This window comes from Bufo bufo, chromosome 8 (genome assembly GCF_905171765.1).
Source record: "Bufo bufo chromosome 8, aBufBuf1.1, whole genome shotgun sequence".
Classification (NCBI taxonomy): Eukaryota; Metazoa; Chordata; class Amphibia; order Anura; family Bufonidae; genus Bufo; species Bufo bufo.
In genome coordinates, this window is record NC_053396.1 from 194,572,630 (window position 1) to 194,644,517 (window position 71,888).

Genomic DNA, 71,888 nt, shown 5'->3' on the forward strand with positions numbered 1-71,888 from the left:
TTGATCGCTTGCTATTACACTTTTTGTGATGTAAGGTGACAAAAAATGGTTTATTTAGCACAGTTTTTATTTTTTATTTTTTACGGTGTTCACTTGAGGGGTTAGCTCATGTGATATTTTTATAGAGCCAGTCGATACGGACGCGTCGATACCTAATATGTATACATTTTTTTTATTTATGTAAGTTTTACACAATAATATCATTTTTGAAACAAAAAAAAACATGTTTTAGTGTCTCCATATTCAGAGAGCCATAGTTTTTTCAGTTTTTGGGCGATTATCTTAGGTAGGGTCTCATTTTTTGCAGGATGAGATGATGGTTTGATTGGTACTATTTTTGTGAGAATATGACTTTTTATCGCTTGCTGTTGTACTTTTAGTGATGTAAGGTGACAAAAAATTGTTTTTTTTTAGTTTTTTACGGTGTTCATCTGAGGGGTTAGGTCATTTGATATGTTTATAGAGCCGGTCGATACGGACACGGCGATACCTAACATGTCTACTTTTTTTTTCCCCTATTTTGTAACAATTTTTTTTTTACTTTATTTGGGGGAAATGACGTGTTTTTTTTTACTTAAAACTTTTAATTTTTTAAGGGGAAAACTTTATTTTTTCAACTTTTTTTTCACTTTATTTTTTGTCCCACTTTGGGACTTCAACTTTTGGGGGTCTGATTGAAGTAAGAGAGCCCCTTTAATCTTCCTGCTCCATAGGGGGAGTAGGACAAAAAATATCATCTACTGTACTGATGGCCATCACGGAGGGACATCTTTTGGGGCAATATATTGTGCTGTTCTGTGCTATATGGTTCTGATGCTATGGGATTTTTCACTATGGTATTGCTGAAAAAGCTTATTTGTGCAGCTTCATCTTCTGTCAATTTGGACCCCCCTACAAGATGGGGCCACTTTTAAGATTTTTTTCCAGGGTGACTTTTAGTTCCCAGTCCACACCAGGAAGGGTCTGTGGGTGTATTATTCAGAGGGAGACCCCAGAAACAGCAGAAAAGATAACTGGTTTGAGGCACTCCAAAGGAGCTAAAAGAGGAGGTGATATACACTCACCTAAAGAATTATTAGGAACACCATACTAATACGGTGTTGGACCCCCTTTTGCCTTCAGAACTGCCTTTATTCTACGTGGCATTGATTCCACAAGGTGCTGATAGCATTCTTTAGAAATGTTGGCCCATATTGATAGGATAGCATCTTGCAGTTGATGGAGATTTGAGGGATGCACATCCAGGGCACGAAGCTCCCGTTCCACCACATCCCAAAGATGCTCTATTGGGTTGAGATCTGGTGACTGTGGGGGCCATTTTAGTACAGTGAACTCATTGCCATGTTCAAGAAACCGTATTGATATGTAGAGAAAATCTAAATCGCACATCCTCATTCCTATACTTCTGATATGACAACTGTTTACAATTTTCAGCATTTCTTTTGATAAAACATGGCTATACAGCACTGTTATCAATCATTTGCTGTGCACTATAAGGAGGCATTAGTATACAGTTTGATCAAAGAGCATAGGCCCACTTACCGCGACAAGGTTGCCTCTTTTAAGTGGGGACCTACTCTAACTATGGCGCGGCGCCGTGCGACGACCACCGCGCCTCCACACCGCTCCAGCAGGCAATGGGATCCAATTGTAAACAGTTGTCATATCAGAAGTATAGGATCGAGGATGTGCGATTTAGATTTTTTCTACATATCAATACAATTTATATGCTTTACCCTCTTTTCTCCCCCCTCTGAATCAGCACTCCTCCCCATTTGGCTCAGGTGCTTTTAATTAGCAGAAGTCTGCAAAGGGTCTATAAATTCCTACCACATCTCAGTTGGAGTTCCTGAGAGGCTGTGAACAGATGAGCTCTTTGCACAAGTTCACATGCGGCGCTGGACGGCGGCCGTCGCTGCTTCTGTGCTGTGCTGGTGGAGTGATGGGACCCGGGGCCTAGGTGACTTTGCCGCACAGTGGGACCGATGTGTGGCTGCTGGATCCCATTGCCTGCTGGAGCGGTGTGGAGGCGCGGTGGTCGCCGCACGGCGCAGCGCCATAGTTTGAGTAGGTCCCCACTTAAAAGAGGCAACCTTGTCGCGGTAAGTGGGCCTATGCTCTTTGATCAAACTGTATACTAATGCCTTCCAATAGTGCACAGCAAATGATTGATAATAGTGCTGTATAGCCATGTTTTATCAAAAGAAATGCTGAAAATTGTAAACAGTTGTCATATCAGAAGTATAGGAATGAGGATGTGCGATTTAGATTTTCTCTACATATCAATATGTTCAAGAAACCAATTTGAAATGATTCGAGCTTTGTGACATGGTGCATTATCCTGCTGGAAGTAGCCATCAGAGGATGGATACATGTTCTCATTCTGTTTACGCCAAATTCGGACTCTACCATTTGAATGTCTCAACAGAAATCGAGACTCATCAGACCAGGCAACATTTTTCCAGTCTTCAACAGTCCAATTTTGGTGAGCTCGTGCAAATTGTAGCCTCTTTTTCCTATTTGTAGTGGAGATGAGTGGTACCCGGTGGGGTCTTCTGCTGTTGTAGCCCATCCGCCTCAAGGTTGTGCGTGTTGTGGCTTCACAAATGCTTTGCTGCATACCTCGGTTGTAACGAGTGGTTATTTCAGTCAACGTTGCTCTTCTATCAGCTTGAATCAGTCGGCCCATTCTCCTCTGACCTCTAGCATCCACAAGGCATTTTTGCCCACAGGACTGCCGCATACTGGATGTTTTTCCCTTTTCACACCATTCTTTGTAAACCCTAGAAATGGTTGTGCGTGAAAATCCCAGTAACTGAGCAGATTGTGAAATACTCAGACCGGCCCGTCTGGCACCAACAACCATGCCACGCTCAAAATTGCTTAAATCACCTTTCTTTCCCATTCTGACATTCAGTTTGGAGTTCAGGAGATTGTCTTGACCAGGACCACACCCCTAAATGCATTGAAGCAACTGCCATGTGATTGGTTGACTAGATAATTGCATTAATGAGAAATAGAACAGGTGTTCCTAATAATTCTTTAGGTGAGTGTATAGTCAACAGGTGAAAACAAATGATGAGGAAGATTGGATGGGAAAATGTGAACGTGTGAGTAGATCCCCTGGTGGTCTCATGCTCTGACACAATAATGGCCACAAAAACCTAATAAAAGGCAACCCCACTTGTAGGTGACTTTGTAGTCATTCTCTTCATCACCAGGGTCTATAAACTTTACCTATGATATGTCCTGCTTGTAGAATGACACTGTCTGGGTTCCATATGTTTAAGATCCAGGGGTTAAAAAAGGATGATGCCTAGAAGAAAGAACTCACTTCAAAAAACCATGGAGACTTCAAGCTTCATGGCATAAATAATAATCATCAGATTAATATGAACGTTGGACAATTTTTTATTTTTTTTTATTTAAAATTTATATAAATAATCTATAAGAAATCCAATAAATAAAATGCAATAATATGATAATTTAAATGAATTAGCAAATATATAATAAAATAAATAAATTAATTATAGATATAAATATATTCAAATAAATTATATAAATACATAAAATATAAATTAATCTTCTTTAAAACATCAAAGAATATTCATCTTTTTTTAGGGATATTCGACAAAAGAAACATATTTTCTTAGAAGGCCCAGAAAACATTGATGAGGAGAATGAAGTTCCAGAAGAGTTTCTTCTTCTGTGGCGGCTGGAGATTACAATCTGTGGACAGTGATTTTCTTCTTTCTCTTTCTAATATTTCATAGTCACCATTAGTCATAGGATGAAGAAGATTGACTTCATGGGAGATGCGACACAATTAAAGCTTGGAAATTGAATCCTCTAGACTTGTGGATCTTCTTTAAAACTTCTTTGTAGTTATTTTACATGAGCCCAACACCCAACATCTTCCACCATTAGTGAGATGAGGCTGAGTAACACGGCGTCCTGGAGACATTGTGGAGATGCCTACAATAAAATAAGTCAAGGGTTTATTAGGCACGTTGTGGATGCACCATTCTCTATAAATTCCTACATGTCATCTCCTCTATCTGCCATCTATGCTCTTTCTTCCTTCTTTCTTTTTAATGAAATTAGATTGTATAATATAAAACCCTTTAGTCATCAGAAGAACCTCATCTACTCTAAATGTCTAGGCTCATTTCTCTGCCCCATCATGGAGGGCAGAGTGATATGGTGCATGTTACATCTGTTGGCCAGTGTCAAACTCTTACCTCTTCCAAAAATTGCTGGAGATGGTGAAGCCATGGCATCAGCTCCTCAGAAGGTGTGCTACTGTATTCTGATGACTCCCTCTGACCAAAAGAAACACAAAATGATAAGTTATGGGTCAATATGTCCAGAACCAAAAACAATACATCAAATCATGAACCAAGCAAAGAGTGACAATGAAAACCATATGAACTTACACAGATCAGAAGATCATCCCTGATCTTGAGGAACATCATGAGTGACTGTGATACAGGGTCAAGCACATCAGATGTGGCCAGATTTGCCAGAATCTCTGCTGTTATTGTAACTCGCTTCAAAGTCAGAATCAGACGGTCACTGGGCTGTATAAGAGAAGATGTTTAAAAGTTTATAGGTTTATAAAAGTGTTTCCTTGTGTATATTTGTAGGTAAAGTTTTATTTTAGAAGATTATTGTGCAAGAAGGTGATGAGCAAGTAAAGAGACAGCCTGCTTACATTTAGGTCACATACAGACGGCTTGTGTCTCATCATTCTTCTGTAGCATTTCATTGCACTGGTGGAAATGTCCTTCTCCTGCGGAGGGTCAGAACAGGATTTGTTGGAGCTTTATATCAATTGTGGTACATATTATACACAATAAATATTGTAATGACTTAATTAAGAAAATGTTCTAATAGAGTGTGACTGCTGATGTCTAATAGAGGGTCAAGAGTCAAAAGCCAGGAACCGATGGTAGATGGGAGCATCTATGAAGTTGGTTACTCTACAATTCTATCAACATATAATATAGGATCAATTTTCTTGAAGATTTACCGGTAGTTTCCTTCCTGACTTTTGACTCAACCTCCATATCCACGGATCAGACTCCTCTCAGTAGAAGACAATCTTCCCCCTTACATGTTCATTCTGCAGTCCTTTGATCATCTTGATGTCAGTGGAAGATACTGATTTATATCTGGACATTGAACAGCGTCTCTTGTGTGGATGTCCGGTCACGGCAACAAATAGAATACAGAAGACCACCAGTCTGACGTCCATGGCTGGAGTATTGGTGTCGATCTGGAGACTTTCTTCTCCTCCTTTGAAACTGTGTATAAGATATTAATACATATGATTATTGTACATAAACTCATCATGTAAATGTCCACAGATCTGATGTTCTGTATATACACCCAGGAGAAGACACTCACCTGCCCGGTTGTCTTGTGTCTCTCTGCTGCTGATCTCAACTGTGGCTCAAGTCTTCCCATCTTTCTCCTTTTATATTTCAGTCTCATGGAAAGAAATTCCTTCATTTTCAGAATGTGGAGGAATCTTCTCTCTAACGTTCAGGATTCAAGAGACAGGAGACAAAGCAGCCGTGGGAACTCTTTACAACTTTCAGTTTCCTTACTATACAGGTGAGAAGGAGACGTCAGGTAACTGGGAGAAGATTCTTAAGACAAACTCCTTCCCCTAATACAGGAGGAGCTATAAACATAATGAGGATCCTCCCGTCACTCAGTAACTACCTCCATATCTGTATATCACAAGGTTTTCTCCTGTCATATGTAGTAATGGAGCAATCTCCTATTAAGCATTTAAATGTGGCTCTGGACTTTTGATTTACCCTCTATATTAGACCTCAGCAGTCACACTATACTAGAACATATTCTCAGTGGAGTCATTACAATATATCATATGTTTAATACACATTAAATGATGTAAAGCTCCAAGAAATCCTGCTCTAACCCTTCACAGGAGACCATGTACACCATGAATGGCGACACACAAGCCATTCTTGTATAATAGTTCTCGAAAATCAATACATCTAGTGAAAGATCTTCAATCATCATGGCTTCTGAAGCAAAGCCTGTAACAGGAAACTTCAGCTACAAAATTTCAGCCAGGTCAACCTAAGAAAATTTTTGGAGTAGGGAATGACAGTGGCAATGGTTTAGGTTTGAGGAAGATCCAGCTGTAGTGTCTGCTATTACTCAGAGGAAGAAACTACAAAAAATTTGAAAAGATCATCGGTTTGAGTCCCATGAAGGGACAGACAAGAGGAGGTGATACTGTGGTCAACAGCTGAAGACAACTGACGACTGGACACAGAGGAGATGAAAGTGGATGTCCTGAATCATTCCTTTAAAGGGGTTGTCCAGTTTTAGGAAGAAACTGGACAAAACAGAGAATCTGCCAGCGAAAACTAAGTGATCTTTACCTGCCGCTACTCCGGTCATGATATCTTTACACAACTGCATGTCATGTTAACAACACATGGCGACTGCAGCCAATCACTTGCCTCAGCAAGGCACCAAAGAGACCAGTGATTGGATACAGCCTTCAGGTGTGATTGATGCAACCGGGTAAACAGATCTCGGAGAACTGATGTAGAAGCGAGGGGATCTGTCAAGTAAGCAAGGATCATTTCTTTATTGCAGGTGGATCCACTTACACCTCCTAAGCTGCATGGTAAGAGCAAGAAGAGGTTAAATAGAGCAACAGGAAACACTTTCTTTTATTGCTCCATCTATCGGTCCACAGAAAACGTGGAAAGCGGTTACCTTCCACGTTCGTTCCATTTTTTTTTCTCACTTGCATCAATGAAAAGGGCTATTCTCATGTGCAAACATGGACAGACATAGCCTTAAAACTATGGGAGTCTAAAAATATATCAAGAAAGATTTAAAGCAGTTGTCTCATCAGTTTAGGCTCCTCTAACCTCCAGCTATCAGCTGAGGGAAGTTACATCTGGCCAGACATTTCTCCAGCAGCGGACGCTGTACCAAAGCTGTAGCAGGAGACCCCCTCTATGATGCCCATACGACTCTGATAAGACTTAACAGAAAAAAAGATGAGCATTTTCTACAAGGCACTGAAGAAAATGGAAATGAAACGGTTTGGTATAACTGAACATTGTGTTAGTGAATGCTTTTTAGATTTTTGTAGACAGCAAGAGGAATGCAAGTACTACTGACAAATTAAAAACCTTCTGTAAAGAAAGAGAGGTTTAGGAAGAGTACATGGTCATCATTCAGGACCACCGCCAGCAAACCGGTAATCTGCAACCTGTCTTCCTTCACCACTCCGAGTAGTAGATCTATGGCTACCCCTAGTTGTTCACCAGAGCCTGCCACTGGCTGGTTGGACTTGGCTTCCAGGGACCCATCTGAAGAGTAATGCAGCAGAAAACAGGCGCAAGCTCACAGGTAGTAGACCCATCAGATGCCAAGGAGTAGCAGGTCAGGCAAAGACAAATAGCAATACTCGACTTAACCTCCCCTACCTAGCAAAACTTGTAAAACCGCCATGTACTGAATCATGGCTAAATAATTTCCTGATACCTTGACAGGACAAAAGAAATGGAAACAAGTTTCATTGTGTAACCTACAGATGAATTTTTATTTTTTATTTTTTTCAAAAAAGAGTTAAAGAGGTTGTCTCATCTCACCGTTACTAAGTAGTTAGTAATGGCAAGATGAGACAACCCCTTTAGCTGGGCAGCACAGAGGCTCAGTGGTTAGCACTGGTGCCTTGCAGGGGTCCTAGGTTTGAAGCCGACCATGGAAAACATCTGCATGGAGTTTGTATGTTCTCCCTGTGTTTGCGTGGGTTTCACCCGGGTGCTTCGGCTTCCTCCCACACTCCAAAGACATTCTGATAGGGACTGATAGTTGTGAGCTCCATTGGGGACAGTGTGATGCTAATGTCTGTAAAGCGCTGCAGAATACGTCAGCGCTATATAAGTGTTTAAAATAAATAAAAAAAACTGCAAGTATTATCTAAACCAGTTTGTCACCCATCTATCTGCACCGAACGATGGTAGCGATATTCATCATCCTCAGGTCAAAATTAATGTTAACAATTTTAATTTACCATTTCTTTGAAATTCTTATAAAAAAAAAACAAGAAATCAAACATAACACTAGGAATTAATTTGCAAATATATTTAAAAGAATAAATACAATATATAGATACATGAAATAAATATAAATCTGAAAATATAAAGAAAAAAAAAATCCTTTACGGAAAAGACACTGGAAAAAAATTATATATATATATATATATATATATATATATACACTCACCTAAAGAATTATCAGGAACACCTGTTCTATTTCTCATTAATGCAATTATCTAGTCAACCAATCACATGGCAGTTGCTTCAATGCATTTAGGGGTGTGGTCCTGGTCAAGACAATCTCCTGAACTCCAAACTGAATGTCAGAATGGGAAAGAAAGGTGATTTAAGCAATTTTGAGCGTGGCATGGTTGTTGGTGCCAGACGGGCCGGTCGGTGTATTTCATAATCTGCTCAGTTACTGGGATTTTCACGCACAACCATTTCTAGGGTTTACAAAGAATGGTGTGAAAAGGGAAAAACATCCAGTATGCGGCAGTCCTGTGGGCAAAAAAAATTTCGGGATGAGATAACGGTTTGATTGGCACTATTTTAGGGTGCGTTTGATTGTTTAAACGCTTGCTATTACACTTTTTGTGATGTAAGGTGACAAAAAATGGCTTTTTTTACACGTTTTTTTTTTTTACGGTATTCATCTGAGGGGTTAAGTCATGCAATATTTTTATCAAGCAGGTTATTACAGACGCGGCAATACCTAATATGTATACTTTTTTATTTATGTAGTTTTACACAATGATTTCATTTTTGAAACAAAAAAAATCATGTTTTAGTGTCTCCATAGTCTGAGAGCCATAGTTTTTTCAGTTTTTGGGAGATTATCTTAGGTAGGGTCTAATTTTTTGCGGGATGAGATGACGGTTTGATTGGCACTATTTTGGGGTGCATATGACTTTTTGATCGCTTGCTATTACACTTTTTGTGATGTAAGGTGACAAAAAATGGTTTATTTAGCACAGTTTTTATTTTTTACGGTGTTCACTTGAGGGGTTAGCTCATGTGATATTTTTATAGAGCCAGTCGATACGGACGCGTCGATACCTAATATGTATACATTTTTTTTATTTATGTAAGTTTTACACAATAATATCATTTTTGAAACAAAAAAAAAACATGTTTTAGTGTCTCCATATTCAGAGAGCCATAGTTTTTTCAGTTTTTGGGCGATTATCTTAGGTAGGGTCTCATTTTTTGCAGGATGAGATGATGGTTTGATTGGTACTATTTTGGTGAGAATAGGACTTTTTTTCGCTTGCTGTTGTACTTTTAATGATGTAAGGTGACAAAAAATAGTTTTTTTTCAGCACAGCTTTTATTTTCAATTTTTTACGGTGTTCATCTGAGGGGTTAGGTCATGTGATATGTTTATAGAGCCGGTCGATACGGACACGGCGATACCTAACATGTCTACTTTTTTTCCCCCCTATTTTGTAACAATTTTTTTTTTTACTTTATTTGGGGGAAATGACTTTTTTTTTTTTTTACTTGAAACTTATAATTTTTTAAGGGGAAAACTTTATTTTTTCAACTTTTTTTTCACTTTATTTTTTGTCCCACTTTGGGACTTCAACTTTTGGGGGTCTGATTGAAGTAAGAGAGCCCCTTTAATCTTCCTGCTCCATAGGGGGAGTAGGACAAAAAATATCATCTACTGTACTGATGGCCATCACGGAGGGACATCTTTTGGGGCAATATATTGTGCTGTTTTGTGCTATATGTTTGTGATGCTATGGGATTTTTCACTATGGTATTGCTGAAAAAGCTTATTTGTGCAGCTTCATCTTCTGTCAATTTGGACCCCCCTACAAGATGGGGCCACTTTTAAGATTTTTTTCCAGGGTGACTTTTAGTTCCCAGTCCACACCAGGAAGTGTCTGTGGGTGTATTACTCAGAGGGAGACCCCAGAAACAGCGGAAAAGATAACTGGTTTGAGGCACTCCAAAGGAGGTAAAAGAGGAGGTGATATACACTCACCTAAATAATTATTAGGAACACCATACTATTACGGTGTTGGACCCCCATTTGCCTTCAGAACTGCCTTAATTCTACGTGGCATTGATTCAACAAGGTGCTGATAGCATTCTTTAGAAATGTTGGCCCATATTGATAGGATAGCATCTTGCAGTTGATGGAGATTTGAGGGATGCACATCCAGGGCACGAAGCTCCCCATTTGGCTCAGGTGCTTTTAATTTGCAGAAGTCTGCAAAGGGTCTATAAATTACTACCACATCTCAGTTGGAGTTCCTGAGAGGCTGTGAACAGGTGAGCTCTTTGCACAAGTTCACATGCGGCGCTGGACGGCGGCCGTCGCTGCTTCTGTGCTGTGCTGGTGGAGTGATGGGACCCGGGGCCTAGGTGGCATTGCCGCACAGTGGGACCGCTGTGTGGCTGCTGGATCCCATTGCCTGCTAGAGCGGTGTGGAGACGCAGTGGTCGCCGCACGGCGCAGCACCATAGTTAGAGTAGGTCCCCACTTAAAAGAGGCAACCTTGTCGCGGTAAGTGGGCCTATGCTCTTTGATCAAACTGTATACTAATGCCTCCCAATAGTGCACAGCAAATGATTGATAATAGTGCTGTATAGCCATGTTTTATCAAAAGAAATGCTGAAAATTGTAAACAGTTGTCATACAGTCCTGATCAAAAGTTTAAGACCACTTGAAAAATGGCAAAAAATCATATTTTACATTGTTGGATCTTAACAAAGTTCCAAGTAGAGCTTCAACATGCAACAAGAAGAAATGAGAGTGAGACAAAACATTTTTTGAGCATTCAATGTATTGAAAATAACGATTAAACTGAAACAGGCTGTTTTTCAGCTGATCCAAATTTTAGGACCACATGCCTTTAAAAGGCCAAATCTGTGCAAAGATGTGGATTCATTGTCATTTTCTGTCAGGTAGTCACACGTTGTGATGGCAAAGGCAAAAAAATCTCCCTTTTTAAACATGCTTGGGTTTTTGAACTGCATAAGCAGGGTCTCTCACAGCACGCCATCGCTGCTGAGGTGGGACGCAGTAAGACAGTCATTTGGAATTTCTTAAATGATCCTGAGGGTTATGGAACAAAAAAGTCAAGTGAAAGACCCAAAAAAATTTCATCAGCACTGAGCCGGAGGATCCAATTGGCTGTCCGTCAAGACACTGGATAATCCTCGACCCAAATTAAGGCCCTTACTGGTGCTGACTGCAGCCCCATAACCATCAGACGGCATCTGAGACTGAAGGGCTTCAAAAACAAAAAAGTCTTCAAAGACTTTGTCTCCTTGAACGCCACAGAACTGCTCGTTTGGACTTTGCAAGAGAGCACCAAACATGGGACATTCAAAGGTGGAAGAAAGTTTTATTCTCTGATGAGAAAAAATTTAATCTTGATGGTCCTGATGGTTTCCAACGTTACTGGCATGACAAGCAGATCCCACCTGAGATGTTTTCTACGCGCCACAGTGGAGGGGGCGCCATAATGGTCTGGGGTGCTTTTTCCTTCAGTGGAACAATGGAGCTTCAGGAAGTGCAGGGGCGTCAAAAGGCCGCTGGCTATGTCCAGATGTTGCAGAGAGCATTCCTCATGACTGAGGGCCCTCGTTTGTGTGGTAACGACTGGGTTTTTCAACAGGACAACGCTACAGTACACAATGCCTGCAGGACAAGGGACTTCTTCCAGGAGAATAAGATCACTCTTTTGGCCCATCCTGCGTGTTCCCCTGATCTAAATCCAATTGAGAACCTTTGGGGATGGATGGCAAGGGAAGTTTACAAAAATGGACAACAGTTCCAGACAGTAGATGGCCTTCGTGCGGCCGTCTTCACCACTTGGAGAAATGTTCCCACTCACCTCATGGAAACGCTTGCATCAAGCATGCCGAAACAAATATTTGAAGTGATAAACAATAACGGCGGAGCTACTCATTATGGAGTTCATGTTTGGAAGTTGGATTTCTGTTTTGGGGGGGTTTAGTTTTTTTTTGGAGGTGTGGTCCGAAACTTTTGAACAGCTGAAAAACAGCCTGTTTCAGTTTATTCGTTGTTTTCATTAAATTGAATGCTCAAAAAATGTTTTGTCTCACTCCCATTTCTTCTTGTTGCATGTTGAAGCTCTACTTGGAACCTTGTTAAGATCCAGCCATGCTAAATATGATTTTTTGCCATTTTTCAAGTGGTCTTAAACTTTTGATCAGGACTGTATCAGAAGTATAGGAATGAGGATGTGCTATTTAGATTTTCTCTACATATCAATATGTTCAAGAGACCAATTTGAAATGATTCGAGCTTTGTGACATGGTGCATTATCCTGCTGGAAGTAGCCATCAGAGGATGGATACATGTTCTCATTCTGTTTACGCCAAATTCGGACTCTACCATTTGAATGTCTCAACAGAAATTGAGACTCATCAGACCAGGCAACATTTTTCCAGTCTTCAACAGTCCAATTTTGAGGAGCTCGTGCAAATTGTAGCCTCTTTTTCCTATTTGTAGTGGAGATGAGTGGTACCCGGTGGGGTCTTCTGCTGTTGTAGCCCATCCACCTCAAGGTTGTGCGTGTTGTGGCTTCACAAATGCTTTGCTGCATACCTCAGTTGTAACGAGTGGTTATTTCAGTCAACGTTGCTCTTCTATCAGCTTGAATCAGTCGGCCCATTCTCCTCTGACCTCTAGCATCCACAAGGCATTTTTGCCCACAGGACTGCCGCATACTGGATGTTTTTCCCTTTTCACACCATTCTTTGTAAACCCTAGAAATGTGAAATACTCAGACCGGCCCGTCTGGCACCAACAACCATGCCACGCTCAAAATTGCTTAAATCACCTTTTTTCCCATTCTGACATTCAGTTTGGAGTTCAGGAAATTGTCTTGACCAGGACCACACCCCTAAATGCATTGAAGCAACTGCCATGTGATTGGTTGACTAGATAATTGCATTAATGAGAAATAGAACAGGTGTTCCTAATAATTCTTTAGGTGAGTGTATAGTCAACAGGTGAAAACAAATGATGAGGAAGATTGGATGGGAAAATGTGAACGTGTGAGTAGATCCCCTGGTGGTCCCATGCTCTGACAAAAACCTAATAAAAAGCAACCCCACTTGTAGGTGACTTTGTAGTCATTCTCTTCATCACCAGGGTCTATAAACTTTACCTATAATATGTCCTGCTTGAAGAATGACACTGTCTGGGTTCCATATGTTTAAGATCCAGGGGTGAAAAAAGGATGATGCCTGGAAGAAAGAACTCACTTCAAAAAACCATGGAGACTTCAAGCTTCATGGCATAAATAATAATCATCAGATTAATATGAACGTTGGACAATTTTTTATTTTTTTTTATTTAAAATTTATATAAATAATCTATAAGAAATCCAATAAATAAAATGCAATAATATGATAATTTAAATTAATTTGCAAATATATAATAAAATAAATAAATTAATTTTAGATATAAATATATTCAAATAAATTATATAAATACATAAAATATAAATTAATCTTCTTTAAAACATCAAAGAATATTCATCTTTTTTTAGGGATATTCGACAAAAGAAACATATTTTCTTAGAAGGCCCAGAAAACATTGAGGAGAATGAAGTTCCAGAAGAGTTTCTTCTTCTGTGGCGGCTGAAGATTACAATCTGTGGACAGTGATTTTCTTCTTTCTCTTTCTAATATTTCATAGTCACCATTAGTCATAGGATGAAGAGGATTGACTTCATGGGAGATGCGACACAATTAAAGCTTAGAAATTGAATCCTCTAGACTTGTGGATCTTCTTTAAAACTTCTTTGTAGTTATTTTACATGAGCCCAACACCCAACATCTTCCACCATTAGTGAGATGAGGCTGAGTAACACGGCGTCCTGGAGACATTGTGGAGATGCCTACAATAAAATAAGTCAAGGGTTTATTAGGCACCTTGTGGATTGACCATTCACTATAAATTCCTTCATGTCATCTCCTCTATCTGCTATCTATGCTCTTTCTTCCTTCTTTCTTTTTAATGAAATTAGATTGTATAATGTGAAACCCTTTAGTCATCAGAAGAACCTCATCTACTCTAAATCCAGGCTCATTTCTCTGCCCCACCATGGAGGGCAGAGTGATATGGTGCATGTTACATCTGTTGGCCAGTGTCAAACTCTTACCTCTTCCAAAAATTGCTGGAGATGGTGAAGCCATGGCATCAGCTCCTCAGAAGTTGTGCTACTGTATTCTGATGACTCCCTCTAACCAAAAGAAACACAAAATGATAAGTTATGGGTCAATATGTCCAGAACCAAAAACAATACATCAAATCATGAACCAAGCAAAGAGTGACAATGAAAACCATATGAACTTACACAGATCAGAAGATCATCCCTGATCTTGAGGAACATCATGAGTGACTGTGATACAGGGTCAAGCACATCAGATGTGGCCAGATTTGCCAGAACCTCTGCTGTTATTGTAACTCGCTCCAAAGTCAGAATCAGACGGTCACTGGGCTGTATAAGAGAAGATGTTTAAAAGTTTATAGGTTTATAAAAGTGGTTCCTTGTGTATATTTGTAGGTAAAGTTTTATTTTAGAAGATTATTGTGCAAGAAGGTGATGAGCAAGTAAAGAGACAGCCTGCTTACATTTAGGTCACATACAGACGGCTTGTGTCTCATCATTCTTCTGTAGCATTTCATTGCACTGGTGGAAATGTCCTTCTCCTGCGGAGGGTGAGAACAGGATTTGTTGGAGCTTTATATCAAGTGTGGTACATATTATACACAATAAATATTGTAATGACTTAATTAAGAATATGTTCTAATAGAGTGTGACTGCTGATGTCTAATAGAGGGTCAAGAGTCAAAAGCCAGGAACCGATGGTAGATGGGAGCATCTATGAAGTTGGTTACTCTACAATTCTATCAACATATAATAAAGGATCAATTTTCTTGAAGATTTACCAGTAGTTTCCTTCCTGACTTTTGACTCAACCTCCATATCCACGGATCAGACTCCTTTCAGTAGAAGACAATCTTCCCCCTTACATGTTCATTCTGCAGTTCTTTGATCATCTTGATGTCAGTGGAAGATACTGATTTATATCTGGACATTGAACAGCGTCTCTTGTGTGGATGTCCGGTCACGGCAACAAATAGAATACAGAAGACCACCAGTCTGACGTCCATGGCTGGAGTATTGATGTCGATCTGGAGACCTTCTTCTCTTCCTTTGAAACTGTGTATAAGATAATAATACATATGATTATTGTACATAAATTCATCATGTAAATGTCCACAGATCTGATGTTCTGTATATACACCCAGGAGAAGACACTCACCTGCCCGGTTGTCTTGTGTCTCTCTGCTGCTGATCTCAACTGTGGCTCAAGTCTTCCCATCTTTCTCCTTTTATATTTCAGTCTCATGGAAAGAAATTCCTTTATTTTCAGAATGTGGAGGAATCTTCTCTCTAACGTTCAGGATTCAAGAGACAGGAGACAAAGCAGCCGTGGGAACTCTTTACAACTTTCAGTTTCCTTACTATACAGGTGAGAAGGAGACGTCAGGTAACTGGGAGAAGATTCTTAAGACAAACTCCTTCCCCTAATACAGGAGGAGCTATAAACATAATGAGGATCCTCCCGTCACTCAGTAACTACCTCCATATCTGTATATCACAAGGTTTTCTCCTGTCATATGTAGTAAAACTCCTATTAATCATTTAAATGTGGTTCCTGACTTTTGATTTACCCTCTATATTAGACCTCAGCAGTCACACTCTACTAGAACATATTCTCAGAGGAGTCATTACAATATGTATGTTTAATGCACATTACATGATGTAAAGCTCCAAGAAATCCTGCTCTAACCCTTCACAGGAGACCATGTCCACCATGAATGGCGAGACACAAGCCATTCTTGTATAATAATTCTCGAAAATCAATAAATCTAGTGAATGATCTTCAATCATCATGGCTTCCAAAGAAAAGCCTGTAACAGGAAACTTCAGCTACAAAATTTAAGCCAGGTCAACCTAAGAAAATTTTTGGAGTAGGGAATGACAATGGCAATGGTTTAGGGTTGAGGAAGATCCAGCTGTAGTGTCTGTTATTACTCAGAGGAAGAAACTACAAGTAATTAAAAAGATCATCAGTTTGAGCCCCATGAAAGGACAGATACTGTGGTCAACAACAGAGAATCTGCCAGCGAAAACGAAGTGATCTTTACCTGCCGCTACTCCGGTCATGATATCTTTACACAACTGCATGTCATGTCAACAACACACAGCGGCTGCGGCCAATCACTGGCCTCAGCAAAGCACTAAAGAGACCAGTGATTGGTTGCACCCTTCAGGTGTGATTGATGCAACCGGGTAAACAGATCTCAGAGAACTGATGTAGAAGCGAGGGGATCTGTCAAGTAAGCAAGGATCATTTCTTTATTGCAGGTGGATCCACTTACTCCTCCTAAGCTGCATGGTAAGAGCAAGAAGAGGTTAAATAGAGCAACAGGAAGCACTTTTTTTATTGCTCCATCTGTCGGTCCACAGAAAACGTATCAGTGGAAAGCGGTTACCTTCCGCGTTCGTTCCATTTTTTTTTCTCACTTGCATCAATGAAAAGGGCTATTCTCATGTGCAAACATGGACAGACATAGCCTTAAAACTATGGGAGTCTAAAAATATATCAAGAAAGATTTAAAGCAGTTGTCTCATCAGTTCAGGCTCCTCTAACCTCCAGCTATCAGCTGAGGGAAGTTACATCTGGCCAGACATTTCTCCAGCAGCGGACGCTGTACCAATGCTGTAGCAGGAGACCCCCTCTATGATGCCCATACGCCCTGATATAACATATGTCTTTTTGAGAAAATGTACTCCCACATCCCTGCCGAACGGCGCCGCCCCCTCCACTACGTCATGTAATTTATTCACCCCACCATCCTTGCGTCCTCCTTTCTTGGCCTCCGAAATCCTCCGAGCCTGTACGATACTCCGGCTCCTGAGGGAAACAGCCTCAATAGTGTCACTGGGCATGCGACGAGCCCAGTGACGCAATCAGAGCGCTGTTGCCTCAGGAGCCGGAGTATCGTACAGGCGCAGGCAGTCAGCGATACTGCGGCTGCGCGGGATTTCGGAGGCCAAGAAAGGAGGACGCAAGGATGGTGGGGTGAATAAATTACATGACGTAGTGGAGGGAGCGGCGCCGTTCGGCAAGGATGTGGGAGTAAATGTATTTCTTAGGAGGCGTGCTGGGCTTGGAAGAAAGGCGGGCTGGGCACTGCAGGGGGGCGTTACTGGGCTCTAGAGGAGAGGAATAACGCCCCTCTGGGCACCTTGAGGCTTAATTAGCATATCATAAAAATCACTTTTTCATCTAAATGAAAAGTTGAATAAAAGAAAGAAGACACATGCTGGAATGAAGGTACTTTATTGCACATTACTATGTTAACAGTTTTATATGGTAAAAATAGGTGACAGATATAGGGAATTATGAACAGTTCCAAATACCAGTCAATATTGGCACAAAACCTTCAGGCTTCTGCTAGAAAGCTGAACATGAAGAGGAACTTCATCTTTCAGCATGACAACGACCCAAAGCATACATCCAAATCAACAAAGGAATGGCTTCACCAGAAGAAGATTAAAATTTTGGAATGGCCCAGCCAGAGCCCAGACCTGAATCCGGTAGATTTTTTCTTCCCTCTACCTAAAAGATTTCAGTTTGTTTTTCAATTGAGTTGTACAGTTTATAGGTCACATTAAAGGTGGAACATTTTTTGAAATGATTTATCTTTGTCTCATTTTTTTTACAGCACAGAAACCTGACATTTTAACAGGGGTGTGTAGATTTTATATCCACTGTATGTATAATTTTTTATATTTTTTATTTTTCCCAAAAAGTTCCATAAACTATTGAAGACGATAATCAAGATCTTGAAGAGCTTCTTCTTCTGTATTGGCCGAGGTTTATAATCCATGGAAAGTGTTTTTCTTTTCCCGTGTTTCATAGTCACCGGATGAAGATTGGTTGATGCTTCCAGGCTCGGACTGGCCCACTGGGGAGGCGGGGGATTCCTTGGTGGGCCCCCAGTCTCCTAAGCCCGAGATAAGATGGGGAGTAATTATTTCTCCTTTCTCAGGAGAGATAATTATTGTAACCACTAGGTGGCAGTATCACACAGTGATGCAGCCTCCTACTGGTGTACCTTGTACAGGAGGCCCCGCAGTATCTTCTAGACTTCTGGGGCTGCTTGCAGTAAAGGAGGAGAGAACATGTCTGGCCATCCTCCTGCTGTCAGGAAACTGTGGCTGCTGGAGAGAAGGACTCCTCTGCGGTGCTGGGCTGATTTCTCAGGTGTGTGACAGTAGTGAGCTGTAGGAGACTGTAAGGGGGAAATAGGGGATTTGTTTATAGCAGACACAGATCTATGAATGTGTGCTGCTCTCTGCAGAGTTCAGAGTGGCACTGGGGGGACTCTGCCCTAGGTCCTACCCAATGTCTCTGCTTTAGGTGCATCCCCATAAGTGCCCTAGCTCCAGATGCCCCTCCAATGCCCCCACTCTAAAAGCACCCCTAATATTGAATCTTCTTCAGTTGCACCCGAATACCCCTGCAGCTGCTCCAGGATCCCCACTATTACCCTGCCTTAAATGACCCTAATGCCTCTGCTTTAGGTGCACCCTCATAAGTGACCCAGCTCCAGATGCCCCCACTCTAAATGCACCGCTAATATTGCCTCTTCTCCAGTTACCCCTGCTCCAGGATACCCACTATTAGGGCTCGTTCACACGAATGTTTTTTGCGTTCCGTATCCGGGCCGTTTATTGAGTTCCGTATACGGTCCACATACGTAACAATTCATTTCAATGGTTTCGCAAAAAAAATGGAATGTACTCCGTATGCATTATGTTTCCGTATTTCCGTTCCGTTCAAAGATAGAACATGTCCTATTATTGCCCGCAAATCACGTTCCGTGGCTCCATTCAAGTCAATGGGTCCGCAAAAAAAAAAAAACGGAACACATACGGAATGTACTCCGTATGTCTTCCGCATCCGTTCCGTTTTTGCGGAACCATCTATTGAAAATTTTATGCCCAGACCAATTTTTTCTATGTAAGTACTGTATATGCCATACAGAAATACGGAACGGAAAAACGGAATGGAACCGGAAACACTACTGAAACAAAAAACGGATCCGTTAAAAAGGCCCGCAAAACACTAAAAAAGCCATACGGTCGTGTGAACAAGCCCTTACCCTGCCTCAAGTGACCCTAATGTCTCTGTTTCAGGTATGACCCTCCGTTTGTGCCCTTTGCTCACGTTGCTCCTCTAGCACCTTTGCTTGGGCTTTGTTAAAGGTTGTGACCTGCAAAGGGGTTTGGACTTAGGCTACTTTCACACTCGCGTTTGGTGCGGATCCATCATGGATCTGCACAGACGGATCTGTTCAGATAATACAACCATCTGCATCCGTTCAGAACGGATCCGTTTGTATTATCTTTAACATAGCCAAAACGGATCCGTCTTGAACACCATTGAAAGTCAATGGGGGACGGATCAGTTTTGTATTGTGCCAGAATGTGTCAGTGAAAACTGATCCATCCCCATTGACTTACATTGTGTGCCAGGGTGGATCTGTTTGGTTCAGCGTTTTGGTGTCCGCCTCCAAAGCGGAATGGAGACTGAACTGATGCATTCTGAGCGGATCCTTATTTATTCAGAATGCATTAGGGCAAAACTGATCCATTTTGGACCTCTTGTGAGAGCCCTGAACGGATCTGACAAACGGAAACCAAAACGCAAGTGTGAAAGTAGACTTATGCCCAAATAATTCTGCACAGTGCGTCATATTCTCCAGTATTGACACGTAAGGTTTACATGGCGGAAGTGATGATATTCCGTATTTACAGGCATCACTGCCGCCATGTAAAGAGATACTGGTGGTGGAGTGGTGGAGGATTTAAAGGGGTTGTGCAGGTTTTCAAGTTATCCTCTCCACACCATGGGGCATAACTATATGATTAGTGGGGTCCGATTCTGCGACCCCCACTGATCTCAGTAACGGGTCCTGTTCCCCCTTTTTGATGGTGTGACAGGCCACACATATGCCTTGCTGCTCCATTAATTCTCTTTGGGACCACTGGAATTAGCCAGCGCTGTACTCCGCCATCTCCGGCGACCCCATAGAGAATGGATGGAGAGGCAGGGCATATGCTTTACCTGCCACTCAGTCAAGAAGGGCGATCAGTGGTGGCTCCAGCGTTCAGACCCCCACGGATCACTTACTTATCCCTGATCCTGTGGATAGAGGATAACTAGAAAAGTGGACACAGGCCCTTTAACAGGCGAGCATTTCTATTTTAGTTTGACATATATTTTGGGCAAGATTTTACATTTTTATAAAAAAAAAAATTTTTACACCCAAAGAAAACCTTTAACCCCTTAAGGACTCAGCCCTATTTCACCTTAAGGACTTGGCCATTTTTTGCAAATCTGACCATTGTCACTTTAAGTGCTGATAGCTTTTTCAAACGCTTTGACTTACCCAGACCGTTCTGAGATTGTTTTTTCGTCACATATTGTACTTCATGACACTGGTAAAATGAAGTAAAAAAAAATCATTTTTATTTATAAAAAAATACCAAATTTACCCAAATTTTTTAAAAAATTGCAAATTTCCAAGTTTCAGTTTCTCTACTTCTATAATACATAATAATACCTCCAAAAATAGTTATTACTTTACATTCCCCATATGTCTACTTCATGTTTGGATCATTTTGGGAATTATATTTTATTTTTTGGTGATGTTACAAGGCTTAGAAGTTTAGAAGCAAATCTTTTTTGAGATTTTTCCGAAATTTTCAAAAACCAAATTTTTAGGGACCAGTTCAGGTCTGAAGTCACTTTGCGAGGCTTACATAATAGAAACCACCCAAAAATGACCCCATTCTATAAACTACACCCCTCAAGGTATTCAAAACTGATTTTACAAACTTTGTTAATCCTTTAGGTGTTCCACAAGAATTAATGGAAAATAGAGATACAATTTCAAAATTTCACTTTTTTGGCAGATTTTCCATTTTAATATTTTTTTTACAGTTACAAAGCAAGGGTTAACAGCCAAACCAAACTCAATATTTATGGCCCTGATTCTTTAGTTTACGGAAACACCCCATATGTGGTCGTAAACTACTGTACGGGCACACGGCAGGGCGCAGAAGGAAAGGAATGCTGTACGGTTTTTGGAAGGCAGATTTTGCTGGACTGTTTTTTTTGACACCATGTCCCATTTGAAGCCCCCCTGATGCAACCCTAGAGAGGAAACTCCATAAAAGTCACCCCATCTAAGAAACTACACCCCTCAAGGTATTTAAAACAGATTTTACAAACGTCATTAACTCTTTAGGTGTTCCACAAGAGTTATTGGCAAATAGAGATGAAATTTCAGAATTTTAATTTTTTGGCAAATTTTCCATTTTAATCCATTTTTCACAGTAACAAAGCAAGGGTTAACAGCCAAACAAAACTCAATATTTATGGCCCTGATTCTGCAGTTTACAGAAACACCCCATATGTGGTCGTAAACAGCTGCACGGGCACACGGCAGGGAGCAGAAGGAAAGGAATGCCATATGGTTTTTGGAAGGCAGATTTTGCTGGACAGTTTTTTTTGACACCATGTCCCATTTGAAGCCCCCCTGATGCACCCCTAGAGTAGAAACTCCAAAAAAGTGGCCCCATTTTAGAAACTACGGGATAGGGTGGCAGTATTGTTGGTACTAGTTTAGGGTACATATGATTTTTGGTTGCTCTATATTACACTTTTTGTGAGGAAAGATAACAAGAAATAGCTGTTTTGGCACCGTTTTTATTTTTTGTTATTTACAACATTCATCTGACAGGTTAGATCATGTGATATTTTTATAGACCAGGTTGTCACGGATGCGGCGATACCTAATATGTATACTTTTTTTTTATTTATGTAAGTATTACAGAATGATTTCTTTTTTGAAGCAAAAAAAATCATGTTTTAGTGTTTCCATAGTCTGAGAGACATAATTTTTTTCAGTTTTTGGGCGATTACCTTGGGTAGGGTATGATTTTTGCGGGATGAGATGACGGTTTTATTGGCACTATTTTGGGGTGTGTGTGACTTTTTGATCGCTTGCTATTTTACTTTTTGTGATGTAAGGTGACAAGAAATAGTTTATTTAGCACAGTTTTTATTTTAAATTTTTTACGGTGTTCATCTGAGAGTTAGGTCATGTGATATTTTTATAGAGCCAGTCGATACGGACACGGCGATACCTAATATGTATACTTTTTTTTATTTATGTAAGTTTTACACAATAATATCATTTTTGAAACAAAAGAAAAATCATGTTTTAGTGTCTCCTTATTCTGAGAGCCATAGTTTTTTCAGTTTTTGGGCGATTATCTTAGGTAGGGTCTCATTTTTTGCGGGATGAGATGACGGTTTGATTGGCAGTATTTTGGGGTGCATATGACTTTTTTATCGCTTGCTATTAAGCTTTTTGTGATGTAAGGTGACAAAAAATAGTTTACAGGGAGTGCAGAATTATTAGGCAAGTTGTATTTTTGAGGATTAATTTTATTATTGAACAACAACCATGTTCTCAATGAACCCAAAAAACTCATTAATATCAAAGCTGAATATTTTTGGAAGTAGTTTTTAGTTTGTTTTTAGTTTTAGCTATTTTAGGGGGATATCTGTGTGTGCAGGTGACTATTACTGTGCATAATTATTAGGCAACTTAACAAAAAACAAATATATACCCATTTAAATTATTTATTTTTACCAGTGAAACCAATATAACATCTCAACATTCACAAATATACATTTCTGACATTCAAAAACAAAACAAAAACAAATCAGTGACCAATATAGCCACCTTTCTTTGCAAGGACACTCAAAAGCCTGCCATCCATGGATTCTGTCAGTGTTTTGATCTGTTCACCATCAACATTGCGTGCAGCAGCAACCACAGCCTCCCAGACACTGTTCAGAGAGGTGTACTGTTTTCCCTCCTTGTAAATCTCACATTTGATGATGGACCACAGGTTCTCAACGGGGTTCAGATCAGGTGAACAAGGAGGCCATGTCATTAGATTTTCTTCTTTTATACCCTTTCTTGCCAGCCACGCTGTGGAGTACTTGGACGCGTGTGATGGAGCATTGTCCTGCATGAAAATCATGTTTTTCTTGAAGGATGCAGACTTCTTCCTGTACCACTGCTTGAAGAAGGTGTCTTCCAGAAACTGGCAGTAGGACTGGGAGTTGAGCTTGACTCCATCCTCAACCCGAAAAGGCCCCACAAGCTCATCTTTGATGATACCAGCCCAAACCAGTACTCCACCTCCACCTTGCTGGCGTCTGAGTCGGACTGGAGCTTTCTGCCCTTTACCAATCCAGCCACCGGCCCATCCATCTGGCCCATCAAGACTCACTCTCATTTCATCAGTCCATAAAACCTTAGAAAAATCAGTCTTGAGATATTTCTTGGCCCAGTCTTGACGTTTCAGCTTGTGTGTCTTGTTCAGTGGTGGTCGTCTTTCAGCCTTTCTTACCTTGGCCATGTCTCTGAGTATTGCACACCTTGTGCTTTTGGGCACTCCAGTGATGTTGCAGCTCTGAAATATGGCCAAACTGGTGGCAAGTGGCATCTTGGCAGCTGCACGCTTGACTTTTCTCAGTTCATGGGCAGTTATTTTGCGCCTTGGTTTTTCCACACGCTTCTTGCGACCCTGTTGACTATTTTGAATGAAACGCTTGATTGTTCGATGATCACGCTTCAGAAGCTTTGCAATTTTAAGAGTGCTGCATCCCTCTGCAAGATATCTCACTATTTTTGACTTTTCTGAGCCTGTCAAGTCCTTCTTTTGACCCATTTTGCCAAAGGAAAGGAAGTTGCCTAATAATTATGCACACCTAATATAGGGTGTTGATGTCATTAGACCACACCCCTTCTCATTACAGAGATGCACATCACCTAATATGCTTAATTGGTCGTAGGCTTTCGAGCCTATACAGCTTGGAGTAAGACAACATGCATAAAGAGGATGATGTGGTCAAAATACTCATTTGCCTAATAATTCTGCACGCAGTGTATTTAGCACAGTTTATATTTTTTATTTTTTACGGTGTTCATCTGAGGGGTTAGGTCATGTGATATTTTTATAGAGCCGGTCGATACGGACGCGGCGGTACCTAATATGTATGCTTTTTTCCCCCCCTATTTTTTACCAATTTTTTTTTACTTTATTTGGGGAAAATGAATTTTTTGTTTATTTTTACTTGAAACTTTAAAAAAAAATTGTGGAAAACTTAATTTTTTCAACTTTTTTTTCACTTTATTTTTTGTCCCACTTTGGGACTTGAACTTTTAGGGGTCTAATCCTTTACAATGCATTCCAATACTTCTGTATTGGAATGCATTGGCTGTATGAGTAATACTGTGTGTATTACTCATACAGCTTCTGGCCTGTGAGATCCAGGGGGCTGGTTCTCACAGGCTCGTCACCGGAAGGCAGCGCGATGCCTTCCTTAGGCATCGCGCTGCCTTCCATGCCATCGGGTCCCCCTACAGCCGCATGGGTACCCGATGGCACCGCGACACACCGCCGCAAACCGCTGGTAAATCCGCAAACCGCAGGGCGGCGGTGATCGGAAATACACATGACGTACCGGTACGTCATGGGTCCTTAAGGGGTTAAGGATAGGGAATGTGAAAAGGTAAAACAGCTATGACATGACAGGTGATAAATATCTGATTGGTGGGTGTCTGACTGCTGGGATCCCCATGATCAAGGGAACGTGGTCTTAAAGGGGTTGTCTCACTTCATCGGATTTATCATGTAGAGAAAGTTAATACAAGGCACTTACTAATATATTGTTATTATCCATATTGCTTCCTTTGCTGGATGATGGCTTGCAGGGTGGTCTGTAACCATGGAAACAAGCAGTGTATAATGTGATGGAAAAATGAATCCAGCCAGCAAAGGAAGCAACATGGATCACAGTATATTAGTAAGTTGCTATTAACTTTCTCTACATGATAAATGCCACTTACTGAAGTGAGACAACCCCTTTAAGACCCTTGTGTACATAGATTGGTGGTAATGTAATTGAATGTCTCAGGACCCCTTTATCATGATCAGTGGGTGTCCCAGCAGTCAGACCCCCAGCAATCTGATATTTATCACCTATCCTGTAGATGGGCGATGGTCATTATGGTAGGACAACCCTTTTAAATACTGCAGATTATGTGCAATCTGAGGAGGTTAAGATTTGGTAAATTTCATGCCAGACATTTATGCTTAAAAGGTTTGTTTCACTTCAGTAAATGACATTTATCATGCAGTTAATACAAGGCACTTACTAATGTATTGTGATTGTCCATATTGCCTCCTTTCCATCACATTATACACAGCACGTATCCGTAGCCTGCCAGATCCGTGCTTACGCTAGCCCACCGCCAGAGGTCCGCTCTGGCCCCATTCACTATAATGCTGGAAGTCCGGCCACAGCATGGCAAACATGCCGAGAGGCGGCCGGACAAAAACTACAGCGGACTTCCGGGGGCACGGTGGGCTAGCGTTAGCACGGATGCGACAGGCTGTTCCCCCGCCGGAACATCCTGCCGGACCCTGCTACTGCAAGTGTGAAAGTAGCCTAAATTCTGCCACATGTATGTTGTTTGTGCATTTTGCTGTGAGTGTCCGCCATCATACGTCATCTTTAATATTTCTGTTATCACTGTAAGGGCTCATGAACACGACCGTTGGATTTTTTGCAGTCTGCAAATTACGGATCCGTAAAACATGGATACCGGGTGTGTGCATTCCACATTATGCGGAACAGAACAGCCGGCCTCTAATAGAACAGTCCTATCCTTGTCGGTAATGTGGACAATAATAGGACATGTTCTATCATTTTGCGTAACGGCCATGCGGACATACAGACACGTAATGTACATGGAGTCATTTCCGTTTTTTTGCGGCCCCATTGAAGTGAATGGTTTCACATACAGGCCACAAAAAAAAATAATGATACGGACAAGGAAAAAAAATAAGTTAGTGTGAAGGAGCCCTAAGGTGCGCCCCCAGAATCAGTTACACTGGTGGGCCCTAGGTATCCCAGTCCGACACTGGATGCATCAGAATTTACAAGGGTTTTCCGAGACTTTAACTCCTTAAGGACCGGGCTCATTTTCACCTTCAGGACCAAGCCATTTTTTGCAAATCTGACCAGTGTCACTTTATGTGGTGATAACTTTAAAACGTTTTGACTTATCCAGGCCGTTCTGAGATTGTTTATTCGTCACATATTGTACTTCATGACAGCGGTAAAATGGAGTAAAAAAATGCATTTTTATTTATAAAAAAATACCAAATTTGCTAAAAATTTGGAAACATTTTAACATTTCCAAGTTTCAATTTCTCTACTTCTATAATACAAAGTAATACCTACAAAAATAGTTATTACTTTATATTCCCCATATGTCTACTTCATATTTGGATCATTTTGGGAATGACATTTTATTTTTGGGGGATGTTACAATTTTTCCGAAATTTTCAAAAAAACACTTTTCAAGGACCAGTTCAGATCTGAAGTCACTTTGTGAGGCTTATATAATATAAACCACCCAAAAATGACCCCATTCTAGAAACTACACCCCTCAAGGTATTCAAAACAGATTTTACAAACTTTCTTAACCCTTTAGGTGTTCCACAAGAATTAATGGAAAATAGAGATACAATTTCAAAATTTCACTTTTTTGGCAGATTTTCCATTTTAATCATTTTTTTCCAGTTACAAAGCAAGGGTTAACAGCCAAACCAAACTCAATATTTATGGCTCTGATTCTGGAGTTTACAGAAACACCCCATATGTGGTCGTAAACAGCTGTACGGGCACACGGCAGGGCGCAGAAGGAAAGGAATGCCATACGGTTTTTAGAAGGCAGATTTTGCTGGACTGGTTTTTTGACACCATGTCCCATTTGAAGCCCCCCTGATGCACCCCTAGAGTAGAAACTCCAAAAAAGTGACCCCATTTTAGAAACTATGGGATAGGGTGGCAGTTTTTTTGGTACATATGATTTTTGGTTGCTCTATATTACACTTTTTGTGAGGCAAGGTAACAAGAAATAGCTGTTTTGGCACCGTTTTTATTTTTTGTTATTTACAACATTCATCTGACAGGTTAGATCATGTGGTATTTTTATAGACCAGGTTGTCACGGACGCGGTGATACCTAATATGTATACTTTTTTTTTAAATGATGTAAGTTTTACACAATGATTTCATTTTTGAAACAAAAAAAATCATGTTTTAGTGTCTCCATATTCTGAGAGACATAGTTTTTTCAGTTTTTGGGCGATTATCTTTGGTAGGGTCTCATTTTTTGCGGGATGAGATGACGGTTTGATTGGCACTATTTTGGGGTGCATATGACTTTTTGATCGCTTGCTATTACACTTTATGTGATGTAAGGTGACAAAAAATGGTTTATTTAGCACAGTTTTTATTTTTTACGGTGTTCACTTGAGGGGTTAGGTCATGTGATAATTTTATAGAGCCGGTCGATACGGACGCGGCGATACCTAATATGTATACTTTTTTTTTATTTATGTAAGTTTTACACAATAATATCATTTTTGAAACAAAAAAAATTCATGTTTTAGTGTCTCCATATTCTGAGAGCCATAGTTTTTTCAGTTTTTGGGCGATTATCTTAGGTAGAGTCTCATTTTTTGCGGGATGAGAGGACGGTTTGATTGGCACTTTGGGGTGCATATGACTTTTTGATTGCTTGCTATTGCACTTTTTGTGATGTAAGGTGACAAAAAATGTTTTTTTTAGCACAGTATAGAGCCAGGTCATGTGATATTTTTATAGAGCCGGTCGATACGGACGCGGCGATACCATATTTTTTTTTTTTTTTTTTGGGCAATTGTCTCAGGTAGGGGCTCATTTTTTGCGGGATGAGGTGACGGTTAGATTGGTACTATATTGGTGGGCAAACGCCTTTTTGATCGCTTGCTGTTGTACTTTTTGTGATGTAAGGTGACAAATAAATGGTTTATTTAGCACAGTTTTTATTTTTTATGGTGTTCATCTGAGGGGTTAGGTCATGTGATATATTTATAGAGCCAGTCGATACGGACACGGCGATACCTATGTATACTCCCCCCCCCCCTATTTTTTACCAATTTTTTTTCTTTATTTGGGGAAAATGACGTTTTTGTTTATTTTTACTTGAAACTTTTAATTTTTGGGGGGGAAAACTTTATTTTTTAAACTTTTTTTTCACTTTATTTTTTGTCCCACTTTGGGACTTCAACTTTTGGGGGTCTAATCCTTTACAATGCATTCCAATACAGAAGTATTGGAATGCATTGGCTGTATGACTAATACTGTGTGTATTACTCATACAGCTTCCGGCCTGTGAGATCCAGGGGGCTGGATCTCACAGGCTCGTGACCGGAAGGCAGCGCCGATGCCTCAGGAAGGCATCGCGCTGCCTTCCATGCCATCGGGTCCCTCCCACAGCCCCACGGGGACCAGATGGCACCGCTGCCTGCCGCATCATAAAAAGCTGCAAACCGCAGGTATGAATTGACACGAGCCCCCCCCCCCTCCCCGCGCATTTAGCCAAGGTGCCTGCTCAATGATTTGAGCAGGCACCTAGTTCCGATCACCGCCCCCCGCGCGGCGGTGATCGGAAATACACAGGGCGTACAGGTACGCCCTGTGTCCTTAATTACCGGGACATCAGGGCGTACCTGTACGCCCTGTGTCCGGAAGAGGTTAATACTGAGAGGATCGGGCTCATTTTCAACCTTAGGACCAGGCCATTTTTTGTAAATCTGACCAGTGTCACTTTATGCATTAATCACTCTGGGATGCTTTTACCTATCATACTGATTCCAAGACAGTTTTTTCGTGACACATTCTACTTTATGCTTTATTCGCGGATACTTCCCTCATTTCTTTGTGAAAAATTCCCAAATTTCATGAAAATTTTTTAAATTTTGCATTTTTCTAACTTTGAAACTCTTTGCTTGTAAGAAAAATGGACATGCCAAATAAATTATATATTGATTCGCATATTCAATATGTCTACTTTATGTTGGCATCATAAAGTTGACATGTTTTTACTTTTTGAAGATGCTAGAGGGCTTCAAAGTTGAGCAGCAATTTTAAAAATTTTTATGACAATTTCAAAATCAGATTTTTTTAGGTACCAGTTCAGTTTTGAAGTGAATTTGAGGGTATTTATGTTAGAAATCCCCCATAAATGACCCCATTATGAAAACTGCACCTCTCAATGTATTGAAAATGACATTCAGAAAGTTTGTTAACCCTTTAAGTGTTTCACAGGAATAGCTGCAAAGTGGAGGAGAAAATTCTAAATCTCCTTTTTTTTACACTAACATGTTCTTGTAGCCCCTTTCATTTCATTTTTACAAGGAGTAATAGGAAAAAAAGCGCCACAAAATTCGTAGCCCAATTTCTCCCGAGTCAGAAAATACCTCATATGTGGATGTAGAGTGATCTGCGGGTAAACTACACGGCTCAGAAGAGGAGCGACATTGAGATTTTGGACAACCAAAATCCCAATGGCGCTCCTTCTCTTTTCTGAGCCGTGTAGTTCGCCCGCAGAGCACTTTACGTCCACATATGGGATATGTCCTTACTCAGGAGAAATGACGATGAGGAAAAACAAGAATAACAGAAAAGTGGGGTCATCCTCATCCTCACTGGGGCTCTCGGAGTCGAAAAGCAGCTGGGCGTATATATGCCTCCTCGGCCGAGAACATCTGGCGGGCCATCTTAGAATGCTAAATGGGAATGCGTGTGTGTGAAAAACTTTATTTAGTGTGTGTGGGGGGGGGGGGGGGGGACGGTGTGTTTTTATGTATACCCTACCCTAACCCACCCTAACCTAACAGAATCCCCGAAAAATTGCTCACACCCTAAAAACTCGCTGATCAGCGGTACCAAGTTGATCAGAGGTGGGGTGGGCGATGCGCTAACAGTGGCTGGACGCTCTTTTACGGCTAAGAGTGCCGGCCACAGTCAGCGCACCTACAAAAATAAAAATAAATTGCTTGCGCCCAAAAATATGTGGGGGAAGGGGGGGCAAGTTGCAGCACCCCTGGGGGGATGGGGGTCGCACACTACCCCTGCCTAACCTAAAGCTCTCTCTAAATGTTTATATGCCAGATGGCACTTTATGGGGTCTCAGGGGCCACGAATGGCAGCGGACCGTGTGGGATGCAGAGGGACCGACACAGGGTTCCTCTCTCCTTGCTCACACAGAAGTCTGTGGGCGGGGAGAGCGGAGCTCCAGGATGTTATCTCCAGGTCAGTCCCTCTAGCCAATCACAGGCGATCCTTAACCTCATCTTCACCCTCCGTCACCGCCACCTCACAGGTTCTACATCACCGATCACCCTCCTATTCCGGGTCATCGGAGACCCGAATAACCCGAAAAACGCTGCAAACCGCAGGTCTGAATTGACCTGCGGTTAGCAGCGATCGCTGATACGGGGGGGGTGTCACAGGACCCCCCTCGGCATTGTCACAGGGTGCCTGCTGAATGATTTCAGCAGGCACACCGTTCCGATCACCGCCCGCCGTGCAGTGGTGATCGGAAATACACAGGGCCTACCTGTACGCCCTGTGTCCTTAAGGACTCTGACATCAGGGCGTACAGGTACGCTCTGTGTCCGTAAGAGGTTAAGAAGGCACCGGCGCTCAATTCAGTGCCGTGGTCTTCTCCTTGCTCACCAAGCACAGCGCCGTACATTGTATAGTGGTTGTGCTTGGTATCGCAGCTCAGCCCCATTCCATTGTATGGGGCTGAGCTGCTTCTAGGCCACGTAAGCGATGAACGGCCTAGGTAAAAGTTGGAGAAGGAAGAAAGTGCCGCTTCCTTCTCAAACAGCTGATCGGCGGGGGTCATCAGTATTACACTCTCGAAAAACCCCTTTAAGTTTAAAAATTGAAGATCATCCTCTAGACTTGTGGATCTTCTTTGAAGCTTATTTTTTATTATTTTCCATGAGCCCAGCACCCAACATCTTCAAACCATTAGTGAGATGAGACTGATGAGTAACATGGCATGGTGGAGACATTGTGGAGATGCCTACAATAAAAAAAGTAAAGGATTTAGTAGGCATGTTGTGGATTCACCATTATTAACTACAAATTCCTCGTCTTCATGTCATCTTCTCTATCTGCCCGTTGTTCTTCTAAAATTCTTCTACCTTCTCTGTGAAGTTCAGATCATTGCATAATATTAACCACTCTAGTCATCAGTGTGATCTCATCTACTGCACATGTTCAGTGTCATTTATCTGCTCAACCATGAAGGACAGGATGACACTGGAACATGACACATCTAACATTAATACAGGAGACTTATTTCTTCCACAAAGTGCTGGAGATGGTGCAGCCATAGCTTCAGTTCCTCAGAAGGCGTTTTACTGTGTTCTGGTGATTCCCTCTAAACATGAGAAATACAATATGAGAGTAAGGCCAAGTTCAAGTTATTTGGTCAGTTATTTCTATCAGTCATTATGAGCCAAAACCAAGTGCGGGTCAAAGACACAGAGCAGGTGCAGATCTTTCCATTATACCTTATCTCTGAGTAGGCTTCACTACTGGTTTTGGCTCACAATAACTGATACAAATAACTGACCAAATAAGTGAAGTGTGAACTTGGCCTATGTTATGTCCAGAATCAAAACATAAACTCATGAACCCTGAAAACAATGAACATGAGGACAATTTGGACAGATCAGAAGATCATCCCTGGCTTTGAGGAACATCATGAGTGACTGTGATACAGAGACAGGTACAGCAGACGTGGACAGATTTACCAGAACCTCTGTGTTTATTGTAAATCGATCCAAGGTCAGAATCAGATGATCACTGGGCTGTAGAAGGGAAGATGCTGAAAGAGTTATAGGTTCCTAAAAGTGGTTCCTTGTGTATCTTCAGAGTTAAAGGGCTTCTGTCACCCCCCAAACAGCAATTTTCAGTATTGGACTTAATATAATTGCTAATGTACGCAGAGTCCATATATACCCCTCTTACCTCTGGCTGTGCTTTAAATTCTTTAAAAATAGTACTTTTGTGATATGCAAATTTCTTCACTAGCAGCAAGTTGGGCGGTTACTTGCTGGTAGCCGCCGCATCCTTGGTCTAAAAAAACGCCCCCTCCTCCACTTGATTGACAGGGCCGGCGAGCGCTCTCCTCCTTCCGCTGGCCCTGTCTGCAGCTGAAATCCCACGCCTGCGCCGTTCCGGTCCTCATTCGGCGCAGGCGCTCTGAGAGAAGGACGCTCGCTTGGCTGCTCCTTCCTCAGTGCGCCTGCGCCGATGACGTCAGTCCTACACCAGGAGGAGAAGACGCCGGCATCGCTGGTAAGGAGACGGAGAGTCCGGTGACGTCGCTGGATGCTTTATTCAGGTAAGTGTTTGCCTAATAAGCATGCAGCCACTACAACCACCAACGAAATGGGGTGCCATTATTTTACAAAAAGTATATTTAGACACACCAACGCTTATAAATAATATACCCATAATTAATAAATATATATGTACAGTACAGACCAAAAGTTTGGACACACCTTCTCATTCAAAGAGTTTTCTTTATTTTCACGACTATGAAGGCATCAAAACTATGAATTAACACATGTGGAATTATATACATAACAAACAAGTGTGAAAAAACTGAAAATATGGCATATTCTAGGTTCTTCAAAGTAGCCACCTTTTGCTTTGATTACTGCTTTGCACACTCTTGGCATTTATATTAGCCACATTATATTAAGTGACAGAAGCCCTTTAAGGAGAATTCTATTTAGAGGAGTATTACGTAAGAAATCGATGAGCAAAAGAAACTAAAGCTAGAGGCGTACTTACCTTTAGGTCACATACTTGTGTCTCATCATTCTTCTGTATCTGAGCTGAGACGCCCACTGATCGGTAGAAGGAGGAGAGAGAAGTTCTCCGACAGAACGCTCTTTTCTTTATTCAAGAGCCTACAGCGAGAAGAGACAGCTCTCTGTGAGCGCTTCTCTTTCCTACTTCTAACGATCAGTGGGGGTCCAGTGTCGTTATGACATATTAATATATTTTTTATAAATGAACATTTTAAGTGCAAAACATAGTACAAGAGATATACAAGATATATACACAGAAGAAAATGGATTAAACAGAAGCAGCTGAGTAATCACTTGACTTACACAACCCTGCTGGGGCAAATTAGTGGACACACCGTCACCAATGTCAGAAGTCGGCTTCCATGTGTGCGACCCAGTGATGAGAGCAGCTTGCAGGAGTTCCAGCTTGGACCCATCCTGCACAATCTGTGTAATCGGCTCCCTTCCTTCCATTGGAACTACCCTTTCATAGCCTGCACCACAACTAATCGGCTCAAATCTGCAGGACGTCTCTGTACATCTTATCAGCCAGTGTGTGCTTCACGTCCCCCCGTTTTACCTCATCATCTCAGGCCTTGAACATTAATCGTAACTGCTCTTTCCAAGAACAATTTGAACATTAACCCTTTCTCGCAGTAAGACAGTGCCACCGATGGCGTCACCCGTCTGTTGAATTCTGAATGTTAGGGAGAAAGATTTTTCCACATACTGAAGATGAAGGATTTTTTCTCCTTGAGACTGAAATATAAAGGGAGAAAAATGGGAGGACTTGAGCCAGAGCTGAGAACAGGAGCAGAGAGACACAAGACAACCGGGCAGGTGAGTGTCTTCTCCTGGGTGTAGCTGTGGACATTTACATGACGGATTTGTGTACTATAATAATATGGTTCATAGGAAGAGAAGAAAGTCTTCAGATCGGCACCAAAACTCCAGCCATGGACATCAGACTGGTGGTCTTCTGTATTCTACTTGTGGCCGTGACTGGACATCCACACAAGAGACGGTGCCCAATATCTAGATATAAATCAGTATCTTCTGCAGACATCAAGATGATCAGAGAACTTCAAAATGAATATGTAAGGATGAAGATTGTCTTCTACTGAGAGGAGTCTGATTTACAGAAATGGGGGATTAGTAAAAAATCAGAATCCAATCCCATCTTATTTTTGCCATTATGTATGATATATGGTGGCCTTCTAGATAAAGGCAGATTAGAACCATTGTTGTACGTATATCCACTGGTCACATTTATATGGTTCCTGACATATTGTATAGTAGACTTCAGAAGTCCCATTTTTCGAATAAAGTCATTTCTATTAAACATATAATGTACAGGGGCGTAGCTATAGGGGGTGCAGAGGTAGCAGTCGCTACCGGGCCCAGGAGCCTGATGGGCCCCAAAGACCCTTGTGCCACATAAGAAGATATCAGTATTATAGAAAGACACCAGTATTATAAAAAGTGCATGCTGGTCAAGTTATAGCTCTGGCTGGAGGGAAGGGGTTAGGTCAAGAATTTTTTGCCGCAGGCAGCATGAAGGCTATGTGCTTCCCTAGCCACAAAACACTGAAGGAAGGGGGGGCCCAAGCTGAACCCTTGGACCAGGGCCCATGAGCCTTTAGCTACGCCCCTGATAATGTACATTACAAGATGTAAAGCTCCAACAATTACTGATCTCTTCCTCCACAGGAGAAGAAAAAGTGCACTAGAGCAACGAAATGCTGCAAAGGAATGATGAGACACAAGCCATCTGTATGTGACCTAGAGGTAAGTACATATCTAGCACTCTCTTCTCTAAACTCAGTCCAAGTTTGTCTATTCAACATCGTCTCTTCTGCAGTCCAGTGACCGTCTGATTCTGACATTGGAGCGAGTTACAATAACCACAGAGGTTCTGGCAAATCTGTCCACGTCTGCTGTGCCTGTCCCTGTATCACAGTCACTCATGATGTTCCTCAAGGTCAGGGATGATCTTCTGATCTGTGTAAGTCCATATGGTCCTCATGTTCATTGTTTGCATGGTTCATGCTTTGATGTTTGGGTTCTGGACCTATTGACCCATAACTTATCATCTTGTATTTCTTATGTTCAGAGGGAGTCACCAGGAAACAGTAAAACACCTTCTGAAGAGCTGAAGCCATGGCTGCACCATCTCCAGCACTTTGTGAAAGAGGTAAGAGTCCAATACTGACCTATAGATGTAACATTCACTAATACCATCATGTCCTCCATGGTGGAGCAGAGAAATGACCCTGGACTCATACAGTAGATGAGGTTCTTCTGATGACTAGAGGGCTTCACATTATAAAATGATCTGATTATCACTGAGAAGAAAGAACATAGATGGCAGATAGAGGAGATGACAAGAAAACAAGGAAAATTTGTAATTAATGGTGAATCTACGGCATGTCTATAGACACTTTAAACATCTTTTTTGTAGGCATCTCCACAATGTCTCCAGGACGCCGTGTTACTCAACCTTATCCCGCTAATGGTGGAAGATATTGGGTGTTTGGTTCATGGGATGTAACTACAAAGAAGCTTGAAGAAGATCTGCAAATCTAGAGGATGAGCTTCAATTTCCAAACTCAACTGAAGAATTTCACTTTTTTAAGTAACCCCCGCAACCCCATGGACATCTCTGATACATCAGTTAAAGGGGTTTTCTGATATTTTCATATCGATGGCCTATCTCCAGGATCCTATCAGATCGACGACTCCTGGCATCCCAGCCAATCAGCTGTTTGAAGAGGCTGTGGCGCTTTCCAGGCCTATAACATCGTGTTCATCGGTCACATGACCTATGCACGGCTCAGTCTCATTCAAGTGAATGGGAACAGCCTGCAATATCAAGCGTAGCCACTATACAAGGTATGGCGCTGTGCTTGGTGAGCTGTAAGAAGTCCACAGCGCTCAGCGGAGTGCTGCAGCCTTCTCAAAAAGCTAATTGGCAGAGGTGCAAGGAGTTGGACCCCCGTTGATCTGACATCTGATCACCAATATTAAACATCCAGAGAACCCCTTTTATTTTAAAGTACATGCACAAGTGGCATACAGTATCTCAAAAAAGTTAGTACACCCCTCACATTTAGTAAATATTTTATTCTATCTTTTCATGGGACAACCCTGAGGATCTGACACTTATACGAGTATACACTATACGTGTGTATTACTGTACAGCAGCGGCGGCATGAAGCGCACAGCGTCAAAGCAACCAATGACGCCGTGCGCTCCTGCTCTGAACAGGAATCCAGCCTGACACGGCCGTGTCAGTGTACAGCTTGTATAATGGTGTAAATTGGGTGTGCCCTCAATATAACTCAGCACACAGCCATTAATGTCTAAACCCTGGGCAACAAAAGTGAGTACACCCCTAAGGGAAAATGGCCAAATTGTGCTCAATTAGCCTTTTCCCCTCCCGAGTGTCATGTGACTCGTTAGTGTTACAAGGTCTCAGGTGTGAATGACGAGCAGGTGGGTTACATTTGGTGTTCTAACACTGGTCACTGGAAGTTCAACATGGCATTCTTGAAAAAGCACTCTCTGAGGATCTGAGCAGTGAAACGTACGACGGTCTGTATCTGACTATTATGTCAGTTTATATGCATATGATTTGTTGCTTTTACTCTATATTTTTCTGGGGCTCATACGCACTATGCACTTTACTTATTGTTGTGCCCAGTGTGACACAGTGAGAGGTTTGGTCTGGGAAAACAGGTATTTTCCTCCCAGCATGTGCTGCTGGGCTGATTTACAGCCAGGTGAGGTCAAATTCCGGACCGGATTTTAAATGCCGGGTCCGGGTTTTGGCAGCACCTGGCTGTCCTTAAATAGGCAGCTGGGCTCAGAAGCCATGTCTCTGTGTTGGGATCTGGGGGCCTTGTGGATGAAGGCTTGCTACCTGTTTGGCGTGAAAACAGGTTGGTGCTGCTATGGTCAAGGACTCTTTGAGGCAGAATTGCCGCATGGTGGGAATTACCACCAACACCGCAAGGTGACTTTTTGCTTGTTTATGACTGCTTGTTTTGCACTGAACAGTTTTGATCCAAAGAACTTGTTGTTGCCTCTATACCGCGTCCGCTAATCGTGTCTACCAGAGCGAGTCCCCACACCAGTCAATTAGATGATCGATTTGAATTTCCTTTTACAACCTGCCCACCTACTATATATATTTATTCACTACATGACCACTGGATCCTCCTTTTCTTTTTATGGTTATGCCGCTGTTGTGATTGATTTTATATGAAATTTCTTAGTAAATTAAAAAAGTTTTGTTAATCTGTATTTATTTGTCTTTCTTTGTGGGGTATTATGTTCTGATTGGTGTGTATATATATATAGAGGTGAAAGGGGTGGGGGTTCGAAGAACCACATGGAGTCAAGAGATAGGATATGAATCCGAACTTTAATGGAGAAGCCTTAACAGAAACGTTACTAGGGACAATCTCTATGTTGCTGACCTGCGGGGGTGGTCAGGGGGAAGGCTGGGAGGGGATAGGGGCCTGATTGCTTGTATTCTGTTGTTTTTCAAGAAAAATGTTTAATAAAAATTATCTGATAAAAAGAAAAAAGAAGGGTGGGGGGTCCGCCTGTCAGTGCTCAGACCATAGACAGCACACTGCATCAAATTGGTCTGCATGGCTGTCGTCCCAGAAGGAAGCCTCTTCTAAAGATGGTGCACAAGAACGCCTGGAGGGGCTGTGACTGTCACTATTCTAGAGGCACTGTGACTGTCACTATTCTAGAGGCACTGTGACTGTCACTATTCTGGAGGCGCTGTAACTGTCACTATTCTGGAGGCTCTGTGACTGTCACTATTCTGGAGGTACTGTGACTGTCACTATTCTGGAGGCGCTGTGACTGTCACTATTCTGGAGGCTCTGTGACTGTCACTATTCCGGAGGCACTGTGACTGTCACTATTCCGGAGGCAATGTGACTGTCACTATTCTGGAGGCTCTGTGACTGTCACTATTCTGGAGGTACTGTGACTGTCACTATTCTGGAGGCGCTGTGACTGTCACTATTCTGGAGGCGCTGTGACTGTCACTATTCTGGAAGCGCTGTGACTGTCACTATTCTGGAGGCGCTGTGACTGTCACTATTCTAGAGGTGCTGTGACTGTCACTATTCCAGAGGCGCTGTGACTGTCACTATTCTGGAGGCTCTGTCACTATTCTGGAGGCTCTGTCACTGTCACTATTCTGGAGGCGTTGTGACTGTCACTATTCTTGAAGCACCATGACGTTCACTATTCTGGAGGCGCTGTTACTATTCTGGAGGCACCGTGACTGTCACTATTCTGGAGGCGCCGTGACTGTCACTATTCTGGAGGCTCTGTGACTGTCACTATTCTGGAGGCACAGTGACTGTCACTATTCTGGAGGCACTGTGACTGTCACTATTCTGGAGGCACTGTGACTGTCACTATTCTGGAGGCGCTGTCACTATTCTGGAGGTGCTGTGACTGTCACTATTCTGGAGGCGCTGTCACTATTCTGGAGGCTCTGTGACTGTCACTATTCTGGAGGCACTGTGACTGACACTATTCTGGAGGCACTGTGACTGTCACTATTCTGGAGGCGCTGTGACTGTCACTATTCTGGAGGCGCTGTGACTGTCACTATTCTGGAGGCACTGTGACTGTCACTATTCTGGAGGTGCTGTGACTGTCACTATTCTGGAGGCGCCATGACTGTCACTATTCTGGAGGCGCTGTGGCTGTCACTATTCTGGAGGTGCTGTCACTATTCTGGAGGCTCTGTGACTGGCACTTTTCTGGAGGCACCGTGACTGTCACTATTCTGGAGGCACCGTGACTTTCACTATTCTGGAGGCGCTGTCACTATTCTGGAGGCACCGTGACTGTCAGTCTGTCGCTACTCTGGTGGCACAGTGACTGTCACTATTCTGGAGGCACCGTGACTGTCACTATTCTGGAGGTGCTGTGACTGTCACTATTCTGGAGGTGCTGTGACTGTCACTATTCTGGAGGCACTGTGACTGTCACTTTTCTGGAGGCTCTGTGACTGTCACTATTCTGGAGGCACCATGACTTTCACTATTCTGGAGGCGCTGTCACTATTCTGGAGGCACCGTGACTGTCACTATTCTGGAGGCGCCGTGACTGTCACTATTCTGGAGGCACTGTGACTGTCACTATTCTGGAGGCACTGTGACTGTCACTATTCTGGAGGCTCTGTGACTGTCACTATTCTGGAGGCGCTGTGACTGTCACTATTCTGGAGGCGCTGTGACTGTCACTATTCTGGAGGCGCTGTGACTGTCACTATTCTGGAGGCTCTGTGACTGTCACTATTCTGGAGGCTCTGTGGACTGTCACTATTCCGGAGGCACTGTCACTATTCTGGAGGCTCTGTGACTGTCACTATTCTGGAGGCGCTGTCACTATTCTGGAGGCGCTGTGACTGTCACTATTCAGGAGGCGCTGTGACTGTCACTATTCCGGAGGCGCTGTGACTGTCACTATTCCGGAGGCGCTGTGACTGTCACTATTCCGGAGGCGCTGTGACTGTCACTATTCCGGAGGCTCTGTGACTGTCACTATTCCGGAGGCGCTGTGACTGTCACTATTCTGGAGGCGCTGTGACTGTCACTATTCTGGAGGCGCTGTGACTGTCACTATTCTGGAGGCGCTGTGACTGTCACCATTCCGGAGGCGCTGTGACTGTCACTATTCTGGAGGCTCTGTGACTGTCACTATTCTGGAGGCACTGTGACTGTCACTATTCTGGAGGCGCTGTCACTATTCTGGAGGCGCTGTGACTGTCACTATTCTGGAGGCGCTGTGACTGTCACTATTCTGGAGGCGCTGTGACTGTCACTATTCTGGAGGCACTGTCACTATTCTGGAGGCGCTGTCACTATTCTGGAGGCGCTGTGACTGTCACTATTCTGGAGGCGCTGTCACTATTCTGGAGGCGCTGTGACTGTCACTATTCTGGAGGCTCTGTCACTATTCTGGAGGCGCTGTGACTGTCACTATTCTGGAGGCTCTGTCACTATTCTGGAGGCGCTGTCACTGTCACTATTCTGGAGGCTCTGTCACTATTCTGGAGGCGCTGTGACTGTCACTATTCTGGAAGCTCTGTCACTATTCTGGAGGTGCTGTCACTATTCTGGAGGTGCTGTGACTGTCACTATTCTGGAAGCTCTGTCACTATTCTGGAGGTGCTGTCACTATTCTGGAGGCGCTGTGACTGTCACTATTCTGGAGGCGCTGTCACTATTGTGGAGGCGCTGTGACTGTCACTATTCTGGAGGCGCTGTGACTGTCACTATTCTGGAGGCGCTGTGACTGTCACTATTCTGGAGGCGCTGTGACTGTCACTATTCTGGAGGCGCTGTGACTGTCACTATTCTGGAGGCGCTGTGACTGTCACTATTCTGGAGGCGCTGTGACTGTCACTATTCTGGAGGCGCTGTGACGGTCACTATTCTGGAGGCGCTGTGACTGTCACTATTCTGGAGGCTCTGTGACTGTCACTATTCCGGAGGCTCTGTCACTATTCTGGAGGCTCTGTGACTGTCACTATTCTGGAGGCGCTGTCACTATTCTGGAGGCGCTGTCACTATTCTGGAGGCGCTGTCACTATTCTGGAGGCGCTGTCACTATTCTGGAGGCTCTGTCACTATTCTGGAGGCGCTGTCACTATTCTGGAGGCGCTGTGACTGTCACTATTCTGGAGGCGCTGTCACTATTCTGGAGGCGCTGTGACTGTCACTATTCTGGAGGCGCTGTCACTATTCTGGAGGCTCTGTGACTGTCACTATTCCGGAGGCACTGTCACTATTCTGGAGGCTCTGTGACTGTCACTATTCTGGAGGCGCTGTCACTATTCTGGAGGCGCTGTCACTATTCTGGAGGCGCTGTCACTATTCTGGAGGCGCTGTGACTGTCACTATTCTGGAGGCGCTGTCACTATTCTGGAGGCGCTGTGACTGTCACTATTCTGGAGGCGCTGTCACTATTCTGGAGGCTCTGTGACTGTCACTATTCTGGAGGCTCTGTGACTGTCACTATTCCGGAGGCACTGTCACTATTCTGGAGGCTCTGTGACTGTCACTATTCTGGAGGCGCTGTCACTATTCTGGAGGCGCTGTCACTATTCTGGAGGCGCTGTGACTGTCACTATTCTGGAGGCGCTGTCACTATTCTGGAGGCTCTGTGACTGTCACTATTCTGGAGGCGCTGTGACTGTCACTATTCTGGAGGCGCTGTCACTATTCTGGAGGCGCTGTGTGTAACTGACAGAATAATGTCGTACCATACCTGGATGTAATAAAACAATGCATAAAGTTTCTAAATCACTAAGCTTCCGATAATCCAGCACATACTCCACTACCTAAGGGCTAAAATGTGGGAAATTCCAGACTATTAAACACAAGTGTTGGCACAGGAGTATATTATATCATTACCCGGAGGACATACTGCCGGACTATCAGGTAATGCACGTCACGTGGAAATATTTTTTCCCTTTTCGGTTGAACAGGATTACCAAACCATTGGGCCCCCGGGCTCAGCCCTCAGCCAGCGCCGTTTTATAACTGTGCAGCCGCTATGGCCAGCCGCTCCGCCACACACAACATGGCCGCCGCGCCCTGACATTGAGGCCGCCGCGTCTTTCAGGTTCTCACATACTGAGCCGCATTCTCCTCTCCTATTGGCTGTTCTCTGTCGGCGTTTGATTGGCTGTTTGCTCCCGCGGTTCCGATTGGTTGCCGTCACTTCCCCCGGTTTCCCTGGGATTGGCTCAGGCTGTCGCCTGCAGTGCCAGAAAGATGGCGGCCTCGCTGGTGCCTGCGTGCGGGAGGTCGGTGCGGTTACTGGTATCTAGCCGGGCACTGCTGGGAAACCGACAGCTGAGCAGCGAGCCGGGGGAGAGCGTGACCGGGGCTGTGCTGCAGGACAAGCTGCGGGGCCAGCAGAAGGTGAGAGGTAGAGAGTCACCTGTCACTGACCTGTCACCCTGTGACCTCCCCCTATAGACCTGGCACTGTCAGGGCCCCACGTGCTGCCCTTCACCTACAAATAGTGGGGTGTAAGGCGGAGACATACAGTGCACCCCCCACCATCACTTATACACACCTGTCACATGTGCACTCGGCAGCTGAAGACATCTGTGTTGGTCCCATGTTCATATGTGCCCTCACTACTGAGAAAAATGAGCCTCTAGGAGCAATGGGGGCGTTGCCATTACACCTAGAGGCTCTGCTCTCTCTGCAACTGCGGTGCCCTCTTCACTTTGATTGACGGGGCTGGGAGTGATCACATTTACACTGCCGGCCTTGTCAAAGTGCAGAGGGAGTGGCGGTTGCAGAGAGAGCAGAGCCTCTCGGTGTAACGGTAACGCCCATGTTGCTCCTGGAGGCTCATTTGCATATGGTAAAACATCATTTTTCTCAGCAATGCGGGCACATATGAACATGGGACCAACACGGATGTCTTCAGCTGCCAAGTGCACATGTAACAGGTCAGCCGGTGTCATGGGTACAGATCTGCTGACAGATGGGCTTTAAATAACACCGCTATACCAGGGTCAAATAATACCTCCACACTGAACCAGTATTACCAGTGACACCTCTAGACAAAGCCCTAACCATACCGCCACGACCACTGCCATTACCGCCACATAGCGACTCAGTAATACGATTAGACTAGCTGACACGGGCAGGATCGCAGCATAGCGGTGATCCCATAGAAATGAATGGGATTGCAGTGTCACGTGTGCAGCTTCTGCGCTCCCAGCAGAGGGGTCGCTGTGGTCGCACACACGTGACTCTCTGAGACCCTATCCATTTCTATGGGATGATCGTTGCGCTGTGATCCCAGCCGCCTCCATTGTAGACATACCCTTAGAGCAGGGATCAGCAACCTTCGGCACTCCAGCCGCTGTGAAACTACAACTCCCAGCATGCAAACTTACTCGGCTGTTCTTGTAACTCCTACAGAAGTGAAAGGAGGATTCTGGGAGTTGTAGTTTCAGGACAGCTGGAGTGCCGGAGGTTGAAGATCCCTGCCTTAGGCCTCTTGCACACGACCACATGGCTTTCTCTGTATTTTGCGGTCCGTTTTTCCATTTTTAGTTTTATTGTTTCAGTAGTGTCTCCGCCTCCGTTCTGTTTTTCTGTTTGGTTTCCGTTTGTGATCCGTTTTTTTACAGATCGCGAACGGAAGCATACAATAATGTTTAAACACTAAGTACACAAAAAAATTGGGCTGGGCATAACATTTTCAATAGATGGTTCCGCAAAAACGGAACGGATACGGAAGACATACGGAGTACATTCCGGGTTTTTTTGCGCAACCATTGACTTAAATGGAGCCACGGAACGTGATTTGCAGGCAATAATAGGACAAGTTCTATCTTTGAACAGAAATACGGATATATGGAATGCATACGGAGTACCTTCTTTTGTTTTTGCGGACTCATTGAAGTGAATGGTTCCGCATACAAACCGCAAAAAAACAGAAACGGAAATTATTTTTTTTTGTGTGCAAGAGGCCTTAGGGACGTGGCTTTGATGGATTGAAATTAAAACGTGTACGTTTTGTCCGAGTTTTGGATGTCGATGGACAGTCCGCAGGATCGGTAATCGATGGACTTGAGCGAATCGGGTCCGGACCGCTCTATTTGCTCTGTACCGCAGTAAAATGTATGGGCTCCACCGAGGCCGCCTTCTTCTCGCCACAAGTAACGCAAGATTCACTTAGTTTCGTGCCTGTGATGTCACAGTCCGGTTCTGCGCATAAATTACTGTTTTAAAATCCGAAGCTGAACTGAGGCACAAACCCGAGTTCGACTTCGGATTTTGAAACAGAAATTTATGCGCAGAACCGGACTGACGTCACAGGCACGAAACTAAGTGAATCGGGTTCGGGTAGAGCGGTCCGGATCTGATTCACTCAAGCCTAGTCATCAATATCTGATCGGGGGGGAGGGGTCCGACTCCCACCACCTCCCCCGATCAGCTGGCCAGTGATGTCACATTCATCTCTCACCTGGCATTCAAGGGCATCCTGGGCTGCAATACCAAGCACTGCCACTACACAATGGAAGGCGCTGTGCTTGGTGAGCGGTTGAATCTCTTGTCCCAGTGGTTTACACGTTATTGGGCCTGTTCACATCACAGATTGTCACTACGCTTAGCATGTACCGGTGTATGCCAGGAAAGCTCCGCACAGTTATGTCGCTGGGGGCTCCCGAGGTGCTGTCAGCTGGAGAAGGGGGGCATGGACTTCAGACGGCAGAGAGCGGCTGGACCCTAGGGCACCTCCATCACCAGGAGCCCCAGTGCCGGAGGCAACGCTCCCACCGTATGCCTATAGAAGGGGATACGTGCGTCTCTCCGTAGCAGGTAGATGTCGGAAGGACTCTTGACGTAGACCTCTAATGGAAGGCCCCGTAGTGTATTGCGGATCCGCGATACACCCGCCCGACACCCTCATAGAAATGCCTATTGCGGACAAGAATAGGACATGTTCTATTTTTTTTTTCACTGGAGCCGCGGACCGGAAGATCGGCGGAGGGCTTCGGAAATGCGGATGCGGACAGCACACTGAATGAATGGGTCCGCACAATTGCGGAACGGATGCGGATCCATTTGCGGACATGTGAATGGAGCCTTATGCGTTGGATTTCAGGAGGCCATTTTTTTTTTTTTTTCACAATTTTTAAACAGTTTCCAAATGTATTAAAAATGAAATAAAATCCTGGCGGGCAGATGACGGGAAAAACGCCCCTCTAATAAATGTAAGTATATGTACACTATGGGGCTAAGTTATCACGGATTTTCACTGCATGCGTGCGACTTTATCAACACCGCGTGCGCAAAAATATTAGTGCAAGTGGCGTTTCATCGCCTTCTTTTGCCCTGATGGCCACCCTTCTGTACATACTGGTGTGGTCCCCTCTCTTCACCCCATGCTTTCTACACCATTCACCCCCCCCCCCCCCACTCTTACTCCTGCCCCTCACTCATTTGGAAACGCCCCTGCTCCCCTATCACCGCCTCATACTGTTTCTTCAGCTGATCACCTCTCTCTCCACCCCGCAGACCTCTGAAGACCCCCAGAGTAACCCCGAATCAGAGGAACAGCAGAAGAAGCAGAAGGAAAACAAAGCCAGAGCTAAAAAGATCGTCCTGCGAGCGACTGGGGTTCTGGGCATCTTGGGGGGCGGCTTTATGGTGTATACATTTGGTGAGGACCCCCCATGTTGTGTACTGGGGGGAGGGGGGGGGTCTCGTGGGCATTGGGGGAGATGACTTGTCTCTTTCCTGGTCTTTCTGACATCTTGTCTATTCTGTTTGCAGGTAGCAGCTCAGTGGACGAGGAGGGGAATCAGGTAAAGATGCTGGAGTGGTCTGAACCTGCACGATGCACATAAAGGGGCTCTCTACCTGCACTCAATAAGTGGCAGCCATTACGGTGCACTTAGGGGTTGTCACCCGGCTTCCGCACTCAACATATAAGGCCTCATGAAAACGGCTGTGTTTTGCGGTCCGTAAAACATGGATCTGGCTGTGAACGTGCCGCCTCCAAACCTCCCGCCCATCTAGAGAAAAGTCCTATTCTTGTCCTCAAAACAGAGAAGAATCAGACATGTTCCATTTTTTGTGTTTCCGCGGAACGGACTTACGATACGGGCGGCAGATGGGTGTGCTGTCCGCATCTTTTGCAGCCCCATTGGGATGAATTGGTCCACAGAGACAGCACCATGAGATTTGGCTCCCCAGATAGGGATTAGGGGATAGAGGGGGGTCCCTGTGGGGGGAACGCCCCTTAGATTTATAAGCCGAGTAGTAACCTTCTGTATGTGAACCGTCATGGTTGCCATCAGTGGTTGTCTCCCTGCATCCACCAATGAGAACAGGAGAACTCAAAGAACTGGGGAAACCCACTTGTAGCACAACTGCAGTTCATTATATGTGCGCTAACCCCCAAATGTTCTCAATGTGCGTCCCTCGGGCAGTGTAATGGCGGCCATTTTTTCTGTAGGAAGATGATATTCATAGGATTGACCTAAAATATGGCTAATAACGGTTAGAAGTCTTGGATCAAGGCAGCTTCCCTTTCCAGCTGTTGCAAAACTACGACTCCCAACATGTAGGACAATAAAGGTTAGCCGTGTTTCTCCGGCAGGGGCATTTTAGATATAGTTCTGCGGGTTTGTGGTCTGTGTGGAATAGGCATGGTGCCGAATCTCCTTAAAGAGACCGGTCCCGTACGGAGAGTGGCAGGAAGTGCTCCATGGACAACGCTGCAGAGAGTGTTATCTCCCAAGAAGGAGAACCATCTCGCTAGCGCCACCTATTGGAAGTAGTTTCCTATGTGCATTGAGCCAGCCAGAGTCCTGCCCTGTACTAACGAGGGGCAAGCACCGCCCAAAACAGCTGTCTACGGATGGGTATCTCGCTTGTCAAATCCCAAGGCTTGTTGGAAAGTCGGATTTTGATTGGTAGGGAGCCACTTCCAGTAGATGGCGCTGGTGAGATGGTTCTCTTCCTTGGGAGATAGCTGTGTGGAGAAGCGTTTCAGCGGATGCACCACTAGGGGGCAGCGCTCCTCTGTGTAGAAGGTAGGCTCAGATTAGGCAGCGGCTTTTACATCTAGTCTTTTCCAGATGAAGCACGTGGTCTGTAACACGTATATCGCAGCACATACCAGGCTCTGCCTACGTACAAATCCTTCTCCTCTGCAGATGTAGATTTAATAGTCAGTATCTTATACTGTAGGTGGTGATGGGCACATGTATGATGTCCCACTAGGGGGCAGTCTTCCTATTCTTCATAATACATTACAGGCTAGCGTTGTCCGCTGAGTCACCAGTTTCCAGGAGGTCCTCTTATATTCTTATTACTCTAATCAGTTTCCGCCCGGTGTAGTCTGGACAAGTTATGTTATACTGTACACACAGTCACAGATGAAGTTGTCCTTGACCTTGGTTTTTTATTTTTTATTTTTTTTATTTGTTCCGATATAACGCAGAAACGACTTCCATGGCCGTCCAGCATCTTGTCCATAGTGACATCACTCGTGGAGGGTCATGGGATACAAGCATGTGATGCATCTTCCTGATCCTAGGAGGCCCGTGCGGTAGAGAATTTGACGGGCTGCTTTGTCACATGCATACTAACAGCGGGGCAGGGTCCGCTGCGCACCGCAGGGCCCTACGCCAAGCTTTTCGGTGCAACCCCCAACTCCTGAGCATGTATCGGCTAAAGGGGGAAGTGCACACAGAGCGGCCGTGTCACAAACTCCGGAGGAGGCTGGGGTGATGGTGGCGCACACATCAGCCATATAATGCAGCATGTAACCCCACTATCCAAGGAGCAGCCGATTGTCGGGAAGGAAGCGTGCCTTCCCGACAGCCGGCTGCTTGTTAAGTGGAAGTGAAGTGCTGCAGTTACATGCAGCGATCGCCTCCACAGTGTAAGGACGAGCGTTGGCTGTTGCTATCGCTTGTGCTCATAGTAAATCATTACTCTTGGGCAGCAGATCGCTGTTTAGACCGTCTGGAGGTGTCCACCCCTCCCATCATTTTGCTCGATCATTGGGTAATTCGCGGCACCTTTAGGGTACTTTCACACTAGCGTTATTCTTTTCCGGCACTGAGTTCCGTCAAAAGGGCTCAATGCCGGAAAAGAACTGATCAGGCATGTCCCCATGCATTCTGAATGGAGAGCAATCCGTTCAGGATGTCTTCAGTTCAGTCTTTTTGACTGATCAGGCAAAAGATAAAACCGCAGCAAGCTACGGTTTTATCTCCGGCGAAAAAAACTGAAGACTTGCCTGAATCCGGCATTTTTTCCCATAGGAATGTATTAGTCCCGGATCCTGCGCATGTGCAGACCGAAAAAAAAGGTGAAAAAAAATAAATGCTGGATCCGTTTTGCCGGATGACACCGGAAAGACGGATCCGGCATTTCAATGCATTTCTTAAATGATCAGACATTTGTAAGACGGATCAGGATCCTGATCAGTCTTACAGATGCCATCAGTTGGCATACGTTTTGCCGGATCCGGCAGGCACTCTGCCGCAAGTGTGAAAGTAGCCTTAGACGGGCAGATTATAGGGAATGAGCATTCGTAGGAACGATAATCGGGCAGCATGTTGGTCTGTGTAAATCCAGCTTAAGACCCCAGACCAGATACTAAAATTAAGACCTGTGGCCCCTGGACTATGGGAACTGGTGGAACGTGTGATCCGTGACCCCCTATAATTAGACCACTGCACCTGACTACATTAATGGTGATGTCAGTCTGGACAAGGGGCCCGGATAGTTCCCTTTATTAGTCACATACAAGTCAGGAAAGTGGGCTACCCCTGTAAGAGTGGCCCCATGGATTAGGATGATGGCTTATTTCCTAAACTACTATTATCCAGTCCAACATGTTACGGAGGAGGGGAGATCAGGTAATGAGCTCCTCTGAAGGTCCCCCATATGCTTGTTTGGATAAGCCAAGGGAGATGAGCAGCTGTCAGGAACCTAGCGCCGCTTATGTATAGGGAAATTAAGGACCGGACAGAATCATGTCCAACCTGCCTGATCTTTACTGTTGGCTGTCTCCATAAACCCTGGACCCCCACCTTTCCCATAGTATGTACCTATGGTGCCAGGAGCATTAAAATTCTGGTGGCTTGACCATGTAACAAGCATGCACATGGGTATGCGTACACTGCTCTCCCCGCCAGCAGTTTTCAGGGGTCAGATCTGTTGGGGGCCATCGTCTCTGCCGTTTACTGAGAGGTTAGAGGAGCGTCGGGCTGATCCCCGTAGACATGAGATGTCAGTACACGCAGTATATGTGGGATCAGCAGCTCTGATCGATGGCCGGGTTCTTCATGTCCTTCGGAATCTCACTGAAGACTGAAGTGATTGGGTTCCACCTTACAAATGAGTATGGGAGGAAATCTGAGGGACGCGGGTCACTGAGGGTCCTGCATGAACCTGCGGGTGCAGAGCTGGTGTTTGCGGTCCCTACGCCACATAAGACTACAGCATACAACTCTACAGGTCACATTGGGGGTTATTACATGTGGTAGATGAGGATTTCACTGGGTCTGTGCGATAATGATATGGGAGCTCACATGTAGCCCCTCCACGATGAGTTAATTGGTAAAAATCTGATCAGCAGCGAGACTTTGGGTGTCGTGGCCCTTTATATATTAGAGGCATGTTAACCCTTTTTACTTTGGCCTGTGTGCAATTTGTTCCCAGGCTTGTATGGGCTTTAGTGTGGGAATATCACACACCATGTATAATGGGGCCCACTTTACAGTCAGGTGACAAGTGTGTCCCTCCCTGACGCGGGGACTTGTGCCACCGGCCCCGCAGCTTCCTCTCGCTCCTCTTTGAAGCAGGGGGAGGATGTCGGACAGAAGGCATAAAGCCCCATTTACAGTTATTAGGAAGGGTATGTGAAGAGGAAGCTCCGAGCATCTTTCCCACGCTTTGAAGACTGTACTGCACTGAGGTATAATCTGGATAGAAAAACACTGGTAGCAGTGGTAGTACAGCCCCCCTTCCCATCCAGCGACTCCCCTGTAGGGTATATCCCCATAAAGTCAACCTGTCGCCCACCCCTTCTGTCAAATTGGTAGAAATTCTCATATATGAGTTTGGGAAAGCTGGGTGACATATTGGTGCCTCTACAGCCCAACTTTCTGAGGCTACTTTCACATCTGCGTTTTTGCTGTCCGGTCTTGAGATCCAGCAGGGGATCGCAAAACGCTTCCGTTATAATAGTACAACCGGCTGCATCCGTTCATGGTATGGAAGTGCAACGCAGATGTGAAAGCAGCCTTCCTAAGTTGCTGTATAACTAGGGCTGCTTTACCACTTAAAGGGGATGCGTCTAGGATATGCCGCTAATGTGGGATTGGTGTGGGGCCCCCTCTAGGACCTGTACCAGTCTCCAAAATGAGCAGAGAGCAGCCCTGCATGTGTGGCCACCCTCCATTAATTTCTATAGGAGGGCCGAAAATAGCCGAGCTCCGTAGAAAGGAATAGAGCGGTGGCTGCTCGCTCACGGGGCGCTCCGCCGAAATTTTTATGGGACTTCGGAAAATAGCCGAGCACACTTCTCGCTTGGCTGCATTTAGAACTGCCATAGAAATGAATAGAGAGCACACAAGGCTTGCACGGTCCTCTCCTTCACTTTCGGAGGCCGTTCTTCTAGAGATGGGTGCGGGTCCCTGACATTGGTGGCATATCCTAGCGATGAGATGTAATGAAAGCTGACAACTTGTATAGAAGCAGTAGTTGTCACCCATATGCAGATAAGGATGGCGTTTCGCACCACTTGCCATGAAGAGGGTCTAGTTTAAGGGTAAGGTCTTTGGGGCGTATGGGAACAGCAGTCGTCAGTCTGTGACATGCAGCAGGTCTGTCTGTCTGTCGCCCACCCTTTAATCTCTGGCTTCCTGTTGACACCTCGGCATCCTCTCCTGGCCTTTGATATGCACAGGGTATCACCTTGTTGTGACCGCCACACTTGTCGCCCCTTTCGGGCACACTCCTAGGTGTCTCTGGGCTTTGATGTTTACTGTGGGTTTAGCAGCACACTTCTCCATTGTTCCCGCCATCAGGTCTTCTGCATAATTGTGCCTGTTGTTTATAGGACCAAATGTGCGTCGCCCATCGAGACAAGCCTATACTGTGGGGTAAAAGACACAGACTGCCTACAGATGTTTCCCCTAGTCGGACCCCGAACCTCAGCTATTCAAAGCTACAGCCATGTCCTTCATTATTCATACACTAGCAGTTAATAGGTCCATATAAATGTGAAGTGTGCGCCATTTCTACGCTACTATAGGGTCCCGGACGGCCTCTGTTCTGTATAATATGTGGATGTCCGCCTGGCCGCCCCCTTTAACGTCTCTCCTTATCTTTTCCAGATCCCCGATGAGTTTGACAATGGTGAGTACACGGAACTTCTGTTATAAGCGCATTACATTAGAGGGGTTGGAATAGGGTGAAAGGATGGCTTCCGGAGAACGCTGACCAGAGCCATAGTGACACGTGGATTTCAGTGCTACTTCATACAGTCCTAGAGGTCTGACCCCCCCCCCCCCCCCCCCCGAATCTGACATTAAGGCCTTATCTGTTTTGCTGTCAAATTGCGGATCTGCAAAATAAGGAAGCAGGTTGTGTGCATCCCCCAATTTTCACAGGACCCACTTTAAAAGAAAAAGCCTATTCTTGTCCACAAAATAGGACAGGTTCTATGATTTGCAGGCGGATGACATCCATATACTGTCTTTTTATTTGTCGACCCATAGAAATTACGGAGTCCGTGTGCGATCAGCAAAAAATGCAGATTGGACACGGACCAGAAATACGGTCATGTGCATGAGGCCTAAAGGTTGTCTTCCAAAAACAGCTCCTCCCCCGTCCACAGCAAGTCTGTTCCATTCGGGTGGGTGGACAGGTATGGCGCTCTTTAAGTAAGAAAGCGGCAATGATTTTCTTTTCCTGGACAACTCCTTTAAAGGGGTTTTCTGGGACTTTGTTAGGCCTTCAGTATCTATCGGTGAGGTCAGACTCTTGGCACCCCAGCAGATTGAAATGGCACCCCCTTGATTCTTTACCAGACATGGTGCAGGGTTCACCTGACTGCGCTGCACTACCAGATACAGGCAATGGACAGGGATGTGTTCTGGAGGCTGCCGTGCTTTGTCATCCCATGCAACCCCTTTTAACCGGTCGTCATCATCCCTCTTACAGATCCTCCAGTTCTACAACAGTTTAAAAGGACGTACAAATACTTTAAAGACTATCGGCAGGTAAGTTACCCCTCGCTGAACCCCCTCATGACATATTATTTTACCCACCCATGTCATGGCCTAGCAACCTTACACACTTCAGCTGCTGTGAAAGTACAACTCCCAGCATGCTCCGAAAGCAAGCGCGCACGCTGCCGTAGTGCTGGAAAGGTTGCTGACCCCCGACTGTCTTTGTTCTTTCCATTTCATAGATGATCATAGAACCCACAAGCCCCAAATTGCTGCCAGATCCATTGAAAGAGCCGTATTACCAGCCGCCATACACGCTGGTACTGGAGCTGAAAAATGTCCTGCTGCATCCCGAGTGGTCGGTAAGTCTTCTCCACCAGTTACCTTGTCAGGTCCGTTGTCCTCTGCATGTGCCACACCAGGCTGTAATTTTGCTCTGAGGGGAGCGTTCCTGCATCACGCATTAATATTATGTCGCAATGTCCATCCAGACATTTGTGGCATAACCCCAGTCCGATGGGTGCGGGTCTCAACTCTATGATCTGCTCCTATCTAGAAAACAAGGCCATGTCATGCAATGCCTTGAATGTAGAGGACGCCGCACACGCGCAGCTCTCTCCATTCACTTCTATGGGACTTCCGGAAATAACCAAGTCTTGGCTATTTTCAGGAGCTTCATAGAACTGAATGGAGAGAACAGCGCATGCGTGGACTTCTGTCCATTCACGGCGGTGCCAGATAGGGTCCCTTTTTTTTTTTTTTTTAGATGGATGTGGGTCCCACCTCTGGGCATCACCCCTATCGGATGTTTATGGCATGGCCTGTTAATATGGCAAGTGTCCAAACGGAACAGCCCCCTTTTAACTCCTGGCCATTTAACCCCTCAGGTGCCACATGTAATACTGTCTGTTCCCCTGTAAGCCCATCAGTGCTGCCATGACATGATCGCAGAATGCCAACTGACTGCCATGGCAGCTGGGAGACTAACAACGGCCCCCAAGTCTTTCCATGTGTTGGAGCCAGTGCAAGGGCTGTATTACATTATGCGATCAGGCAGGCGATTGTCGGAAAGAAAGCGTTCCTTCCTAGTAATTGCCTGTTTGGAGGAGACTGCTGCAATATATTACGTGCAGTGATCTCCTCCACAGTACTAATGCCATCGCTCATCCCCATACTGTTATTAGACACCACGATCTTCCGCTGGCAAACAATTGATTTCTAAACCTGCCGAAAGATTCCAATTACCCAACGAACGAGAGTTTGCTCGCTCATCGGGTAATCAGCGGCAGTGTTATACAGGCAGATCACCGCTAACCAGCGTTCCTACGAGCGCTCGTTAGCGATGATAGGCCCGACAATCGCCTGATGTAATACAGGCTAAATACTGACACACATAATACACCGCTATACAACTGTCACCAGTTCATGAGCTGGTATTACACCTCAGCACGGTACAAGTGAAGGATGTAATACCGGACATGGTCGTTAGAACAGCGTTGTGTGTCCTTGTGACCCTCTGGTGTTCTCTGCTCTCAGTTAGAAACAGGATGGAGGTTCAGGAAGCGGTCCGGCATCGACAACTTGTTCCAGCAGCTGGCGCCTCTGTACGAGATTGTTATATTTACCTCTGAAACTGGCATGGTAAGTGTGCGCCTTGTTCTGCTGTCTTTCTCGCTCATGCACATGAACATATATATATATTTTTTCCATATTTGTTCCGTTTTTATTTATTTTTTTTGCAGCCCGGATGCGGAACCATTGACTTCAATTGGTCCGCAAAAAAAACAGCTATTACTCCATGTGCATTCTGTGTCTGCAAAAATATAGAACACGTCCTATTATTGTCCGCACTATGGATAATTATAGGACTGTTTCGTAAAATGCGGAACGCACACGGCCGGTATCTGTGTTTTGCGTATCCGCAATCTGCGGACCGCTGTCTTGTCCAGAAAACTGCGCACATTTTATTTTGTATAACATTTTATGCAAAATTTGCTTTGTTTTCCAGACTGCATTCCCTCTCATCGACAGCTTGGACCCTCACGGCTTTGTATCGTACCGGCTTTTTCGTGACGCCACCCGGTACTCAGATGGACACCATGTAAAGGTACAACTACCTTGTATCATTCGTTTATATACTGACAACCTGTCCTGCCTTTTTTAATGAAGGATCAATTCAGCATCCTGCTGATCGCCGCTGTATTGTGGGAGCTCTGTGGTTCCCGGTCACAGGACTGGCTGCAGATGAAACGCATACGGATTCCAGGAGGGTGTGAATGGAGCAGAAGACGAGAAGCGGAGCGGTGCGTGTTGACCTATTGTGGTTCTGTTTACAGGACATCTCGTGTCTGAACAGGGACCCCTCACGTGTTGTAATTGTAGATTGCAAAAGAGAAGCCTTTAAACTGCAGCCATACAACGGCCTCGCCATAAAGTCCTGGGACGGAAGCTCTGAGGACCGGGCGCTTTACGACCTCACCACCTTCCTGAAAAGTGAGTGTTGCACCAACTTGAACCTTCCTATAAAGTGATGACCATGATGTAGGCTTGTGTCTAGTACATTGTAGGGCCCCAGTCTCGCTCTATATATTGGCACTAACCTATTCCACAGTCTCATTGGAGCCCACAGACACACAATAGGGCCAGTTTCATAGGAAGCCAGTTGCCTCCTTTTCATGTTTTAGAGTGCGGTCCAGAGGAGAACATACAAGTTCTAGATTGATGGTGGCCCTGGTCAGATTCAGACCCAGGCCTACAAGATGCCATGGTGCGTAGTTATACAAGGGCAAGAGCATTGGGGCTTTTGTAGATGCGTTACCCTCAAAAATGAAAGTATTCTCCCTGCTGGGGGCTGATAAGCTCAGAAATCTACTATATTATCAAGGCCAAAATGGAGGTTGACTCCATATCCTAATTAGGCACAGGAAACACCATCTATATTCACATGTCACCTCTGGGACCCACACCTATCTCAAGAACGGCGCTCCACCTCCTTGTGGCTGTGAATGGACAGATGCGCCACGTGGATCCCTCCATTCACGTCTGTGGGAATTCCAAAGACGGCTGGCCGTGATTTCTTCATGAGGTTTTGTTTGGATCCATTCACTTCAGAATGCAGCCTTCTCCAGGTGGCCGGCTTGGTTTCCCTCCAGTGTTCTCTGGTAATGACAGCGATGTCTCCAGTGTGTAGCTGACTGGTTCACTATAAACCCCCATCATTTCTCCCCCCCCTCCTGCAGCCATTGCCACGAGCGGTGTAAGCGATGTCCGCACCGTCCTGGAGAATTACTCCCTGGAGGAAGATCCCTTAGAAGCTTTTAAACGACGACAGAGCCAACTGGAGCAGGTACAGTGCGGCCATGGTGTATGTGAGGGGGTGCATCGCCTAGAGAAAACCTATCTAACTATAGGGGCCGACCAGTACGGATTAACCCATCAGCTACTAAATGGTAGAGAGGGGGGCACATTTGAACATCTGTTGCAGACCCAGTCTTAGAGGTTCAGAAGGTTAGTTGACGTGATAATAATCCAGCACGGAGGACGCAGCCACGACTTGCCTGGTCTACCTCCCGTGCAGGGGCGGACTGGGAACAAAAAACTAAAAGTGGCCCCATTTTGTCGGCACGTCCAAATTAACAGAAGGCCGGGCAACACGAGTAGGCGGAATCAACCATGCCATAGTGCAAAATACCATCCCAGCAGAACCAAATAACACAGTGTAGCACAATATAACGCCCCAAAAGCTGCTCCTCTGTGGTGGCCGTCAACAGCTGCCATCTTTTGTCTTCCTCCTCCAGTTGTCTATGGAGCAGGAGGTGAGATGTGGGCCTCAGCAGATGAATTCAGGATGACATGTGCGGTCGCTGGCCGGGTACATGAGTACCTGATTCTTACAGCTTTAATTACCACTGAGAGCTCATTATGTACCCGGTCAGTGGCAGAGAGGACGGCTGGGGCGACCCCCCCCCCCCCGAGGCATCGGCCCACCGGGAGATTTCCCTGTAAGGTCTATGGCGAATCCACCCCTGCTACCTTGTGACATCAGGCGCCAGAGATCTGTCTGATGTGCTTTAGGGTCCTCTTGTTATGGAATATAATGGACACTTGCTTGTCACTGTCGGAGAGACAACCCCCAGTATGCATTCTATGATTGAAACTATTTGCAGCAAAAACCTGAAACCGTCAGGAATTCCTCTAAGTCTATCATACATAAGCCTTAATTAAAGGGAACCTGTCACCAGGATTTTGTGTATAGAGCTGAGGATATGGGTTGCTAGATGGCCACTAGCACATCCGCAATACCCAGTCCCCATAGCTCTGTGTGCTTTTATTGTTTAAAAAAAAATGATTTGATACATATGCAAATTAACCTGAGATGAGTCCTGTATGTGAGATGAGTCAGGGACAGGACTCATCTCAGGTTAATTTGCATATGTATCAAATTGTTTTTTTTAAACAATAAAAGCACACAGAGCTATGGGGACTGGGTATTGCGGATGTGCTAGCGGCCATCTAGCAACCCATGTCCTCAGCTCTATACACAAAATCCCGGTGACAGGTTCCCTGTTTACATTCCTATCATGTGAGCCCACTCCTCCCACTACTATGGAGGGTATATAATGTGAAGCCCCCACCTAATAAATTAGACTTATGCTTTGACCGTATCTAGATTGTCAGTGTTATTTCTCTCGCCGTGCATGCACGCAGTGTATCAACCTACCTGACCATTGATCAGAACCAGGATGCCGGGCAATATGTCTGCTCCGATCAGCTGTGTGCAGGTCGATTGGCGCTCATTTAAAGGGGTTGTCTCACAGACCGAGTGACTATTACATACTGCGTATTGTGGGCAGCACTTCAGTCCCAGCAGATAGGATTGGCCTGTAGTGGCCGGCTTATGCCTTGTGCACTGTATATCTATCACTTTCTATTCTCCCCGCAGGAGGAGCAGCAGAGGTTGGCAGAACTTTCCCAGCTCAGTAAACGACAGCCCATGTCATTAGGTTCTATCGCCGGACGGTTTTGGCCTCGCTCTAAGCAACAGTGACCTCAACATCGCCCCCTTTTGGCTACACAAGACAGACAAGTCTGAAGCGGCCCCGCCATCCCTGTGTATATATAGAGGGGACGTAGTCGTCTTTCCATTGGACATGTGTTTGCATCGTGTGAATATATAAATAAACCTTTTTGTAGACTTACCCGGTCACGGTCATTATTCCAATCCTGTGCCCATGTATTGTACGCAGCACTGTGCCGCCTACGTGGCTGCATCGCCCACTAGCTGTGGCGGTGTACAGCCCTGTAGCTATTGGTGGCTGCTGTCATATGACATACCTGTAACAACCTGATAATGGGGGCTGCAGAATGCGATTGTCCCTCACTCGCCAGTCATTTGGATAGAAACATTGCTCACTGCTTATGCCTGGCAAGTGACAGGTTAACAAATGGTCATAGTAAACCAAGATGCACTGGTCTCAGAGTAGCTCCTGAGAGTCCTCGTGATAGGTCATCAAAATGAGATCGGCGGGGGTCCAACACAAGGGTCCCCGCCGATCAGCTGTTAGAACAGGCTGGGCACTCCGTGAGCACCGTGGCCTCTTCCTAGGCCATGTGACATCGCCATACATAGGTCACATGGCCTAGTTGCAGCTCCGTCCCATTGAAGTCAACGGGGCTGAGCTGCAATACCAAACACAGCCACTATACAAGGTACAGCACTGTGCTTGGAAAGCGGCTGCACCCCCAGAGCTCCGGCAGGGTTTTCAGGACCGGGACCTCTGCTGATGACCTGTACTGAGGATAGGTTATCATTATCTATGTCTGGATAACTCCTTTAAGACCATGGGGAAATGTATCAAACAGGAAAGGAAAACCGGCTTAGTTGCCCATACCAACCAATCCATGTCCGCCTTTCATTCTTCAGAGCCCCTTTAGGGAAAGAAAGGATCACTCTAATTGGTCGTAAATAAGCCAGTTTTCCTTATCACCAGTTTTGAGAAATCTCCCCCAATGTGTGCAAAATTCTGGTGTAAAGTAAGCCAACTAGTGGGTGGTATAAACCTAGACCAGGGATCAGCGACCTCCAGCTGTTCTGAGACTACGACTCCCAGAATCCGCTTTCCACTTTTGAGAGTTACAAGAACAGCCATGTAAGTGTGCTTGCTGGGAGTTGTAGTTTCACAGCAGCTGGAGTGCTAATGGTTGCTGATCCCTGACCTAGACTAAACCGCGTAAGAGCTCATGCACACAAATGTAATTTTTTGTCTGTGTCCGTTCCATTTTTTTTGCGGCTCGTATGTGGAACTCAATGGGGCCGCAAAAAAACAGAAATGACTCCATGTACATTCCGTATCCGTACTTCCGTTCTGCAAAAAAAACAGAACATACCCCATTCTTGTCCGTTTTGCGGACAAGGACGGGCATTGTTACAATGGATCTGCAAAAAATACAGATGTCACACGGATGTCATCCGTTTTTTTTGCGGGCCGCAAAATACATACAATGCTGTGCACGAGCCCTAAAGATGAGGCCGATTTCTCATTCGGCATCGGCCACTTTGATAGACTTGGTGCAGTATTAGACCGTCTGATCTGCTTAGTGCTCAATTCTTTGCCAGCGCTGTGTCTCGTGTCTGCGACAGCCAGTCGCCGGTCTCTGCGCCCGCGTGTACTTCTGCGGCTGAGAAGTATAAGTGCTGCTTTCAAGATCATTACAGCCTATAGGAGTTGGGCTACTTTCACACTAGTGTTTTTGTTGGATCCGGCAGGGTTCAGCAAAAACTCTTCCATTACTGATAATACGACCATCTGCATCCGTTATGAACGGATCCATTTGTATTATCTCTAACATAGCCAAGACGGATCCGTCACGAACTCCAATGAAAGTTAATGGGGGACAGATCCGCTTTGTATTGTGGCAGAGAAAACAGATCCGTCCCCATTGACTTGCATTGTGGGTAATGCCGGATCCGTCTTGCTCCGCATCCCAGGACGGAAAGCAAATCACAGCTTGCTCTCCGTTATGAAGACGGAACGGAATGCATTTCGGAGCGCTCCGTTCTGTTCAGTTACGTTTTGTCCCCAATGACAATGAATGGGGACAAAACAGAAGAGTTTTTTTTTTTTTTCGGTTTTGAGACCCTATGACGGATCTCAATACCGGAAAATATTAACGCTAGTGTGAAAGTAGTCTTAGCCACATGCGTATCATTGCTGATTTCCGTTCTGCGTCTATACTTGCCATGCCGATACAGCGCGGCAATTAGCAGTAAATCTCGTGTTTTCTCGTGCTACGCTGCAAAGGGGTTCTCTGGGATTTTCATATTGGTTGATGGGTAATCAATATGAGATCGGCGGGGGTCAGACCTGTATGGAAAGGCTGCGTCGCTCCAGTGAGTGCTGCGGCCTCTTCCTGGGCCATGTGACATCATGTTCATCGGTTATTCAAGTGAAAAGGGCTGAGCTACAACCAAGCACAGCCTCTGTACAATGGATGGCGGTGTGCTGCAAGAAGGCCACTTTGTGGCATGGGAGTGCCCCTGCTGATCTGATATCGGGATTGTATCCGGAGGATAGACCATCAGTATCAAAATCCTGAAAAACCCTTTTAAGTGGGTTGTCCTCCGGGTTCAGAGCTGAACCTGGACATAGCCATATTTTCTCCCAGGCAGCCCCCCTGATGTTAGCATTGGAGCATGCTCTCCTTTGCCCTCCGAAGTCGATTCGCATAACACTTTGTTTTAATACTGTACGGAGCAGGAGCTCTATACAGTATTAGAATGTATTGGCTCCGATGAGCTGAAGTTATTGCTTCAATAATTTCATAAATTAATTTGTACTGTAAAAAACCATTTCCCGAACTTGGGTAAGGTTCCAAGGTTGGAACCCAACCAGAGTTCGGGAAATGGTTTTTTTACAGTACAAATTAATTTATGAAGTTATTACCCAAAGTCTGGCGGAGCAATAACTTCGGCTCATCGGAGCCAATACATTGTAATACTGTATAGAGCTCCTGCTCCGTACAGTATTAAAACAAAGTGTTATGTGAATCGACTTCGGATGGGCTCATCCCTAGTACTGACGCTTGCACACGTGTGCTGCCGGAAGTCCGGCTCAGCTCCATTCACTATAATGGGGACGGGCGGGAGATGCGGCCGCATCACGGCAAACATGCCGAGAGGCGACCGGACAAATACCGCAGCATGCAGGATCAACCCAACCAAACATGTCATAATGCCTGGTAGGGTTGATCCCGCTGACTGAAAAAAAAAAATATTAAACCTTCTCCCTATCCTTTGCTGATTTGTAGAGAAACAAGTGTTTTAAGGCCCCTTTCACAAGAGCGAGTTTTCCATGTGGGTGCAATGCGTGAAGCAAACGCATAGAAACCGCACTGAATTCTGACCCGTTTATTTCAATGAGTTGAACGCAGGCAAAACTGACTGAACTTGCTAGCGAAATGGTGCGCGTTTCACTGAACGCGTCCTGCGCCAATCCATATCGTTTGCGTGAAAGAGGCTTTAAAATGGGCAAATTAGGGCTTTTAAGTGCACCAAGGGAGGGCCGTAAGCACCCGGTGCACCATAGTCCATCCACTCTGCTTCCCTGACACTTCACTGTCAAAGCCAGGCGTCCTGGAAAACGGAGCGGAGTAGCAAAGGTGCCCCGAGCGGCTAGGACACACCCTCAGTGCACTTAAGTCCTAATTTACATATTTTAAAGAGTCCTATTTCTCCTAAACACAGCAACAGATCATGGGACGAAAGGTATGTCTTTAATCAGCAGGGTCAGCCCTACCAGGCTTTATGGCTGGTTTACCAGGGTTGATCCTACTGACAGATGCCCTTTAGAACAGACCATAGTATTAGAATTGCCAGGGTTTTAGATTGATTGTAGTTTACTGCTTCTGCTGTTACATAGATGTTTCTATTTTGGGAGAGCGGGGTCCTGGTCTCGTATCCTATCCTATGTAAATATCCTATTGATTGATGAATTGCTCCGGGGTATAAACCATCTGTGCTATTTGCATAACGACGTCAAAGCCGCCATACGTTCATCTTCTATCCGGGATTTTAGTTTGTGCACTTACACTATTATATTTTTATATTGGCTGTTTTTTTTGGGCGGTCTTTTTGAAATAATGCTCCTCAAGGGGAGATTTAGGGATATAAAATACAAGAGAAGGAGCAATAAGAGGAGGGAGTGAAGATTTATAGTGGGATGTGGGGCATTAACCCTACAAAGTGATCTATATAGGGTACGAGGGAGCAGGACGTGGGGCCTTGGACGTCGCGTCTGGATTAATCGTTAGTGGGGACGTGGTTCCCATCGGACCCTGGGGGATATTCCGAATCGGAGGGAACTGAACGTAAGGATGAAAGGAATCCCATTATCCAGCCATTTCCATCAATTAAAAAATATAGGAAAATGGTTTCACCTAACGTCAGTGGGTTTCCACCCAGCTCTGTGTGCCGCCATATGGCGCCCCGTTAGGCCTGTTTCACACTTGCGGCGTTGTTTTCCGGTATTGAAAACCGGCAGAGGATCTCAATACCAGAAAAAAATGTCTCTCTGTTTAGTCCTCAGGCGTTCTGAATGTCTTCCGTTACGTCAGCTTTCTGTGTGACCGCTGCGGTTTTGTGTCTGTCATGAAAACGGTCCGGCACTGAGAACAATGTAAGGGTCTGTTCACACGACTGCGGACTGCAAATTGCGGTCCGCAATGCACGGGCACCGACCGTGGCCCAGCTGCATGGGTATCGCGGACCCATTCACTTGAATGGGTCCACGATCCGTCCGTTCCGCAAAAAGATAGAGCAAGTTCTATCTTTTTGCGGTGCGGAGGCACGGAACGGAACCCCAGGAAGCGCTTCCGTAGTGTTCCGTTCTGTGCTTCCGTTCCGCATCTCCGGATTTGCGGACCCATTGAAGTGAATGGGAATGCACACGGAACGGTGCCCGTGTATTGCGGATCCTCAAGTGCGGTCCGCAATACGGCCACGAGCAGCACACGTTCGTGTGAATGAGCCCTAAGTCAATGGTGACAGATCTGCTTTTACAAGCCTAAAAAAACATCCATTTTTTTTTCCATTTTGATTTCACACAACCGCATCCTAACGGAACGGACGCAGAGGGTGCGACGGGCGGGGGGGAGGGGGGGGTTCTGCCTGCAAGTGCTTTCATCCAGTACATTCTGCTTTGCATTATAAAAGTCAGTGCTGCGCATATCCCCATACCCTCTCCTGCGCCACCGCCATGTTATCATGTCATGTCGGCGAGACCCGGTGCTGGAGTTCATGGGTCTCGCGGAATGACGCGATGACGTGGCGCAGCAGAGGGTATGACTGGATGTGTTCTAACTGATTTCGCAAGCAGAGACAGAGTGGAACAGAACAGAGGTAAGTATTATTATTTTTTTAATGTATGCCCACCCCATTCTGCGGGGGCATTATGAACTTTTTAGAATTTAGAAAGGGGGCCCGCCGGCTATATATATATATATATATATATATCAAACAGAGGGGGCAAAAAAAAATTATATATACAGTTAGGTCCAATGAATGGGTCCGCATCCTATCCGCAAAAAAAAAAAAACGGACAAAATACGTTCGTGTGCAAAGGTGTTCCATTTGACTCCCTGATGAACACACATGCATGCTCGGCTTATGTGTGTGCTCTCAATAGGGGGAGCAGAGTAAGGCCTCTTGCCTTTCCGTTTACATTCGTTTTTTTGTCTACCGTATACAGAACCATTCATTTCAATGGATCCGCAAAAAAAAAAGGAGGGTACTCCGTATGCCTTCCGTTTCCGTTCAAAGATAGAACATGTCCTATTATTGTCCGCATAACGGACAAGGATAGGGCTGTTCTATTAGGGGGCCAGCTGTTCCGTTCCGCGAAAAACTTAATGCACACGAACATCATCCGTATTTTTTGCAGATCCGTTTTTTGCGCACCGCAAAATACAAAAAAAAGCCATACATTCGTGTGCAAGAGGCCTAAGGCTACATGCACACTAATGTATTTTCTTTCTGTGTCTGTTACGTTTTTTTGTTGCAGATCCCATCCATTTCAATGGGTCCGCAAATAATGCAGACAGCACACCGTAAATACGTTCCGTAGCCCCGCAAAAATTATAGCGTATTTCCTATTCTTGTCCGTTTTGCAGACAAGGATAGTCATTGTTACAACAGATCTGCAAAAAAAAACGGATGCAATACGGATGCCAAAAGGCTGTCATCCGTATTTTTTGCGGATCATTGTTTTGCAGACTGCAAAATACATAGGGTCGTGTAAATGTAGCATAAGGCCTCCTGCACACGATCGTATGGCTTTTTCAGTGTTTTGCAGGCCGTTTTTTCCGGATCCGTTTTTTGTTTCCGTTTTGGTTCCGTTTTTCCGTATGGCATATACAGTATACAGTAATTATATAGAAAATATTGGGCTGGGCATAACATTTTTCAATAGATGGTTCCGCAAAAAACGGAACGGATACGGAAGACGTACGGATGCATTTCCGTATGTGTTCCGTTTTTTTTGCGGACCCATTGACTTGAATGGAGCCACGAAACGTGATTTGCGGGCAATAATAGGACATGTTCTATCTTTTAACGGAACGGAAATACGGAATGCATACGGAGTAAACGGGGAAAAAAAACGGTTGTGTGAAAGAGGCCTAAGTCACTGCCGGAGGCCTCCCTTGGAAACAAAACTATTGGGCATGTTGAAATACTATATGCCCGATCAGTCTTTCTCCTGATATCTGCCCATGGAGGAGAGTCGGGAGCCCCCCATACACATTTGACGGTCGGCGAATTCAGTCAACGTTAATCTGTTTGGCAGGCTTAGGACTATTGTAAATGTTCCCTGACCGCTGCCAGTGGTCAAACTTTATTTTATTTTTTTATACAAAGGAAATGACCAAAAAAAACAAAAAAAACCTGACCTTATATTGAGTCTTGTCTCAAGATCTACAATAATTGTCTAAAATAATTAAAATACTTTTTCAAATGAATGAATGTCACTAACCCTGTATCTACGGCCTTGTGTATCTCTGCCGATGTTTTCTCCTTTATTCCTAGGTGATTTCTCTTCAGCTGCTGCGCTCTCCTTTATGTCATTAGTTAAAAAAAAAAAAAGACTTAAAAGAGAAGAAAAGAAAAAAAGGAGCTGAATGTGAGGACGGTGGTTTATAGGTCTCTGTGGTCAGAATAAATTTGGGAGTCAGTGGTAACAGCTGTCCCTCTATTGATGCAGGGCTGAGGGTCAGTGTGACAGCTGGACTGAACTCCCTCTGTTTCAGGCGTGACATAGAGAGAGAGGCCACGTCCCGAGAGACCGCCAACATGTGGGCAGTTATCTGTGGAGGGTGTAAGGACAGAGAAGGGGGCAGCAACAGGGAGGGTCAAATACTGCAATTATAACAACTGTGTGTGACGAGGTATCTAATGTATCCACCTACCCCTAATGTCATCTACCTCTCATATATATATGTACAGGTGAAACTCGAAAAATTACAGTATTGTGCAAAGTTCATTTATTTCAGTAATGCAACTAAAAAGGTGAAACTAACACGAGACTCATTACAGGCAAAGCGAGATATTTCATGCCTTTATTTGGTATAATTTGGAGGATTATGGCTTACAGCTTATGAAACCCCAAAGTCACAATCTCAGGTCCCCTTTGCTCAGGGGGTATGGGTTAGTTAGCTGACTACAGTGCGACACTATAAGCCGAGAATATTGAACCTTTTCACAAAATTCAAATTTTAAGCTGCAATAATGCAATTCCTTTTTAGTTGCATTACTGAAATAAATGGACTTTTGCACGATATTCTAATTCTTCGAGTTCCACCTGTATGTATGTATATATATATATATATATATCCTTTCTATCTATCATATTTCACTCATTATCTATCTAATCTATTTATCTATCATTATTTCTATCTCTCTTTTTTTTTTATAGTATCTTTTTATTGATTAAAGATTTAACAAAGCAATACAAACACTCCAATAACAGGTACATCACTTCCCAGCACAGTACAGTAATCCACATGGGGTTAACCATAGCATCTTTTTCTCCACTCGCTGGGTAGCTGGATACTGTATAGAACACCCAAGGGAATATGATTTGAGCTGATAGAAGACACTGCACACACACACACACACACACACATTCATACACACACACACACATTCATACACACACACACACATACACACACACACACATTCATACACACACATTCATACACACACACACACACACACACACACACATTCATACACACACACACACACACACACACACACACATTCATACACACACACACACACACACACACATTCACACACACACACACACACATTCATACACACACACATTCACACACATTCATACACACACACACATTCATACACACACACACACATTCATACACACACATACACACACATTCATACACACACACACATTCATACACACACACATTCATACACACACACACACACATTCACACACACACACACACACACACACATTCATACACACACACACATTCATACACACACACACATTCATACACACACACACATTCATACACACACACACATTCATACACACACACACACACATTCATACACACACACACACACACATTCATACACACACACACACACATTCATACACACACACACACACACACACACACACATTCATACACACACACACACACATTCATACACACACACACATTCATACACACACATTCATACACACACACACACATTCATACACACACACATTCATACACACACACACACATTCATACACACACACATTCATACACACACACACATTCATACACACACACACACACACACACATTCATACACACACACATTCATACACACACACACACATTCATACACACACACATTCATACACACACACACACACACACATTCATACACACACACACACACACATACATTCATACACACACACACACACACATTCATACACACACACACACACACATACATTCATACACACACACACACATTCATACACACACACACACACACACATTCATACACACACTCCCTCATCGGATCGATCCCAAGAATCCTGTCTCATTAGGGTAACAGCATTTGGGCTCCAATCCAAGGACCCCAGATCTTCACCAAACGGTCTGGTGTCCCTCGTTTCTCATATACGAACTTATACAATTCAAGGTTAGTATTAACTAGTTGTATCCATTGTTGCACAGTGGGACTTTTAGGGGGGTTTCCAATTAAGGAGGATAGTTTTCCTAGCATAAAACAATAGTATTCTGTATAATTTCCCGGGAACCATCTCATTGGCTATCCCCAGCAGACTCGTCAGTGCAGTGCAAACATTAGGGAGACCCAATCTGCTGTTAATGTAGGCATGAATCTCTGTCCAAAAGTTATGGATGATTGGACATTGCCAAATCATATGAATTAGGCAACCCCCATCAAATCCACACCGCGTGCACCTCGAATCTGGTAGCTTGCCCATCTTAAATAATCTCTCAGGAGTGTAATACCCTCTATGGAGCCATTTAGCCTGTATCACCTGGTCCCTAGAGCTTACCACTGTTGATCTCCATTTCCTTCACATGTGTATCCTCTAGGTTTTCAACATCTTTTTTCCATCTCACAATAGAATTATCTAGGGGAGAATCCTGTAGCATCATCAGCGACACATAGAGAGCCGACACCAGTTTGACCAGTGGAACCCTCCTAATCACTGCTTCCACTGGGCCGCATTCCAGCCTTAGAGGTTCCCGGCCAAACTGCGTATGACAGGCATGTCTAAGCTGAAAGTATTTATACAAACTGCACTGGGGCAGGTTAAAAGACCGGAAGAGACCTTTATCGTATAGTTGGGTAAGATAGCGTAACCCCTTTTGCGGCCAGAATTCGAATTCTACCAATGAGACCAGCTCTGGAAAGGCTCTATTCCTCCATAGAGGCAAATATGGTGACCAGGTGATGCTGTCCTCTCCAGAATTGCTCATCTGACTCCATTTAAAGGGCTTCTGTCACCCCACTAAACTCATTTTTATTTTTTTTGTGTACTTATAATCCCTATCCTGCCATATTGCCATACATTATGTTTTTAATAGTTTTCGTTCAGTAGATTTAGCAAAAAACGTACTTTTATGATATGCTAATTACCTTTCTACCAGCAAGTAGGGCGTCTACTTGCTGGTTGCAGCCGCAGAAAACCGCCCCCTCCTCTTGTTGATTGACAGGGCCAGCCGCGATCTCCTCCTCCGGCCTGCCCTGTCAGCATTTCAAAAATTGCGCGCCTGTGTTGATTCGGCGCAGGCGCTCTGAGATAAGGAGGCTAGCCTCCTCAGCACTCCCTCAGTGCGCCTGCGCCGATGACATCACCGAAAGAGAAGACGTCATCGGCGCAGGCGCACTGCGGGAGTGCTGAGGAAGCAAGCCTCCTTATCTCAGAGCGCCTGCTCCGAATCAACACAGGCGCGCGATTTTTGAAATGCTGACAGGGCTGGCCGGAGGAGGAGATCGCGGCTGGCCCTGTCAATCAACAAGAGGAGGGGGCGGTTTTCTGCGGCTGCAACCAGCAAGTAGACGCCCTACTTGCTGGTAGAAAGGTAATTAGCATATCATAAAAGTACGTTTTTTGCTAAATCTACTGAACGAAAATTATTAATAACATAATGTATGGCAATATGGCAGGATAGGGATTATAAGTACACAAAAGAAAAAAAATGAGTTTAGTGGGGTGACAGAAGCCCTTTAACCCAGATCTTCACCACCACCGCCATAGATTGGGTATAGTGTTCTGCAGAGCCAGCCCCTTTCCTGTAAGCCAAATTTGCAAGTGCTTCATAGGATCCCATCAAGGCTGCCTCCAGCACCACCGCTGGACTGCCCGCACCCACCATGCCTCGTAGTTCAACTGTGCAGCCACATAATACATGTACATGTTAGGCAGAGCAAGGCCTCCCTGTATGTATGTTGCCTGGAGGGTGCGTCTCGCTATCCTGGGAATGGATTTGTTCCATAGAAAGGGAGTGATCGCTTTATCTACTGCAGTAAAATGCTTCTTAGGGATAAGTGTCGGGGCAGCCCTGTACATATATAGCAATTTTGGAAGAAGAATAATTTTTTTTATATTGATACGCCCCGTAAGATTCAGAGGTAGGTTCCCCCAGGCTTCCAGTTTCTTACTAAGGTATTGAACTGTAGGAATCACCTTCAGTTCATATTTCTATCTATCTCTCATATCGATCTATCTACCTTATCTATGATCCATCCACGCAGTATCTCTCTGTGTATGTATCTGAGCAGCTTTTCTCTTCAAGCCCCCATACTCATTATGGAAATGGCCAAATGTGCTGTTTTTAGAGGGAACTGCTGACAATGTAGGGGGTTGTAATGTTTGAACACCCCCTTTTTTAACTGATCATGGAGTGGGGGTGGGGGGTACAGGATTCGGATCTACTGTTAACGGGATAACCAGACATTTCTCTTTATCTGGTGCATAGATTCAGTTATTGCCCTATCCCTTTATCTAAGTACCCTGGCCAAGGCAAAGTGGCACCCCCTACCCTCCAGGGCACATGCCCTGCCAACCCTACACTTTGGCGTTATAAGATATCCCACTGAGATGAAAGTGCTCCCTCTCTTCTGTGTCTCTCCACTTGGGGGTAACCGGAACTATTGCCTTTAAATAACCTAATAGGCCTTCACAAAGTAAAGGGTGACTTTTAGAATGAGAACTGCCAGACAATCATATATGACAGTCGACTCTCCCACCACATTACCCATGACCAGTGCCCCCAGATAATACGCCCAGAGTCAGTAGGACCCATGACCAGTACCCCCCATAATTAGCTCACAGTCAGTATGACCCACGACCAGTGCCCCTCGATAATTAGCCCACAGTCAGTATGACCAATGAAGAGTGCCCCTCGATAATTAGCCCACAGTATGATCCATGACCAGTGCCCCCCGATAATTAGCCCACAGTTAGTATGACCCATGATCAGTGCCCCCAGAAAATTAGCCCACAGGCAATATGACGCATAAAAAGTGCCCCCAGATAATTTTCTCACAGTCAGTATGACCCATGAACAGTGCCCCTTATAATTAGCCCAGTCAGTATGACCCATGACCACTGCCCCCCGATAATTAGCCCACAGTCAGTATAACCCCTGACCAGTGCCCCTGATAATTAGCCCACAGTCAGTATGACACATGACAAGTGCCCCCCGATAATTAGCCCACAGTCAGTATGACCCATGAATAGTGCCCCTGATAATTAGGCCACAGTCAGTATGACCCACGACTAGTGCCCCCTATAACTAGCCCACAGTCAGTATGACCCATGAACAGTGCCCCCTGATAATTAGCCCTCAGACAATATAACCTATGGCTAGTGCCCCAGAAAATTAGCCCACAGTCATTATTACGCATGAAAAGTGCCCTCTGATAATTAGCCCACAGTCAGTATGACCCACGACCAGTGCCCCTATAATTAACCCACAGTCAGTATGACCCATGACCAGTGCCCCCGACAATTATCCCAGTCAGTATGACCCATGACCAGTGCCCCCCGATAATTATCCCAGACAGTATGACCCATGACCAGTGCCCACCGATAATTATCCCATAGTCAGTATGCCCCCCAATAATAAGCCCACAGTCAGTATGACCCATGATAAGTTCCCCCCTAATAATTATCCCAGTCAGTATGACCCATGACCAATGCCCACCGATAATTATCCCATAGTCAGTATGCCCCCCAATACTAAGCCCATAGTTAGTATGACCCATGATAAGTTCCCCCCTAATAATTAGCCCACAGTCAGTATGACCAATGACCAGTGCCCCCTAATAATTAGCCCACAGTGAGTATGACCCATGACCAGTACCCCCGATAATTAGCCCACAGTCAGTATGACCCATGACCAGTGCCCCCCGATAATTATCCCAGTCAGTATGACCCATGACCAGTGCCCCCCGATAATTATCCCATAGTCAGTATGACCCATGACCAGTGCCCCTGATAATTATCCCACAGTCAGTATGACCCATGACGAGTGCCCGCCGATAATTAGCCCACAGTCAGTATGACCCATGGCCAGTGCCCCTGATAATTAGCCCACAGTTAGTTTGACCCATGACCAGTGCCCCCCGATAATTAGCCCACAGTCAGTTTGACCCATGAATAGTGCCCCTGATAATTAGCCCACAGTCAGTATGACCCATGAATAGTGCCCCTGATAATTAGCCCACAGTCAGTTTGACCCATGACCAGTGCCCCCGAAAATTAGCCATCAGTCAGTATGACTCATGATAAGTTCCCCCCAATAATTAGCCCATAGTCAGTATGACCCATGACCAGTGCCCCCCGATAATTATCCCAGTCAGTATGACCCATGACCAGTGCCCCCCGATAATTATCCCATAGTCAGTATGACCCATGACCAGTGCCCCTGATAATTATCCCACAGTCAGTATGACCCATGACGAGTGCCCGCCGATAATTAGCCCACAGTCAGTATGACCCATGGCCAGTGCCCCTGATAATTAGCCCACAGTCAGTATGACCCATGACCAGTGCCCCCGATAATTAGCCCATAGCCAGTATGACCCATGACCAGTACCCCCGATAATTAGCCCACAGTCAGTATGACCCATGAACAGTGCCCCCTGATAATTAGCCCACAGTCAGTATGACCCATGACCAGTGCCCCCCGATAATTAGCCCACAGTCAGTATTACCCAAGACAAGTGCCCCCCGATAAAAATTTTTACCTCACAGTCAGTATGATCCATGACCAGTGCTCTCGATAATTAGCCCACAGTCAGTATGACCCATGACCAGTGCCCCTGATAATTATCCCACAAACAGTATGACCCATGACCAGTGCCCCCAGAAAATTATCCCACAGTCAGTATGACGCATGAAAAGTGCCCCCCGATAATTAGCTCACAGTTAGGCCTCATGCACACGGCCGTGGTGTGTTTTGTGGTCCGCAAATCGCGGATGGCGTCTGTGCGCGTTCCGCAATTAGCGGAACGGCATGGACAGCCTTCAATATAAATGCCTACTCTTGTCCGCATAGAGCGAACTAGAATAGAACATGTTATATTTTTTTAGCGGGGCCATGGAACGGAGCAACGGAGAGTGCTGTCCGCATCTTTTGCGGCCCTATTGAAGTGAATGGGTCCGCATCCGAGCCGCCGATGCGGACCAAAACAACGGCCATGTGCATGAGGCCTTAGTATGACCCACGACCAGTGCCCCCTATAATTAGCCCACAGTCAGAATGACCCACGACCAGTGCCCCCAATAATAAGCCCATAGTTAGTATGACCCATGATGAGTTCCCTCCTAATAATTAGCCCACAGTCAGTATGACCCATGACCAGTGCCCCCTAATAATTAGCCCACAGTGAGTATGACCCATGACCAGTACCCCCTAATAATTAGCCCACAGTCAGTATGACCCATGACCAGTGCCCACCGATAATTATCCCATAGTCAGTATGCCCCCCAATAATAAGCCCATAGTCAGTATGACCCATGATCAGTACCCCCGATAATTAGCCCACAGTCAGTATGACCCATGAACAGTGCCCCCTGATAATTAGCCCACAGTCAGTATGACCCATGACCAGTGCCCCCGATAATTAGCCCATAGTCAGTATGACCCATGACCAGTACCCCCGATGATTAGCCCACAGTCAGTATGACCCATGACCAGTGCCCCCCGATAATTATACCAGTCAGTATGACCCATGACCAGTGCCCCCCGATAATTAGCCCACAGTGAGTATGACCCATGACCAGTACCCCCTAATAATTAGCCCACAGTCAGTATGACCCATGACCAGTGCCCCCCGATAATTAGCCCACAGTCAGTATGACCCATGACCAGTGCCCCCTAATAATTAGCCCACAGTGAGTATGACCCATGACCAGTACCCCCTAATAATTAGCCCACAGTCAGTATGACCCATGACCAGTGCTCACGATAATTATCCCATATT

General features: G+C 44.8%; 4 protein-coding genes across 5 annotated transcripts; 2 read left to right on the top strand and 2 right to left on the bottom strand.

Moving 5' to 3' along the window:
- Nucleotides 1-3,885: 3,885 nt before the first annotated feature.
- Nucleotides 3,886-6,441, bottom strand: LOC120978147 (interferon lambda-3-like). Its single transcript, XM_040406373.1, has 7 exons — nucleotides 6,423-6,441; nucleotides 5,951-6,071; nucleotides 5,117-5,306; nucleotides 4,715-4,792; nucleotides 4,437-4,580; nucleotides 4,242-4,322; nucleotides 3,886-3,975 (listed from the first exon to the last, which is right to left on the bottom strand). The coding sequence occupies exons 1-7, from the start codon at nucleotides 6,439-6,441 to the stop codon at nucleotides 3,886-3,888; spliced, it is 723 nt and encodes a 240-aa protein (XP_040262307.1).
- Nucleotides 6,442-13,903: 7,462 nt separating this feature from the next.
- On the bottom strand, nucleotides 13,904-33,519 carry LOC120978148 (interferon lambda-3-like). Its single transcript, XM_040406374.1, has 8 exons — nucleotides 33,370-33,519; nucleotides 31,999-32,055; nucleotides 31,531-31,622; nucleotides 15,133-15,322; nucleotides 14,731-14,808; nucleotides 14,453-14,596; nucleotides 14,258-14,338; nucleotides 13,904-13,993 (listed from the first exon to the last, which is right to left on the bottom strand). The coding sequence occupies exons 1-8, from the start codon at nucleotides 33,517-33,519 to the stop codon at nucleotides 13,904-13,906; spliced, it is 882 nt and encodes a 293-aa protein (XP_040262308.1).
- Nucleotides 33,520-34,001: 482 nt separating this feature from the next.
- Nucleotides 34,002-35,596, top strand: LOC120978149 (interferon lambda-3-like). Its single transcript, XM_040406375.1, has 5 exons — nucleotides 34,002-34,142; nucleotides 34,756-34,833; nucleotides 34,907-35,050; nucleotides 35,159-35,239; nucleotides 35,507-35,596. The coding sequence occupies exons 1-5, from the start codon at nucleotides 34,002-34,004 to the stop codon at nucleotides 35,594-35,596; spliced, it is 534 nt and encodes a 177-aa protein (XP_040262309.1).
- A 6,238-nt stretch (nucleotides 35,597-41,834) lies between these two features.
- On the top strand, nucleotides 41,835-57,024 carry TIMM50 (translocase of inner mitochondrial membrane 50). 2 transcript variants are annotated; one of them, XM_040405344.1, is made up of 11 exons: nucleotides 41,835-42,017; nucleotides 45,144-45,288; nucleotides 45,402-45,433; nucleotides 50,990-51,011; nucleotides 51,819-51,877; nucleotides 52,069-52,188; nucleotides 53,363-53,467; nucleotides 53,835-53,933; nucleotides 54,163-54,319; nucleotides 55,066-55,172; nucleotides 56,769-57,024. In XM_040405344.1, exons 1-11 carry the CDS (start codon nucleotides 41,868-41,870, stop codon nucleotides 56,871-56,873), a joined length of 1,101 nt encoding a protein of 366 aa, XP_040261278.1. In that variant the 5' UTR covers nucleotides 41,835-41,867; the 3' UTR covers nucleotides 56,874-57,024. The 2 variants fall into 2 exon arrangements, with proteins under 2 accessions (XP_040261278.1, XP_040261279.1); XM_040405345.1 differs by having other exon boundaries at nucleotides 41,871-42,024.
- The last annotated feature ends 14,864 nt before the right edge of the window (nucleotides 57,025-71,888 follow it).

Coding starts and splice junctions, on each gene's coding strand:
- LOC120978147 (XM_040406373.1), bottom strand. Junction 5,307..5,950: donor TACATGGTCTCCTGTGAAGG/GTTAGAGCAGGA, acceptor TCTTATACACAG/TTTCAAAGGAGGAGAAGAAA. Junction 4,581..4,714: donor CGTCTGTATGTGACCTAAAT/GTAAGCAGGCTG, acceptor TCTCTTATACAG/CCCAGTGACCGTCTGATTCT.
- LOC120978148 (XM_040406374.1), bottom strand. CDS start 33,519: ATGGAAGGAAGGGAGCCGATTACACAGATTGTGCAGGATGGGTCCAAG. Junction 32,056..33,369: donor ATTTGCCCCAGCAGGGTTGT/GTAAGTCAAGTG, acceptor TCCCTTCTACAG/CCCAGTGATCATCTGATTCT. Junction 31,623..31,998: donor CAATAAACACAGAGGTTCTG/GTAAATCTGTCC, acceptor TCTCATGTTTAG/AGGGAATCACCAGAACACAG.
- LOC120978149 (XM_040406375.1), top strand. CDS start 34,002: ATGGACATCAGACTGGTGGTCTTCTGTATTCTACTTGTGGCCGTGACT. Junction 35,051..35,158: donor GGGATGATCTTCTGATCTGT/GTAAGTCCATAT, acceptor TCTTATGTTCAG/AGGGAGTCACCAGGAAACAG. Junction 35,240..35,506: donor TCCAGCACTTTGTGAAAGAG/GTAAGAGTCCAA, acceptor TCTTTTTTGTAG/GCATCTCCACAATGTCTCCA.
- TIMM50 (XM_040405344.1), top strand. CDS start 41,868: ATGGCGGCCTCGCTGGTGCCTGCGTGCGGGAGGTCGGTGCGGTTACTG. Junction 52,189..53,362: donor TGCTGCATCCCGAGTGGTCG/GTAAGTCTTCTC, acceptor CTCTGCTCTCAG/TTAGAAACAGGATGGAGGTT. Junction 53,468..53,834: donor TTACCTCTGAAACTGGCATG/GTAAGTGTGCGC, acceptor TTTGTTTTCCAG/ACTGCATTCCCTCTCATCGA.